Source organism: Pelophylax lessonae (genome assembly GCF_965119305.1).
Source record: "Pelophylax lessonae genome assembly, chromosome: 7".
Lineage (NCBI taxonomy): Eukaryota > Metazoa > Chordata > Amphibia > Anura > Ranidae > Pelophylax > Pelophylax lessonae.
The window spans coordinates 280,510,576-280,582,664 of record NC_138774.1 but is presented as its reverse complement, the minus strand read 5'-3'; the positions used below and the strand labels follow the sequence as shown (position 1 = coordinate 280,582,664).

The 72,089-nt window shown below is 46.2% G+C and overlaps 1 protein-coding gene across 1 annotated transcript; it reads right to left on the bottom strand.

Moving 5' to 3' along the window:
• Positions 1-26,883: 26,883 nt before the first annotated feature.
• On the bottom strand, positions 26,884-67,044 carry PLPP7 (phospholipid phosphatase 7 (inactive)). Its single transcript, XM_082263103.1, has 2 exons — positions 66,370-67,044; positions 26,884-27,430 (listed from the first exon to the last, which is right to left on the bottom strand). The coding sequence occupies exons 1-2, from the start codon at positions 66,809-66,811 to the stop codon at positions 27,066-27,068; spliced, it is 807 nt and encodes a 268-aa protein (XP_082119229.1). The 5' UTR covers positions 66,812-67,044; the 3' UTR covers positions 26,884-27,065.
• Between the last annotated feature and the right edge of the window lie 5,045 nt (positions 67,045-72,089).

The following is a 72,089-nucleotide window of genomic DNA, read 5'->3' as shown; positions in this document are numbered from 1 at the left end:
ATAACCCTTCTCCTGCAGAAGGAAGGCAGGAATGTAGTTGGAATGTATTAACTGACACATGTAGCCACAGACACAGGGCAGATACCAGCCAAGCCCAATCAAGCTAAGTCTAGTTATTTGACCCCTTCCCCATAGAGGTTGAGCTATGAAAGACAGCTCTTGGCCTGTACTAATGATCAATAACTGGCAGGACTGGCTCCCAGTCATGTGACTACTGTGACAGCCAGTCACATGATTTAGCAGGCCTCCCCCCCCCCCCGGGGCTAATAGCTAATTTGGCAGACCTTTCCACCCCCCCAGGGCTAATAGCTAATTTGGCAGACCTTCCCACCACCCAGGGCTAATAGCTAATTTGGCAGACCTTCCCACCACCCAGGGCTAATAGCTAATTTGGTAGACCTTCCCATCCCCCAGGGCTAATAGCTAATTTGGCAGACCTTCCCACCCCCCCAGGGCTAATAGCTAATTTGGCAGACCTTCCCACCCTCCCAGGGCTAATAGCCAATTTGGCAGACCCCCCCCCCCCCGGGGTAATACATAAGTTAAGGGGACACTGGGGTGGGAGGGAATGGGTTCATCTTCCTAGTAAAGTAATTCCACTTCCTGTTATACCTCTAGCTTCTATATTGGACAGGGAATCAATATCACCCCTGTTCGGTAAGCAGGTTTGCTGACCTAGTAAGTAGTAATTCTGAATCAGGAAGCAGCAGAGTGATTGCACTAACTAGCATAGGTGTGTATCACAAATATGGCAGGCCATAAATACTAATATCCACTCTGTTGCTTAAAAAAAGTTTCCTTGATTTATACTATTACTCTTAGTGCCGGTTCACACTGTTTTCCGACTTGTCAGGCGACTTGGTCGCCTGACAAGTCGCGGACCGTGCTGTGCAATTGGAACCGTTCTAATAGGAGCGACTCAAGTCGCTCCGACTTCGAAAAAGGTTCCTGCACTACTTTTGGACAAAGTCGGAGCGACTTGCATTGACTTCCATTATGTGAAGTCGGTGCAAGTCGCGCCGAAGTCGCGGTGCACGGCGACTTCAATAAGTCGCCCCGAAGTCGTGTCGCCATAGTATGAACCGACACTTATACCACCCATTCCCTTGAATAATGACACAAAACATTTATTGGATTTAAATGGCCATAGCTGCCCTTTATTACCAACGATAAGTAACAATATTAACGTAAAGAAAAACTATCCAACCTATCTGTATCTGATTGACTATATGTCTCAAGCTAATGAAGGACTTTTTTTCTATCGCATCGTCTGCATCAACCACAACTTTAATATCCTAGCCGCAGTTACACTCAGGGACAATATTCTTACCAGTTTTCACACCCGATGCAGCCCGATGACCAATAGCCCCTTACTTCCTTAGTAGGGAAGGTACTCATACCGAGATGGGCCCAATCTGTTACACGAAACTTACTGTATTTTAGCATTCCGACCTTCAACAACCTGAGACCCCTGCCACAGACGCCAAAAAGTGAAACCTCACCTCCGGGCGGCCCGCCACAGACACAAAGCCCATTGTAAAACCTCCTGCAAGCCCAAACACCACATGTCTATCCCGACAGCGGTCAAGTGAACTCCATCCCCTCGTAAATAAATCAAATTATCGCCCTCTAATTCCACATGGCGTAGTACCAGTCCCCCATTGCGGACGAAAAATCTAGCCACCTCCTTATTCACTTTAATCCTCGCCTTGTTGAGCCTGGCCACCGATCGTGCCATGCGCCAGGAAGCCCTGCCAATGATGTCCGACCACAACAAGATGGTGTCCGGGAAGGAAGACCGCAGGTGTAGAAAATCCAGCTTGATGTCCGATGAAGATCAATTCATACATGGACCTAAGACCAAGGTCATTGCCCCCCCCCCCCACATGAATCAGAAGGGGCCTATCCAATCTGGCATATCGTTGAACCTTCGGTAACACCCTAGACCATAGAATTCCAGGGACCCGATCCACCTAACCCTAGCCTCACCTAGGGCAAAACCCAGCTGCCTGCCCTCGGGCCTGACTGACACCCTCCTAGCCCCCCAATAGACATAAGAATGTTCCAGTATCAATAGACATAAGAATGTTCCAGTATTCACATTAGGCAAACCGGGTCTGAAAAACAGAAAAATAATAACATTACCATGAACCAACCTCCCTGGGACAACAACCCCAGAACCCCCCAAAGCTGAGCATGCAACCATTATGCTTACACAAACGAATAACACAAACTTGTCACAAAGACACTCTCACGAGGGAATAACACCAGGTAAAAGGACACACACATACTACAGAAGTTGTGGACGAACATATAAATGGAAGCGTTGAGGTTCCCAATGACCAATTTGCATGAGAATCTGGTCGCTAAGACCCAAACGAGCTGCTTCGGTGGCAGTTCCTATCCGAAATGAGTGGGAAGAATATTCTGATGGCGAGAAACCCTTGGCTAGCAAGCACTTCCGAAAAACTGTAACGAATTGAAAACACGACAATGCGTAACCATCAGCATGTAGGCCGTATGTTTTGCCAATCCAGCACCACCGAGACCGGGCACAATGAGGAACCTGAATCTCTGCAGAGCTCTACTCGAGTCCCCTGACCCAACTGATCAGTTTTTGATTTCTGAATGATAAGAGTAACCCTGTCTTCCTGCGCCACCACATCTGAATAAGCCAGTCCTCCTGCTGTATGCCTTGAGGGGCTAACCAATTCCACCAACACCCATAGTGCTCCAAAAAATGCCAACACGAAGGCCTCAAAATAGGTAGTACAGACGTGAGGCAAGCAAGCCGACACGACTCCTAACATAGCAAACGAAACAGGACGGCGAGAATCTACCACCCTGCTGCCCTTCTGGTAGACCCTCAGGGCCATGCGAGCCAAAAAGAATTTTGTGACATCCTTGACGCCAGCTAACTTGTACATGAAAACCAAACCTGCCATTTTGCGGCTAAGCACGGAAACCGATACACCCTCCTCGCAATTTCTTCCAATAAAGTACAGAGGGAACGTGGAACCGGTCCTCCTCCCCAAGACAACCACCCACCACACTTACCAGTTCCTGACACTCACGCCAAACCCGTTCATACGCTGTCCATGTAGACTCTGCAACTGATCGCTGGATCAAATCTGCTATGGTTGCAAAACCATGTCCCACAATCAACTGGGGCATGGGGATTCCAAGCTGCTTTGCTTCTGGTGCCAACTGTAAGAATCTGTACCACTGCAATCGAGAAAGCGCTTCAGCCACATTGTTCTCCACCCCAGGCACATGAACAGCATACACAAAAACATTCAGACACTGCAAAACCAAATGCCTAAACAGACGCACCACCAGGGGGGAAGACGCAGTCACGGAATTAATGGCGCGTGCCACATCAAGATTGTCACAGGGCCACCATACGCCTCGGTTCTGGAATTCTGGGCCCCACAATTCCACTGCCAGCACTATCGTAAATAATTCCAACAGTATCAAAGTCCGAATGAATTCTGAGCTGCTCCAGGATTCTGACCATCTTCCTGCACTCCAACGGCCACTGAAATAGGCCGCAAACCCCACTGAGCCCGCTGCCTCCGTGTACAAGTCCAAATCATCATTAGACACAGCTGATCCATCCATAAGGACCACCTGTTGAATTTTTTAAGGAAAACTTCTCCCATACCTGCAAATCATCCGATGTTCCCTACGTAGTCTCACAAAGTGGTGCAACGCGTTAACCCTTGCTGTAGCAGAAGCTAACCGCCTGAAGAACACCTGCCCGATTGGCATGATGCGGCATGCAAAGTTAAGCTTACCCAATAGGGACTGCAAAACCAGCAGCCGTACTTTAGAGCAACGAAGAGTAGCGGCGGCCGTCCCCCACAGATCCTGCAGCTTGTCCAGCGGCAAGCGGCATTCCATGTTATTGGTATCGATGACTATACCCAAGAACTTCAGTTCCGTGGTAGGGCCCTCTGTCTTATCTGCCGGCAATAGTACCCCAAAGACCTGAAAAACATGTTGGACCGTAGCCAACAAAGTCAAGCAAGTACGGCTCCCAGGAGGGACAATTACCAGAAAATCATCCAAATAATGTATTATCGACTGAAGCCCAGACAAATCTTGAACCACCCATTCCAAAAAATGAACTGAAGAATTTAAAATAGGAACAGGAAATAGCGCAAACCATGGATAGGCACCGATCAATGAAGTAGCTGCTCTCCTACCGACAACCTTAAAGACAAAGACTGTCCGGGTGAATCGGCAACAAACAGAAGGCCGCCTCTATATCTGCCTTGGCCATAAGAGCCCCTTTTTCAAATCTGCGCACCCAATCCACTACCTCATCAAATGACGCCTAAGACACAGTACACAAGGTGGGATCAATTGGATCATTAAAAGATCCGCCCTTAGGATAAGAAAGGTGATGAAAAAAAGGTAAAACCTATTGGGTTCCTTTTTGGGAGCAACCCCCAAAGGAGAAACCCCCAAGTCGTCTAATGGAGGAGAAGAAAATGGGCCCACTATTCTTCCCAAGGACACCTCCGTGCGCAATTTTTCTGAAATGACTTTGGGCTGCATAAGGGGTACTTGATAAAGTACTCGGAATCGGGAAGCCGTCCCCAAAATCTTGCAACAGGAACTGCGCAACGGCCCTATTTGGGTACCTACTTACCGGCATCCTCCCGTTTTCCAGCGCCAATCGACTTCCCTGCTTGAAGCATTTAGACAAGGAATGTGAACCATTGTGGGTCGCCTCCCCATTTTGGACTCCCCTGACGTTTCTGTGATGACAGGCGGCATGGACCTGGGGGTGCCAGTGGCAACAAGGGCGTTCCAGCAACGGATGTCCTCCCGTCTCCCCCACCGTCATCTAAGCTGCGACTGGTGAAACAACCCGTGGAGAAGAAGCCCCTGCATTCCCTTGGGCCAGAAGCTCCCTATACCTTGACACCAGTGCCATAATGACCTTGGACAGCAGCGCATCTTGCCCAGCTAATGCAGCCACCTGACCCTCACCCCCCTGCTGCCCCCATGCACAATTCCAAAGCCACTAAACAGACTCCCTAGCCCCTCTCCAGCAGACAACCCAGGACTAACACAATCAGGAAGGACAAGCACAGACATACAGGTACACTCACCAGACTGTCTTAGAGGTGACATCCACACAGCCGTGTCTCCAGATCCATGTGGAGCCCTGGTCCCTTCTTCCGCTGCCACATCCGCTGACTCCTCTTTCCCCAGCTCAGATGCTGACAGCTCACCTGGGCACTGGGCTGGGCACTCTGCCGATTGGTCCTGGCTGCAGATGCCGACCCAGCCGGCGAGGGAGGGTCCCTGCTGGGCCAGCCGCATGCTCCCGAATCCTAGGTGAAAAGGGGTGAAAAAGTGTAAAAGTAGCAGATCTAAAACCCGGGTCCCGTCTATGATGGGGATTCCTCCCATCCCATACTAGCTCATTATGAATTACTTACCTTAGAACGAAGCCCCGACACGGACCCCCGGACACCGCTGTGGGAGCGGACATGATCCCACGGCGTCTCTGCCGGGTTCCGCGGCTCCGGCCACTCCCACGCATTCCCGGCAAGGAACTCTGAAGGTCCGCCGGACTTTCATAACGCATGCGCCGCACTCGTCAGCGGCTGCATGTAGTGGTAATATTTCCTAAACCGTGCAGGTTTAGGAGATATTAATTGTACCTACAGGTAAGCCTTATTATAGGCTTACCTGTAGTTAAAAGTCAAAAAAAGCGGTATACTACCGCTTTAAAGTGGTTAATGGGCACTTCCAAAGACAATTTAAATTACCAGAGACAGGCTCCTGTTTGCCGGGACTGTCCCGGCAAAAACGGGACAGTTGGCAAGTATGCTACCCTAGTTTATTGACACAGCTCTGTGTAATGGTTTTGCACAGAGCAGCCCTGAGCCTCCTCTTCTCTGTGTGCCACCAAAGAAAGCTGCTTGCTATGTGGGCACACAGTGCATGCTCGCTCCCGTGCTGTGTGCGTCTATGGAGCCAGGCTCCATAGACAAACACACAGCACTGCTTGGTTCCCCCTCCCCCCCAACACCCCCTCTTTCACCACTTGGTACCAGATGCTGAACCCCTCCCCCCAGGACAAAAAATGATCTACGGCTCTGGCGTTACCGTAGTTTATTGACACTTCAGTAACTGCCCCTATGGCAGGTATGGACAGACAACTGTGTGTCTGCAGGAGCCTGCTAATCACAGGGACAATGCCCTTCAGACTCCTAAGAAATAATAAATGCATGCACATTTTTTGCAGGTAAAAAGTAAAAAAAATTGGACTTTTTAAGCGAACTAAGCTTTTATTTTAGATTCCCCTGTCATTAGCAGAATGTCCACTAGGGGGACCCTTGTTTGCATTGTCTATCCTGTTGAATGAAGCAAGAATAAAACTGGAAATATTACATAAGGCTTCTTTACCAGCAGTGAGGAATCAGAAGCTGACAGGGAGGTGATGGCAATGTCCTCCAAAGTACATAGAAAATTAATGAATATAACTATTCATACACACGCAAGAGACATGGGGATTATTTAGCTCATAGGCATCATATTTATAAGTGTAAGGCGACCTCAAGAAAACGGAGCCGGGAGCCGTGCATCTGCCCTTCAAAATAGAATTATTAATAGCGTTTCTTTTATAGTAAAGCCTTCCATAGCAAGATCAGCTGCTGGGAAATGGATGGAAGGGTGTCCTGTTGCAATCGTGTGTCGTGTTTCATTGTTAAAAGTATCTGTAAACCGAAAATATAAATTACTTTACGCAAAAGAGTTGAAACGTGTCGGCGAACACTCCAGGATTAAAAAGCAAACTTGTGTGCTGGGTGAAAGTTTTACAGTGCCTTGAAAAAGTTTTCACACCCCTTGAAATTTTCCACATTTTGTCATGTTACAACCAAAAATGGGATTTTATGCGATAGACCGACACAAAGTGGCACATAATTGGGAAGTGGAAGGAAAATGATAAATGGTTTTCAAAATGTTTTGCAAATAAACAGATGTGGCTGGTGCTCCATGGGCCGGGGGGGTGGGGGTGGGGTATAGTGCAGTCCGTCTGCCGGCTTACTCACCCTGGACTGGCAGACAGCGGGGATGGATTCCCCCTCAGTCTCCTCCGTGGGTCGGGCTTCCCCTGCGTCTCTTCCCTCCTCCTCCTTGGCCAATAGCATGGCTTCTCCTGTCGGCCAATCGGGAAACGGGTCTCAGGACCTGCTTCCTGATTGGCCAGGAGGAGAATCTGTGTGACAATAGTGAATATTCATTCGCTATTGTCACACAACTGGGTGGGCTCAGGGTGCAGGTCTCTGCGCCCCCAGCCCACCCTTTTTTGAAGCCTATTGGAGCTTCTGGCTCTAATCGCATGCTTCAAAAAAAAAAAACCCCATTGGAATCCATGCGTCCGGCACCCAGCATGTAGATTATGGGGCCAGATGCATGGATAGGGGAGCGGCGCCCCTGCGCCTCCAATGTATGGGCTGCCACTGCAAATAAATCTGTGAAAGTGTGGCTGCATTTGTATTCACCCCCCTGAGTCAATACTTTGTAGAACCGCCTTTCCCTGCAATTACAGCTGCAAGTCTTTTTGGGGATGTCTCTACCAGCTTTGTACATCTAGAGAGGGACATTTTTGCCCATTCTTCTTTGTAAAATATCTCAAGCTCTGTCAGATTGGATGAAGAGCGTCTGTGAACAGCAATTTTCAGGTCTTGCCACAGATTCTCAATGTGATTTAGGTCTGGACTGTGACTGGGCCATTCTAACACATGAATATGCTTTGATGTAAACCATTCCATTGTAGCTCTGGCTGTATGTTTAGAGTCGTTGTCCTGATGGAAGGTGAACCTCCGCCCCAGTCTCAAGTCTTTTGTAGACTCTATCAGGTTTTCTTCTAAGATTGCCCTGTATTTGGCTCCATCCATCTTCCCATCAACTCTGACCAACTTCCCTGTACCTGCTGAAGAAAAGCATCCCCACACCATTATGCTGCCACAACCATGTTTCACGGTGGCGATGGTGTGTTCAGGGTGATGTGCAGTGTTAGTTTTCCCCCACACATAGCGTTTTTCTTTTAGGCTTTCTTTCACCAATGGCTTTCTTCTTGCCACTCTTCAATAAAGGGCAGATTTGTGGAGTGCACGCTCTTTTTTTGTTTATAGCGCAAAAAATAAAAATCGCACAGGTGATCAAATACCACCAAAAGAAAGCTCTATTTGTCGGAAAAAAAGGATATCAATTTTGTTTGGGCACAGCGTCGCACAACCGTGCGATTGTCAGTTAAAGTAATGCAGTGCTGTATTGCAAAAAAATGGCCTGGTCATTAAGGGGGAAAAACTTTAGATCGAGAAATGGTTAAAAGGGTCAGTCCATCCAAAATTGACATTTCAGATAGTGGAGATAGAAACCACCTGACAGTGTTGGTGCGATCTTGGAGGTCCTGTGTCTGTAGACCAGCTTTGGCTATTATTATTATTATTTAATGGAGCTCCCTCTGTGCATGTTGGATTTTCTTATATTATGTAGAATGTAACGGGGAGCTGGAACACACCAGGATGGGCAGAGACGCCCACAACTTCTAGGGGAACCAAAACAGAGTCTGGAATTATTGCAGGAAAAAGCAGTCTTGGAGTTTCCAAGCCCTATAAAAAGTCAGTAGGCTATAAAAAATAATCTAGGGGGTGACTCAGCCAAACAGTCTCAACCTGTTACTAAAATATTACATTTGGGTGGACTGACCCATTTATGTATTTTCTTTTATGGATCTACAGTTGATTTTAACCACTTCAATCCCGGGCACTTTTACCCCTGTCACGGGGCTTACCTTTGTTGGAGTTTGTATTGCAGGGATGTACGCTCACCCTTGCAGATATCCACAGTCCAAGGTGACCAGGTAAAAAAGCCACCTGGGCTGTGAATCTGTGCACGGGGGCTTGGCAGGGAAGGTGCTCCAATAAGCAGGACTGGCAGGAATACAATGGGAAGGGGAGTCCAGGAATAACTGTAGTCACTGGATGACACGAGTCCGGATAAGGATCGCAGGAACAACAAGGAGCGAAGGTAAGGATGGAAGCTGGAGTCAGTCTGGAACACACGCTTAGGAAACAAGAACACAGGAACAAAGTCTGTCAAACAGGAACAAAGATCAGCAACAAACCGACACTGCTCTAAGGGAGAGGCAGTGTTTTATAGCTTGCTTAAATGAGCAATTAGCTTCAGGTGGATAATGAGAGACAGGAGCATACTCAGGTGAAGTCCAGTCCCCTAGTGCTGCAGGCAATACCAGATTAACAAGACTGGATCCATATGAGCTGAAGTGTGGCTCAGAGGCAGGATAACAGGACAGAACATCAAAGCACCCAGGTTCAAATCCCATGTCAGGTACTTAGCGGCGGCCACACCTGGCTGTCTGTGCGGCACGGTGAGAACCGTGACAACTCCTTTCCTTCCCAGGCCAATTTTCACACTTTGAATGACAATTGTGCGGTCATGCAACACTATACCCATATGACATTTTTATCATTTTTTTTCCCACACAAATAGAGCTTTCTTTTGGTGGTATTTAACCACTTTAAGACCGCAAGGATTTGCCCCCTTCCTGACCAGGCCCTATTTTGCAATTCAGCACTGCGTTACTTAAACGGACAATTGCGCGGTCGTGCAAAGCTGCACCCAAAAAAAATCGATATCCCTTTTTCCCCACAAACAGAGCTTTCTTTTGGTGGTATTTGATCACCTGTGCGATTTTTATTTTTTGCGCCATAAACAAAAAAAGAGCGACAATTTTGAAAAAAACAAAAAAAAAAACAATATTTTTCACATTCTGCTATATAACATTCTAAAAAAAAATGTAAAAATCTAATTTTTTTAACATTTTAGGCCAATTTGTTTTCTGCTACATATTTTTGGTAAAAAAAAAATTGCAATATTGGTTGGTTTGTGGAAAAGTTATCGCGTTTACTAACTACAGGAAAGATTTATGTCATTTTTTTTTTTTAAAATGATGTCCTTTTTTCCCCACAAACAGAGCTTTCTTTTGGTGGTATTGGATCACCTGTGCGATTTTTATTTTTTGCGCTAAAAACAAAAAAAAGCGACAATTTTGAAAAAAAATATATATATTTTTCACATTCTGCTATTTAACATTCTAAAAAAAAATAAAAAATTTAAATCAAAATTTTTTAACATTTTAGGCCATCATTTTACAATAGGCTGGACCTGAATGTGTTAATATGCAGTATCTCACAAAAGTGAGTACACCCCTCACATTTTTGTAAATATTTTATTCTATCTTTTCATGTGACAACACTGAAGAAATGACACTTTGCTACAATGTAAAGTAGTGAGAGTACAGCTTGTATAACAGTGTAAATTTGCTGTCCCCTCAAAATAACTCAACACACAGCCATTAATGTCTAAACTGCTGGCAACAAAAGTGAGTACACCCCTAAAAGAAAATTAGGGCCCAAAGTGTCAGTTTTGTGTGGCCATCATTGTTTTCCAGCACTGCCTTAACCCTCTTGGGCATGGAGTTCCTCAGAGCTTCACAGGTTGCCACTGGAGTCCTCTTCCATTCCTCCATGATGACATCACAGAGCTGGTGGATGTTAGAGACCTTGTGCTCCTCCCCCTTCCATTTGAGATTGCCCCACAGATGCTCAATAGGGTTTAGGTCTGGAGACATGCTTGGCCAGTCCATCACCTTTACCCTCAGCTTCTTTAGCAAGGCAGTGGTCATCTTGGAGGTGTGTTTGGGTCTTTATCATGTTGGAATACTGCCCTGCGGCCCACTCTCTGAACGGAGGGGCTCATGCTCTGCCACATTTACTGTATGTCACAGTACATGTTGGCATAGAATGTTACATATGCTTCAGTGCACTTGGGGGGGGGGGGGCGCAGTTAGACATCTTCGCCCTGGGTGCCAAATGACCTTGTCCCAGCACTCTCAGTATGTCACAGTACATGTTGGCATTCATGGTTCCCTCAATGAACTGTAGCTCCCTAGTGCCGGCAGTACTTATGCAGCCCCAGACCATGACACTCCCACCACCATGCTTGACTGTAGGCAAGACACACTTGTCTTTGTACTCCTCACCTGGTTGCCGCCACACACGTTTGACACCATCTGAACCAAATACGTTTGGTCTCATCAGACCACAGGACATGGTTCCAGTAATCCATGTCCTTAGTCTGCTTGTCTTCAGCAAACTGTTTGTGGGCTTTCTTGTGCATCCTCTTTAGAAGAGGCTTCCTTCTGGGACAGCCATGCAGACCAATTTGATGCAGTGTGCGGCGTATGGTCTGAGCACTGACAGGCTGACCCCCCACCCCATCAACCTCTGCAGCAATGCTGGCAGCACTCATACGTCAATTTCCCAAAGACAACCTCTGGATATGATGCTGAACGCGTGCACAAAACATCTTTGGTCGGCCATGGTGAGGCCTGTTCTGAGTGGAACCTGTCCTGGTAAAGCGCTGTATGGTCTTGGCCACTGTGCTGCAGCTCAGTTTCAGGGTCTTGACAATCTTCTGGGGCAATCTTCAGGGCCTAGGCCATCTTTATGTGAAGCAACAATTCTTTTTTTCAGATTCTCAGAGATTTCTTTGCCATGAGGTGCCATGTTGAACTTCCAGTGACCAGTATGAGAGAGTGAGAGCGATAACACCAAATTTAACACACCTGCTCCCCATTCACACCTGAGACCATGTAACACTAACGAGTCATATGACTCCGGGGAGGGAAAATGGCTAATTGGGCCCAATTTGGAAATTTTCCCTTAGGGGTGTACTCACTTTTGTTGCCAGTGGTTTAGACATTAATGGCTGTGTGTTGAGTTATTTTGAGGGGACAGCAAATTTACACTGTTATACAAGCTGTACACTCACTACTTTACATTGTAGCAAAGTGTCATTTCTTCAGTGTTGTCACATGAAAAGATAGAATAAAATATCTACAAAAATGTGAGGGGTGTACTTACTTTTGTCAGATACTGTATATACATGATCCTTCTCAGCCCAGCCGCCCTGTAGCAGTACATTTTCTATGGGGCGTTCGGCAACTGATTAAGATGATCAGCATTCTGATAACTCACAGGCAGGGGGCGCTCTATCATGGCTCTGTAACAGTGTGTCACATGACATGGCTACTGGGTGCTGAGATTTGTTAACCACTTAAGGACCAGGACTATATCTGACACTGGTTTACAAGTTAAAATCAGTATTTTTTTTGCTAGAAAATGACTTGGAACCCCCAAAAATGATAAATATTTTTAGCAAATACTCGAATAAAATGGCGGTTGTTGCAATATTTTTTGTCACGCGGTATTTGCGCAGCGGTCTTTTGAACCCAATTTTTTGGGAAAAAATACATTTCACTGTATTTAAAAAACAAACTAAACAGTAAAGTTAGCCCAATATTTTCTATAATGTGAAAGATAATGAACACCGTTTACATATGTGGGCGTGACTTGCGTTTCCGTTCGCTTCTGTGCGCGAGCTAACGGAGAATAGGAAAAAGCTATTTGACTATTTTGTGAGCTAAAATTGACTCACATGTTCTCCTATGTCTCCCCCGGGGTGTTCTCCTATGTCTCCCCCGGCGTGTTCTCCTATGTCTCCCCAGCATGTCCTCCTATGTCTCCCCAGCATGTTCTCCTATGTCTCCCCCGGCGTGTTCTCCTATGTCTCCCCCAGCATGTTCTCCTATGTCTCCCCGGCATTTTCTCCTATGTCTCCCCAGCATGTTCTCCTATGTCTCCCCAGCATGTTCTCCTATGTCTCCCCGGCATGTTCTCCCATGTCTCCCCCAGCATGTTCTCCCATGTCTCCCCCAGCATGTTCTCCTATGTCTCCCCGGCATGTTCTCCTATGTCTCCCCCAGCATGTTCTCCTATGTCTCCACGGCATGTTCTCCTATGTCTCCCCGGCATGTTCTCCTATGTCTCAACGGCATGTTCTCCTATGTCTCCCCAGCATGTTCTCCTATGTCTCCCCAGCATGTTCTCCTATGTCTCCCCAGCATGTTCTCCTATGTCTCCCCAGCATGTTCTCCTATGTCTCCCCAGCATGTTCTCCTATGTTTCCCCCAGCATGTTCTCCTATGTCCCCCCGGCATGTTCTCCTATGTCTCCCCAGCATGTTCTCCTATGTCTCCCCAGCAGGGCCGGACTGGCCTACCGGGATACCGGGAAATTTCCCGGTGGGCCGCCGGCCCTGGGGCCGCTTTAAAATTGTGGCCGCTTTAAGACGCAGCCGCTTTTGTGGCCGCTTTAAGACGCGGCCGCTATTGTGGCCGCTTTAAGATGCGGCCGCTATTGTGGCGGCTTTATGACGCGGCCGCTATTGTGGCCGCTTTAAGACGCGGCCGCTATTGGGACCGCCCCGCGGCCGCGCTGTGATGGCTGCTGCATCCCTGGTGAAGTCCGTACTATGTCAGCCGCTATGAGCGGCATGACGTCAGAGCGGCGGCGCCGGCCGGCGGTGGATCATGTGACTGAGTCTGTCAGCAAGACGGACGGTCACGGTGACGGTGACGGCGCCGAGGGACCCACTACACGGACGCCAGCCCAGCAGCCCAGCACCCGGGGAATCGAGTCCGACTGTCACAGTCTGACCAAGTTAGTACTAAAAAAATCAGCAGACTGCAGTGCAATTATTGATCCCATCCTTCGACCTCCACCAGACCACCACAGATCTTCTCCCTAATAGGATGGGGGGGAAGCAGTGGTGGTGGGGTGGATGGCACCCCCCATCACCACTGCCACCAATCTCCCCTCACCACCACCACTGCCAACGATTCCCACCCCCCTCACCACCACCACCACTGCCGATTCCCACCCCCCTCACCACTGCCACCGATTCCCACCCCCCTCACCACCACTGCCACCGATCCCACCCCCCTCATCACCACCCCCTCATCACCACCACCGCTGCCACTGATCCCACCCCCCTCATCACTACCCCTGCTGCCACTGATCCCAACCCCCTCACCACCACCCCTGATGCCACTGATCCCACCCCCCTCACCACCACCGCTCCCACCACCCCTGCTGCCACTTATCCCACCCCCCTCACCATCACCACCACTTCCACTGATTCCACCCCCCTCACCACCACCCCTGCTGCCACTCATCCCACCCCCCTCATCATGTCTGCAACCTCTGACATCTCCTGTACCATGTCTGCACAGCCCCTGACATCTCCTGTACCATGTCCGCACAGCCCCTGACATCTCCTGTATCATGTCCGCACAGCCCCTGACATCTCCTGTACCATGTCCACACAGCCCCTGACATCTCCTGTACCATGTCTCCACAGCCCCTGACATCTCCTGTACCATGTCCGCACAGCCTATGACATCTCCTGCACCATGTCTCCACATCCCCTGACATCTCCTGCACCATGTCTCCACAGCCCCTGACATCTCCTGTACCATGTCTCCACAGCCCCTGACATCTCCTGTATCATGTCCGCACAGCCCCTGACATCTCCTGTACCATGTCCACACAGCCCCTGACATCTCCTGTACCATGTCTCCACAGCCCCTGACATCTCCTGTACCATGTCTCCACAGCCCCTGACATCTCCTGTACCATGTCTCAACAGCCCCTGACATGTCCTATACCATGTCCACACAGCCCCTGACATGTCCTGTACCATGTCCACACAGCCCCTGACATGTCCTGTACCATGTCCACACAGCCCCTGACATGACCTGTACCATGTCCGCACAGCCTATGACATCTCCTTTACCATGTCCGCACTTTTACCACTTTTAACTAGAATTTGCTCTTTTATATATAAAGCCCTATATGCTTTCATATCTATCTTATCTATGTATAATACACTCTTCAAATTTGCTTTAAAATGCATGGTTTTCCCTTTTATGAACAAGGAAATAATGGCGCTATGCTGTTGGGCCGGTATAATAATGCTATGGGGCTGGTATGACATTTTTTCCAGGGCTGAATTTTATTCCCAGTCCGGCCCTGCTCCCCAGCATGTTCTCCTATGTCTCCCCAGCATGTTCTCCTATGTTTCCCCCAGCATGTTCTCCTATGTCCCCCCGGCATGTTCTCCTATGTCTCCCCAGCATGTTCTCCTATGTCTCCCCAGCATGTTCTCCTATGTCTCCCCGGCATGTTCTCCCATGTCTCCCCCAGCATGTCCTCCTATGTCTCCCCCAGCATGTTCTCCTATGTCTCCCCAGCATGTCCTCCTATGTCTCCCCAGCATGTTCTCCTATGTCTCCCCGGCATGTTCTCCTATGTCTCCCCGGCATGTTCTCCCATGTCTCCCCCAGCATGTTCTCCTATGTCTCCCCGACATGTTCTCCTATGTCTCCCCGGCATGTTCTCCCATGTCTCCCCCAGCATGTTCTCCTATGTCTCCCCGGCATGTTCTCCTATGTCTCCCCGGCATGTTCTCCTATGTCTCCCCAGCATGTTCTCCTATGTCTCCCCAGCATGTTCTCCTAGGTCTCCCCCAGCATGTTCTCCTAGGTCTCCCCCAGCATGTTCTCCTTGGTCTCCCCCAGCATGTTCTCCTTGGTCTCCCCCAGCATGTTCTCCTATGTCCCCCCGGCATGTTCTCCTATGTCTCCCCAGCATGTTCTCCTATGTCTCCCCCAGCATGTTCTCCTAGGTCTCCCCCAGCAAGTTCTCCTATGTCTCCCCAGCATGTTCTCCTATGTCTCCCCGGCATGTTCTCCTATGTCTCCCCGGCATGTTCTCCTATGTCTCCCCGGCATGTTCTCCTAGGTCTCCCCGGCATGTTCTCCTATGTCTACCCATCATGTTCTCCTATGTCTCCCCGGCATGTTCTCCTATGTCTCCCCCAGCATGTTCTCCTATGTCTCCCCCAGCATGTTCTCCTATGTCTCCCCAGCATGTTCTCCTATGTCTCCCCCAGCATGTTCTCCTATGTCTCCCCCAGCATGTTCTCCTAGGTCTCCCCGGCATGTTCTCCTAGGTCTCCCCCAGCATGTTCTCCTATGTCTCCCCGACATGTTCTCCTATGTCTCCCCAGCATGTTCTCCTATGTCTCCCCAGCATGTTCTCCTATGTCTCCCCAGCATGTTCTCCTATGTCTCCCCGGCATGTTCTCCTATGTCTCCCCGGCATGTCCTCCTATGTCTCCCCCGGCATGTTCTCCTATGTCTCCCCCGGCATGTTCTCCTATGTCTCCTCCGGCATGTCCTCCTATGTCTCAACCGGCATGTTCTCCTATGTCTCCCCCGGCATGTTCTCCTATGTCTCCCCCGGCATGTTCTCCTATGTCTCCCCCCGGCATGTTCTCCTATGTCTCCCCCGGCATGTTCTCCTATGTCTCCCCCGGCATGTTCTCCTATGTCTCCCCGGCATGTTCTCCTATGTCTCCCCCGGCATGTTCTCCTATGTCTCCCCCGGCATGTTCTCCTACGTCTCCCCCGGCATGTTCTCCTACGTCTCCCCCGGCATCTTCTCCTATGTCTCCCCCCGGCATGTTCTCCTATGTCTCCCCCGGCATGTTCTCCTATGTCTGCCCCGGCATGTTCTCCTATGTCTCCCCCGGCATGTTCTTCTATGTCTCCCCCCGGCATGTTCTCCTATGTCTCCCCGGCATGTTCTCCTATGTCTCCCCCGGCATGTTCTCCTATGTCTCTCCCGGCATGTTCTCCTATGTCTCCCCCGGCATGTTCTCCTATGTCTCCCCCGGCATGTTCTCCTATGTCTCCCCCCGGCATGTTCTCCTATGTCTCCCCCGGCATGTTCTCCTATGTCTGCCCCGGCATGTTCTCCTATGTCTCCCCCGGCATGTTCTTCTATGTCTCCCCCCGGCATGTTCTCCTATGTCTCCCCGGCATGTTCTCCTATGTCTCCCCCCGGCATGTTCTCCTATGTCTCCCCCGGCATGTTCTCCTATGTCTCCCTGGCATGTTCTCCTATGTCTCCCCAGGCATGTTCTCCTATGTCTCCCTGGCATGTTCTCCTATGTCTCCCCAGTTTGTTCTCCTAGGTCTCCCCCCGGCATGTTCTCCTATGTCCCCCCGGCATGTTCTCCTATGTCCCCCCGGCATGTTCTCCTATGTCTCCCTGGCATGTTCTCCTATGTCTCCCCCGGCATGTTCTCCTATGTCTCCCTGGCATGTTCTCCTATGTCTCCCCAGTATGTTCTCCTATGTCTCCATGCACACACTGGCTGTTATCAGCAGTTCTTGGCAGGGGCGTTTTTTGACTGGAAAAAAACCCGAAAACTAGTGGGTTTTGAGTGGCGTTTTTCAGCTGTAAAAATGATCTAACGTCAAAAAACGCTCACAAACGCCAAAAAAAAGCTAACTGGCATTTTTGGACGTTTTTTTATTAACCCCTTCTGGGCCGGAAGATTTTCCCCCTTAATGACCAGGCCATATTTTGCGATTCGGCACTGCGTTACTTTAACGGACAATTGCGCGGTCGTGCAATGCTGTACCCAAAAAAAATTGGGGTCCTTTTTCCCACAAATAGAGCTTTATTTTGGTGGTATTTGATTTCCTGTGCGATTTTTATTTTTGCGCTATAAACAAAAAAAAGGGTGACAAACCTGAAAATATATATATATATATATATATATATATATATATATATATATATTTTTTTTTTTTTTTTCTTATTCTGCTATATAACATTCTCAAAAAAAAAAAAAAATTAAAATCTAAATTTTTTAACATTTTAGGCCAATTTGCTTTCTGCTACATATTTTTGGTAAAAGAAAATTGCAATAAGCGTATTTTGATTGGTTTGCGCAAAAGTTATCGTGTCTACTAACTACAGGAAAGATTTATGTTATCTGTATTGTTTTGTTTTTGTTACTAGTAATGGCGGCAATCTGCGATTTTTTGCAGGGCTGCGACATTGCAGCGGACAGATCGGACCACTGACTGACATTTTTGGCACTTTTGGGGGGACCAGTGACATTACTACAGTAATCAGTGCTAAAAATATGCACTGTTACTGTAATAATGACACTGGCAGGGAAGGGGGTTAACACTGTGGGTGATCAAAGGGGTTAAAAGTGTTTCTGCCAGTGTCATTATTACAGTAACAGTGCATATTTTTAGCACTGATTACTATAGTAACGTCGCTGGTCCCCCCAAAAGTGTCAAAAATGTCAGTTAGGGTTCCGATCTGTCCGTCGCAATGTCGCAGTCCCGCAAAAACTCGCAGATCTCACATCTACACAAAAAAAAAAAATCATTTTTTCCATCATGAAAAAAGAATGGACCCTATAAGGCCGTTGGGAGGAAGCGACGTATGACGTCACTCCGGTCCTTCAAGGCCATAGAGTGGAGTGGGGGCCAGCTTACCTTCACTCAACTTCCTGCCTAGGACGGGAAAGGACCGGATCGTATTCCTCGCTACCGACGGCTCTGGGAAGCGGCGGGGGACACCTCTCCCGCCGCCCATAAATGTGACGCCATGGCAAATCTGCCACTAGAACCACTTTTATGAGAAAGAGGACCGCCCACCCAGTAAAAAAAATACCAGGGTTATGGAAGCTGCCATAACCCCTGTATTTAACACCAAAATAGCGACGTATAACTGCTCCGGGCAGTCCGGAAGTGGTTAACCTATGACAAGCCAGAGCCACGATAGAGCGCCCCCTGCCTGTGAGTTATGATACCATCCAAGATGCCAGGGAAACAGACTGTAAGGAACGCACTGTGACATCCTGGGGGTGTACGAGAATACGCATGCGCGACTTCACTCGTTCCCGTTTAATGGCGAACTTGTGTTCGCGTACGTAAAAGCGCCACCTTTTGGCGCCATGCGTGGCCTATATAAAGGTGCAGGTTTTACCAGCAGCACCCACCAGCAGTTCCAACCAGCAGTACCCCACCGGCAGTACCAGACAGCTGTACCCACCAGCAGTACCAGCCAGCAGTACCAGACAGCAGTACCTGCCAACAGTACCCACCAGCAGTACCTGCCAACAGTACCCACCAGCAGTATCAGACAGCAGTACCTGCCAACAGTACCCACCAGCAGTACCTGCCAACAGTACCCACCAGCAGTAACCACCAGCAGTACCAGCCTGCAGTAAAGCATAATTGTAAATATCCCAGCATGTGCAGTGTTTCTGACGCCTACCACCATGACCACTTCAAATCAGTGAAGTGGTCATGGTGGTTAGAGTGTTCCTTTAATAACTCTGAGAAGAAGTAAACCTCTGTGTACTGATTCCATTTCATTTGATCATCTTCTAGTTTGTTAAATTGGTTAGGGGAGGGGGGGGGGCACAGAGTGCCACCTCCCTGAAATGAGTTTTTGCAGGTTGGGATGTCTGGTTTCTTTTAGCAGCTCCAAAACTGATATTTAGGAAATAGTTGTCGAAAAACAGTTTTGGAGCCAGGGTGATCATTCGTTGAACAAAATTGTAGTTGATAGAAAAAAAAATTGTAGTTGATAGAGCTGCTTCGGGATTGATTAGGGCTTCAGAACAAGCAAAGTTCTCCTGCTGAAGCCACTCTGGAGATGAGTCTAAAGTCTCGGTCTCTGCCAGCCCTGGTTAGATCCTCATGTTGCCCCCTATGGGCATCCACCTGGTAGTCACATTGCCCCATGGTAGGCTCAGTACTTATTGCAATCTAGATTTTTGTTGTTGCCTACTGCGCTGCTTCCTGTAACGATGTGTGCTGTGGTCAGCAGATAAGCATTCTGGAACACACAGCATGCGGTTATACCACAGGAAGCAGTGCACAGATGCTACAACTTTCTGAAACTTGCGGCCGTCAGATGTGCAAATGTTGTTCCTCTTAACTTATTCACAGAAAGCACCCTGCTTACCAGTTTTACACTTAAAGAAAAACTAAACATGAACCTAAGCCTAAAGTAGAATCTACTGATGGTTTCATAGACAGATGCATGGTTAAAGCTGAACCTCAGACATTTATATATATATACAGTGGGTACGGAAAGTATTCAGACCCCCTTTATTTTTCACTCTTTGTTATAGTGCAGCCATTTGCTAAAATCATTTAAGTTCATTCTTCTTCCTCATGAATGTACACATAGCACCCCATACTGACAGAAAAACACAGAATTGTTGACATTGTTGCAGATTTATTAAAAAAGAAAAACTGAAATATCACATGGTCCTAAGTATTCAGACCCTTTGCTCAGTATTTAGTAGAAGCCCCCTTTTGATCTAATACAGCCAGGAGTCTTTTTGGGAAAGATGCAACAAGTCTTTCACACCTGGATTTGGGGATCCTCTGCCATTCCTCCTTGCAGATCCTCTCCAGTTCTGTCAGGTTGGATGGTAAACGTTGGTGGACAGCCATTTTTAGGTCTCTCCAGAGATGCTCAATTGGGTTTAAGTCAGGGCTCTGGCTGGGCCATTCAAGAACAGTCACGGAGTTGTTGTGTAGCCACTCCTTCGTTATTTTAGCTGTGTGCTTAGGGTCATTGTCTTGTTGGAAGGTAAACCTTCGGCCCAGTCTGAGGTCCAGAGCACTCTGGAGAAGGTTTTTGTCCAGGATATCCCTGTACTTGGCCGCATTCATCTTTCCCTCGATTGCAACCAGTCGTCCTGTTCCTGCAGCTGAAAAACACCCCCACAGCATGATGCTGCCACCACCATGCTTCACTGTTGGGACTGTATTGGACAGGTGATGAGCAGTGCCTGATTTTCTCCACACATACCGCTTAGAATTAAGGCCAAAAAGTTCTATTTTGGTCTCATCAGACCAGAGAATCTTATTTCTCACCATCTTGGAGTCCTTCAGGTGTTTTTTAGCAAACTCCATGCGGGCTTTCATGTGTCTTACACTGAGGAGAGGCTTCCGTCGGGCCACTCTGCCATAAAGCCCCGACTGGTGGAGGGCTGCAGTGATGGTTGACTTTTTACAACTTTCTCCCATCTCCTGACTGCATCTCTGGAGCTCAGCCACAGTGATCTTTGGGTTCTTCTTTACCTCTCTCACCAAGGCTCTTCTCCCCCGATAGCTCAGTTTGGCCGGACAGCCAGCTCTAGGAAGGGTTCTGGTCGTCCCAAACGTCTTCCATTTGAGGATTATGGAGGCCACTGTGTTCTTAGGAACCTTAAGTTCAGCAGAAATCTTTTTGTAACCTTGGCCAGATCTGTGCCTTGCCGCAATTCTGTCTCTGAGCTCTTCAGGCAGTTCCTTTGACCTCATGATTCTCATTTGCTCTGACATGCATTGTGATCTGGAAGGTCTTATATAGACAGGTGTGTGGCTTTCCTAATCAAGTCCAATCAGTATAATCAAACACAGCTGGACTCAAATGAAGGTGTAGAACCATCTCAAGGATGATCAGAAGAAATGGAAAGCACCTGAGTTAAATATATGAGTGTCACAGCAAAGGGTCTGAATACTTAGGACCATGTGATATTTCAGTTTTTCTTTTTTAATAAATCTGCAACAATGTCAACAATTCTGTGTTTTTCTGTCAGTATGGGGTGCTATGTGTACATTCATGAGGAAGAAGAATGAACTTAAATGATTTTAGCAATTGGCTGCAATATAACAAAGAGTGAAAAATTTAAGGGGGTCTGAATACTTTCCGTACCCACTGTATAAAAAAAAAAAAAACTCTTAAGGCTAATGTGTATTTTTACATACAACTAGCACAAGTGCCTGGATTTGCTTTGACGTTATCCTCCTGTAATCTCCTGCACAGTAGTGACTGGTCTGAGAGAAGGAGGGAAAGTACTGAGAGTCAATCAGTTCCTACTGCATTCGTTTGTAAATGGATAGAAAATCCATTTATATCCATAGAAGATAAATGCTAAAAGACCTAAATCAGAGAGTAGCGGTAATGATTCTTAGTCTGAATGGTCTAAGGTTATCAGTGGTGTGCCCCAAGGTTCAGTATTGGGACCCTTACTTTTTAATATATTTATAAATGATATAGGGTCTGGGATTAAAAGTACCATTTCAGTCTTTGAAGATGGCACCAAGCCTTGCAGTGAAATAACTTCCTTACAGGATGTCTCCAACTTACAAGCCGACCTCAATGCACTGTTTAATAACGCGACAATGTGGCAGATGAGGTTTAATGTTGATATGCACTTGGGGGCTAAGAATATGCATGCATCATACATACTAGGGGGAGTAGAACTGGGGGAAGCAATGGTGGAGAAGGATCTGGGGGAATCAATGGTGGAGAAGAACTGGGGGAATCCATAGTGGAGAAGGATCTTGGAGAATCAATGGTGGAGAAGGATCTGGAGGGAATCAATGATGGAGAAGAACTGGGGGAATTCATAGCGGAGAAGGATCTTGGGGAATCAATGGTGGAGAAGGATCTGGGAGAATCAATGGTGGAGAAGAACTGGGGGAATCCATAGTGGAGAAGGATCTTGGGGAATCAATGGTGGAGAAGGATCTGGGGGAATCATTGGTCAAGAAGGATCTGGGGGAATCCATAGCGGAGAGGGATCTGGGGGAATCAATGGTGGAGAAGGATCTGGGTGTTCTGGTAGATCCTAAGCTTAATAATAGCATGCAATGCCAAGCTGCAGTTTTCAAAGCAAACAAAGTCCTTTCTTGTATTAACAGAGGCATGGACTCCAGAGAGAGAGATATCATTTTGCCCCTGTACAAATCATTAGTAAGACCTCATCTGGAATATGCAGTTCAGTTTTGGGCACCAGTTCTCAACAAGGATATCGGGGAACTGGAGAAAGTGCAGAGAAGGGCAACCAAACTGATCAGAAGCATGGAGGAGCTCAGCTACGAGGAAAGATTAGAGGAACTGAATTTATTTTCTCTTGACGAAATATGTTTTCCTCTAGACGTAAAGAGTGCCCCCTTGTCCTCAGTGTTGACCATAAAGTGAACAACTCAACACTAAGTTCACTATATGGACCCCTTATGTATTTATACATGTTGATCATATCCCCCCCTTAATCTCCTCTTCTCAAGAGAGAATACATTCAGTTCCTCTAATCTTTCTTCATAGCTGAGCTCCTCCATTCCTGTTATCAGTTTGGTTGCCCTTCTCTGCACTTTCTCCAGTTCCCCGATATCCTTTTTAAGAACTGCTGCCCAAAACTGAATTGCATATTCCAGATGAGGTCTTACTAATGATTTTTACAGGGGCAAAATGATATCTCTCTCTCTGGACATGCCTCTGTTAATACAAGAAAGGACTTTGCTTGCTTTGGAAACTGCAGCTTGGCATTGCATGCTATTATTAAGCTTATGATCTACCAGAACACCCAGATCCTTCTCCACCATTGATTCCCCCAGATCCTTCTTCACCATTGATTTCCCCAGATCATTTTCTGCTATGGATTCCCCCAGTTCTACTCCACCTGGTATGTATGATGCATGCACATTCCTAGCCCCCAAGTGCATAACTTTACATTTATCAACATTAAACCTCATTTGCCACATAGTTGCCCAATGAAACAGTGCATTGAGGTTGGCTTGTAAGTTGGAGACATCTTGTAAGGAAGTTTTTCCACTGCATAGCTTGGAGTCACCTGCAAAGACTGAAATGCTACTTTTAATCCCAGACCCGATATCATTTATAAAGATTTTAAAAAGTAAGGATCCCAACACTGAACCTTGGGGTACACCACTGATAACCTTAGACCATTCAGAGTAAGAATCATTAACCACTACTCTACGAATTCTATCTTTTAGCCAATTTTCTATCCAATTACAAACCGATCTTTCCAAGCCAGTAGACTTTACCTTACACATTAGCCGTGTGTGGGGAACTGTGTCAAACGCTTTTGCAAAATCCAAGTATACTACATCCATGGCCGCCCCTCTGTCCAAGGTTTTACTTACCTCCTCATAAAAAGAAATCAGGTTTGTTTGACAACTTCTGTCTTTCATGAATCCATGCTGTCTGTTGCTTAAAATATTTTTTCCAGCAAGAACTCATCTATGAAAACTCTCCAATATCTTCCCGACTATAGAAGTTAAACTAACAGGTCTATAGTTACTTGGCAAAGACTTTGATCCCTTTTTAAATATAGGCACCACATTGGCCCTACGCCAATCCAGTGATACTATTCCAGTCCTTAACGTCTTCCTAAGTACTGGGCTTTTGAAATTTACGAATGCAGCAATTTAGAAATTGGATGAAAGGTTTAGCATTTTATATACAACTATATAGATCAGACCAAAATGAGGGACAAATGAGGAGGAAAGGGGGACAGAGGGACTTTGTTCCAAATCAGGGACAGTCCCTCATAATGCGGGACAGTTGGGAGCAGTGGCGGCTGGTACATTGGGGGCACAGGGGCGCTGCCCCCCGATCCATGCGTCCGCCCCCTGATCTACCTGCAGGGGCGCCAGACGCATGTATTCCAATATGGTTTTCTTTTTTTGTCTAAAGAACGTGATTAGAGCCAGAGGCAATAAATAGGCTTCAGAAAAGGGTGGGCTTGGGACACAGAGCACTGCGCCCGAGCCCACCCAGTTGTATGACAATAGCGAATTAATATTGGCTATTGTCACACGAGTCCTCCTCCTGGCCAATCAGGAAGCGGATCCTGAGACCCGTTTCCCGATTGGCCAAAAGGCGAAGCCATGCCATTGGCCAACGAGGAGGAGGGAGGACTCGAGGAGACGCAGGGGACTGAAGAGAAGCCGACGCCGCCGATGCTGGCTGCCTGCCCTTCACGGTGAGTGAGCCGGCGACTAGGGGGGGGGTCTATTGGGCCTTTTCTAGAAATTGGGCAATAACAAGAACCTAAGGCAGTCAAATATGCACCTCATGGCACAAGGAGACCTAATCTTCCTGGGAATGGTGGTGGGTAAAAAAACACTCTGATTACTTGCCCAACAGAGGGAAGATATCTCCTTGCTTCTCACATATCTGCCCATTTCATTGTGCAGTATCTTCTCACATTTTCAAAATTGTCCAGTGGTCTGAGAAAACTCCAGCCTCATACCTCCAGCAGATCTGGAGTTAAAGGTCTCTTTCCTCACCCCATTGGGGCTTTTCTTCAAATTGGGCGATAACAAGAACCTAAGGCAGTCAAAAGTGCTCTTCATGGCACAAGGAGTAGGGCATGTGGGCTGGTGTGGCCCATCTGCTGCCCCCCCCCCCCAGCCCATGGTACACCAGCCGCCACTGGTTGGGAGGTATAAACTATGTATGCATGTAAAGCTTGATAGGGACCATGCAGACAGGAGGAGAGAACAGAGGGAGCAGAGTTGAGAAGATAGTTGGTGTCACCCTCCTAGCTGTGCAGAGATGTAGGAATGACAAAGATGGCTAAAAAGAATTACAAATTGTTTGGCAGATACACAAATGTGTCATTTAACTGTGAATTTAGCTGTCTGACTGGAGTTCAGCTTTACGGACATAAAAATACATGAATTGATGCAGCTTTGTATTCATTAATTCATTCATTAATTGAATATGAGTATCAGTCTCCTACAGTCTTTGTACAGCAGAACTTAGAATGGGAAAGGGAGAAGCAGCACAAAGAGCAAATCGGTTGTGCATAGGTGTGCGCAGCTGACTGCATTAGGGGTGTGCACCCCAAATCTCAAACACACACGCCTTTCTCTGCTTTAAAATCTTTTTAACGGTTATCAGTTTAGAGTTACAGAGTAGCTCTTTTTTAAAAAATGATTGCGCTTGCTCTGAGGATCACGATGATACCTCAAATGTGTGGTTAGAACAGTGATTTCATTTGCGGGCACGACTTCCGTATGCGTTTTCTTTCATGCGCGAGCTCACGGCGACAGGGGCGCTTTTACATTTTTTTTTTTTATTCCTATTTATTTTATTTAATTTTTTAATTTTAGCACAGTTTAAAAAAAAATAAAAATCTGATCACTTTTATTGCTGTCACAAGCAATGTAAACATCCCTTGTGACAGTAATAGGCAGTGACAGGTACTCTTTATGGAGGAATCGGGGGTCTAAAAGACCCCAAACCCCTCCACTGCACTTCAATGTATTCAAAAATGCTGAAATTTGCATTTTTGAATACTGACAGATTTTTAGATTCGGCGCCTTTAGCCGCCAAGTAACCCGGACATGATGTCATCACGCTGCTTCCTGGTTACTAATTTGGAGACCCAATCAAAGCGGAATTCGGCTTCGTTCGGGACTCCAACCAGCCGGCGGAGGTTTAAAAGACCTCCGCCTGCTGGTTGGAGAAATCTGCATTTTTGAATACTGACAGTTTTTTTAAATGTGGCGCCTTTAGCCGCTGAGTAACCCGGACGTGACGTCATCACGCCACTTCCGGGTTACTACATCGGAGACCCGATCAAAGCCGAATTCGACTTTGATCGGGACTCCAACCAGGCCGTGGATGTGCCGGCTGGTTGCTCGGGTCTCCTGGTGGAAAGGGAGACCTGGGCACAGCCGCGGAAGGCAGCGGGAGGGGGGGCATCCCCTCCCACTCGCTGGGGTAACGGCCGAGCGGCTCCCGAGCCACATCGGTCATTATCACCTGAAAGGAGACTGCCAAGATGCCTCTAGCTGCAGGCATCACTCCGGTACAACCACTTCTCCAAGCCGACGTAGAGCTACGTCGATTCGCGGGAAGTGGTTAATAAAGTTATATAGTCATTTTTACGGGAGCATCACTTTGCCAAATTTTTTGGTCAACCACATAGCTTTTCTCCTGTGTCTGTATGGAGTACTATTTGTTTCTATGCCTCAAGCTAGGATGACAAACACCACATAGGTGAAGGCAAAGTTGGATTCAAACATGAGCCTGTTTTTGTTGGCTTTTTATACATAGAGTGTACCGTTTACTGGATGTGAGGCTTAAAATTACGATTCTTACATTATTTGGTCCAGAGTTCCATTTTAGGGCAGCTGTTAATAGAACACACCAAATGTGAGAGGTGTTTGGAGAACGATGGTATTGTAGGGTTTTTTTTTTTCTTCTCTAAAACTAATTAAGATCATACCGATACGGATTAACGTTATTTTTAATAGTTTCTAAGACAGGACATTACGTAAAACCATTTTTCAATTACACTGACCACAGAACAAAGGAAATATGCATTAAAGTCCATTTATTTCCGAGGGAATAGCTTCTCTCCTCTTAGCCTTGCTTCATTAGAAGTCTCATTCATCTTCAGAATGGAAATCTTCACCAGAGAGCGATAAGCATCTGACACGTACTAGAAGGCATCCAAATGAGTTCCACAAAGTTAAACTGCATGTAGCCAATCACAAATCCTCCTATGACATCGGTGATATGGTGCCGGCCAATCATAATGCGGGAGAGTCCAACAGCGAAGGCCCACAGGACCAATAGGATACGTAGAGGAATAGCAAGGACCAAGTGGTTTAGGAAGAATTTGGAGACCATGGTGGCTCTACTGGCGTGGCTTGCTGGGAAGGAGTAGACGTCAAGGACGAGGTAGTCCAAGATACCTGGAGACATATCGAAGGGGCCACGACGTCTGACCAACTTTTGGAGTCCAGCCACTGTCAGGATATCCAACAGCAAAGCTTTTAGAGAAGTAAAAAAAAAAAAAACATAAGACAAATGGAAAACAGGACTTAGTAATGCAAATCAAAATGTGCAAATTCACTTACAATTCATGTTACAGGCTTATCTCATGATGAGCAATTGTAAAACCCTTGGCAACAAAACTAACCATATTCTTCTACTGCTTTGGCTGATGTATACTGATAAATGGTAAATTCTGATTAAATGCTATAAGATTCTGCTCTTTGCACCAAGAGGCACCATTATACCTACACTTAAAGGAAACCTATACAGAAACAAATACAGAGGATGCGACCAATGACATCTTACTGGTGTAGCTCCCTCCTAGATAGGTGCTAGGATAAAAGCATCCTTATGCTCCATCTGCTTATCAGGGGAGCCTGATATGTTAGTTATGCCTGTTGCATGTGTCTAGGTGTGAGTCACTTGGTCTGAGGGAGTGTCCCCACTGTATCCAATAGGGGAGCCTGTTGGACAGTGGAGGAAACATAGCCAGTGTCAAACAGGCTTTTGTGGCAGTCCCAGTGGGAGGGCACCACGGCAGTGCATCCTGGGATTGACCATAAAAGCCGAGGGCGACAGGGTGTCTTTGGTGGGAAGCAGAGTCCCAGAAGGAGGGTGACGGCTGTCTCCCCTCCTGATATCTGAGGCAAGTGGTCACAGGCAGTCGGCCTGGGGAGCCAGGAGTGGAGCTGAGCCTTGAGGGTCCTGGAAAGCTGGCGGTGGAGCTGCAGGCAGAAGTCAACTGAGAAAAACAGTGTCCGTGAGTACTAGGGGGCTTGCCAAGGGGTCTGCCCAGGAAGGGGGACCACTCTAGTGAAGTCAGAGGGCAGAAGGTCGGCTCACACAGTTAGCAAGAGTAAAGGGAGAACCCTGAAGAGTAAGAGTAAAGGGGGTGCCAAATAGAACCCTGAAGAGGAAGAGTAAAGGGGGTGCCAAGTGGGGCCCTGAAAAGTAAGAGTAAAGGGGGTGCCAAGTAGAACCCTGAAGAGTAAGAGTAAAGGGGGTGCCAAGTGGGGCCCTGAAGATTAAGAGTAAAGGGGGTGCCAAGTAGAACCCTGAAGAGGAAGAGGAAGAGTAAAGGGGGTGCCAAATAGAACCCTGAAGAGGAAGAGTAAAGGGGGTGCCAAGTGGGGCCCTGAAGAGTAAGAGTAAAGGGGGTGCCAAGTAGAACCCTGAAGAGTAAGAGTAAGGGGGGTGCCAAGTGGGGCCCTGAATAGTAAGAGTAAAGGGGGTGCCAAGTAGAACCCTGAAGAGTAAGAGTAAAGGGGGTGCCAAGTGGGGCCCTGAAGAGTAAGAGTAAAGGGGGTGGCAAGTAGAACCCTGAAGAGTAAGGGGGATGCCAAGTGGGGCCCTGAATAGTAAGAGTAAAGGGGGTGCCAAGTAGAACCCTGAAGAGTAAGAGTAAAGGGGGTGCCAAGTGGGGCCCTGAAGAGTAAGAGTAAGGGGGGTGCCAAGTAGAACTCTGAAGAGTAAGAGTAAAGGGGGTGCCAAGAGGGGCCCTGAAGAGTAAGAGTAAGGGGGGTGCCAAGTAGAACTCTGAAGATTAAGAGTAAAGGGGGTGCCAAGTGGGGCCCTGAAGAGTAAGAGTAAAGGGGGTGCCAAGTGGGGCCCTGAAGAGTAAGAGTAAAGGGGTGCCAAGTGGGGCCCTGAACAGTAATTCACTACATAGTTAGCCTATCAACTACTTCAAGTCAGTGGCAAGGTGAAGCAGAGGCCTGGCCGCACTCAATTCAGCTAGATGTCCTCCAGTTGTGCATAGTTCATCAAGTTGGAGTATCTCACCCATCCCAAGTTCTAATAAAATACAAAAAAAAAAAAAACAAATCCCCTGGACTGTTTCCTGACTGAGCCAAACACTTAAAGTACTAAGAATTCATAAGTCGTTGCTATGGGTAACCCAGGGGAATCAGCTTCAAGCAGCTCCCAAGGGAGTAGTGCTACACTGGAAATGTTGGTTACCTCTTTGTCTCTAGCTTTATTCCATTGAGTCATTGATTAGGTTAAGTATGCATTAATCAATTGCCTACAGGGCACTTTTACCCCCTTCCTGCCCAGGCCAATTCTCATGTTTCAGTGCTGTCACACTTTAGATAACAATTGCGCGGTCATGCAACACTGTACCCATATGAAATATTTTTATCATTTTTTGCACACAAATAGAGCTTTCTTTTGGTGGTATTTAATCACCTCTGAGTTTTTTCTTTTTTGCTAAATAAACGAAAAAGACTGAAAATTTTGAAAAAAAAAAAACGTTTTTCATAGTTTGTTATACAAGTTTGCAAACAGGTAATTTTTCTCCTTCACTGATGGGCACTTATAGGCTTCACTTATAGACTGCACTGATGAGGCTGCACTGATGGGCACTGTTGAGGAGGCCCTATGTGGCAGCACTGATGGGCATTGATTGGCATTTGGCAGCACTAATGAGCACTATGTGACAGTACTGTTGAGCACTGGTGGGCACTGTTGCGACTGCACTGATAATCAGGACACTAATGCCCTAATTATCAGTGTTGATGTCCCTTTTAGACAAGCTGGTTATCGGTTCTCCTCTCCTCACGCTGACGCTCACATTGAAAGCCGGTCACACTCACATGTCATGTGGATAAGATGCGGTAGGGCTGGCCCAAGACATTGTGTTGCCTGGGTCCAAGAATAAAATGCTGCCCCCCCCCCCCCCCCCCAACCAAAAAAAATAAAAAAATCTTACCCAACAAAAGGCCCCCACATCCATTATTTTATATAAATATAAAATGTAGAAAATATTATATATACTGTTATCTTCTTCCATAATTCACCACCAGACCGGTCCACCAAACACCCACTGTCTGTCCTCAGTCCTCCTGTCACTCCTGTGTCTGCCGCGGCCACCGCCCTAGAAGATCCAGCCTGTCCTGCGTGAGATGGAGTGCGCTGATTTCTGACGTCATTGTGCAATTTGCGCTCACCACAATCACATGAGGGACGTTCCCCCGAAGGAGAAGCTCCGCCTCCTCATACTCATCAGTTTGCACTTGTGATCGACCGATATCGTTTTTTTTTATTGCGGATACCGATATTTTGGTCATCGCATGTCGGCCGATATTTTCGGACATTTAAAATGTTTTTTTTTTTTTTTTTTAAATTAATTAATTAATTTTTTTACAGGTACTCTTGTGGAGGGATCTGGGGGTCAAAATGACCCCAAACCCCTCCTCTGCACTTAAAAGCATTCAAATCGCCAAGTTTGGCTGTTTTGAATGGTGTCATTTTTTTAAATTTGGCGCCGACTACCCGGACGTGACGTCATGACCTCACTTCCGGGTTTTTAAATGGAGACCCGATCAGAGCTAAATGCGGCTTTGATCGGGGCTTCGGCGGCCGTGCAGGCTGGTTGCCCCGGTCTCCCGGTGGGACGGGAGACCGGAGCGAGCCGCGGAAGGCGGCGGGGACGTCCCCTCCCGCTCCTTGTAATGACAGCCGAGCAGCTTCTCAGCTGCATCGGTTGTCATTACAAGACAGCTGACCGTCGGCTATGGACGCCGGTACCGGGGGTGATGCCTCTAGCTGCAGGGATCACTCCGGTACAAGCACTTTCCGAAATATCGGTAACCTCCGGGCCGATTCCGATATATCGGGGAAAGTGCATATCGGCCCTCAATATATTGGCTTTGCGTATAATCAGTGGATCCCTAGTCCATACCTTTTGAGACTTTGAAATAGTCTTTTTTTATGGCTTTTGTATTCAATAAATTCTATATATGCCGATACCGATATGGTGTTGCCGATAATCAGTCGATAATCGGTCGATCCCTAGTTTGCACTACAGGCGGCAGTATGAGTTGGGAAAATGCCGCCCGTAACGCGCCACAAACCGATGACACACAAAACTGGTGGAAAAAAATTTAGGGAGTCAATTTGCTGCCCCTCTCCAAGTGCTGCCTGGGTCCAATGGACCCAGCAGGACCCATGGTAGGGCCGGCCCTGAGATGCGGTTACAAATGCATCCAATTTGCGCATATGTGAAACCAGCCTTAGATATTTTTTTGAAAAACCACAAAAAATGTTATTTATCTTTTTTGTTAACCTTATCTGTAAGCAGGAAAAATAAAGCATGGGCTCAGAGGACAGGTCTATATTAAACATTTTTATGCTATTAATAGGGATATAGTATATTTATTTTTACAATAAATAGGTATCACATTTTTTTTTTATATCTGGATTTAAATAACATTTGAATCACTTTTTAAGACGCCTGCCCTTGAATGCACAATCTGTTCTGAGTTTTGTAAGCCTGAACTCTGCTCTTGTGATTCAGCACCGGGTCCTTTTCAGGGTGTCAGCAATTTAGCCGTTCAAACCCCCAGAAATAGCTGCAAGTGGCGCAGTCACTCAGGGATCACCTAATCCATCTCTTGATGTTCTGTGACCCAAATAACCATGAACAGGGAAGGTTGTCAGGAGAGAAAGAGCTCCTGAGCTTGCCTGGCTGGATTCACCGTAGGTCAGAGGACCAGAAGATTGTCCCCCGTAATGACCAGGCCATATTTTGCAATTTGGCCCTGCGTTACTTTAACGGACAATTGAGCGGTCGTGCGACGCTGTACACAATTTTGAAAAAAAAAATATATTTTTTTTGATGGAAAAAAAAAATACTTTTTTTTTTTTTTTTTTTTAGTGTAGATGTGAGATCCGAGGTCTTTTTGACCCCAGATCTCACATTAACCACTTCTGGACCGGAAGGATTTTCCCCCTTAATGACCAGGCCATATTTTGTGATTCGGCACTGCGTTACTTTAACGGACAATTTTGCACTCGTGCGACGCTGTACCCAATTAAAATTGATGTCCTTTTTTTCCCACAAATTTAGCTTTCTTTTGGTGGTATTTGATCACCTGTGCGATTTTTATTTTTTACACTATAAAAAAAAGAGCAAAAATTTTGAAAAACAAAAAACAAAAAAAAAAAAAATATTTTTTTGATGGAAAAAAAATTACTTTTTTTTTTTTTTTTAGTGTAGATGTGAGATCTGAGTTTTTTTTTACCCCAGACCTCAAATTAACCAATTCTGACCAGAAGATTGTCCCCCGTATTGACCAGGCCGTATTTTGTGATTCGGCACTGCGTTACTTTAACGGACAATTACACAAACGTGCGACGCTGTACCCAAATAAAATTGACGTCCTTTTTTCCCCACAAACAGAGCTTTTTTGGTGGTATTTGATCACCTCTGCGATTTTTATTTTTTGCGCTATAAACAAAAAAAGAGCAACAATTCTGAAAAAAAAAAAAAAAACAATATTTTTTTTAAAGGAAAAAAAATTTTTTTTTTTTTTTTTTTTTTTTAGTGTAGATGTGAGATCTGAGGTCTTTTTGACCCCCAGATCTCACATTAACCAATTTTGGACGGAAGGATTTTCCCCCTTAATGACCAGGCCATATTTTGCGATTCGGCACTGCGTTATTTTAACAGACAATTGCGCGGTTGTGCGACGCTGCACCCAAATAAAATTAATGTCCTTTTTTTCCCACAAATAGAGCTTTCTTTTGGTGGTATTTGATCACCTGTGCGATTCTTATTTTTTGCGCTAGAAACAAAAAAAGAGCGACAATTCTGAAAAAAACAATATTTTTCACATTCTGCTATATAACATTCCCAAAAAAAAAAAAAATTTAAAAATCTAAATTTTTTAACATTTTAGGCCAATTTGTTTTCTGCTACATGTTTTTGGATATAAAAAAAAAAAATCACAATAAGCGTATTTTGATTGGTTTGCACAAAAGTTATTCCCTATGTCTGTATATTAAGAACAGTATACAGGTAAATATGAGGGATGATATTAATAATGGAGCTAAGGACGAGGCAGAATCCCTATGGGTAGAGCTTCAAAGGGAAGGCATGGTGGGGAAGGTAATATTGGGCGTATGCTATAGGCCCCCCAACCAGAGGGAGGAGGGTGAGGCGGACCTCATGTTACAGATAGGATTGGCAGCAAGGATGGGAAATGTCATTATAATGGGGGACTTTAATTATCCAGATATAGACTGGGCAGAAGGAACCGCGCACTCAGCCAAGGCTGGGCAGTTCCTAAATATTTTGCAGGACAATTTCATGGGTCAGATGGTGAATGCACCGACAAGAAACAATGCGGTACTTGACCTACTGATTACCAACAATACAGACCTGCTCACGGATATAGAAATACGGGAAAACTTAGGGAGCAGTGACCATAGGTCAATTGGTTTCAGTATTAATTACAGTAATAGGAAACACAAGGGTAATATTAAGACGCTGAATTTCAAAAGAGCCAATTTCCCTAAACTGCGCTCACTGCTAGAAAATATAAAATGGGATAGAACCCTGGGAACAAAGAACACGGAGGAAAAATGGGAGTGCTTCAAGAGCATACTTAACAAGGGGGTGGGCCAGTGCATTCCACAGGGAAATAAATTTAAAAGAGCAAAACTAAACCCTGGGTGGCTAAACTCCAACATAAAAATGTATATTAGAGCTAAAGAAAAGGCCTTCAAAAAATACAAGACTGAGGGGTCAGTGGCAGCATTTAAGCATTATAAAGAGTGTAATAAGAAATGTAAAGATGAAATCAGGGCGGCTAAAATAGAACACGAGAGACATATAGCGGAGGAGAGTAAAAAGAACCCCAAGAAGTTCTTTAAGTATATAAACAGTAAGAAAGCGAGGCCAGAACACATTGGCCCCATAAAAGATGATAAAGGAAATATGGCCACTGAGGACAGAGAAAAGGCGGAAGTGTTAAATAATTTATTTTCTTCAGTCTTCACAAAGGAATCGGGGGGCTACACGAACCTTGCTTGTAAGGCCGAACTAAATAATACACCTCAGGAAGTGCCGCCATGGCTAACAGAGGATAGACTTAGAGCTAAACTAGAGAAACTTAACATAAATAAATCCCCGGGACCGGATGGCTTGCACCCGAGGGTTCTTAAAGAGCTCAGCCTGGTGATTGCCAGACCATTATTCTTGATCTTTAAGGATAGTCTACTGATGGGTATGGTGCCAGCTGATTGGAAAAAAGCCAACGTGGTACCAATATTTAAAAAGGGGCCGAGATATATCCCGGGTAACTATAGGCCGATCAGCCTAACATCAGTAGTCTGCAAAATATTGGAGGGGATGATAAGGGACCACATACAAGACTTTAGTAATGAAAACGGTATTATAAGTAGTAATCAGCATGGATTCATGAAAAATCGTTCATGCCAAACCAATCTATTAACCTTCTACGATGAAGCGAGCTGCCACTTAGATAAAGGTAAGCCTGTGGATGTGGTGTATCTGGACTTTGCAAAGGCCTTTGACACCGTTCCCCACAAACGCTTACTGTACAAACTAAGGAAGATAGGTATGGACCATAAGGTGAGTACCTGGATAGAGAACTGGCTCCAGGGGAGAGTACAGAGGGTGGTGATTAATGGGGAGTACTCGGATTGGGCGGGTGTGGAAAGTGGGGTCCCCCAGGGTTCTGTCCTGGGACCAATCCTGTTTAATTTATTCATAAATGATCTAGAGGAGGGGATATCTAGTACAATCTCAGTATTTGCAGATGATACTAAATTAGGCATGCCAATATCTTCTATGCAGGATGTGGAAATCTTGCAAGCGGACCTGAACAAAATAACGGAGTGGGCAACTACATGGCAGGTGAGATTTAATGTTGAAAAATGTAAAGTAATGCACTTGGGGGCCAGAAACCAGAAAGCAAGCTACTCACTAGGGGGGGAACCTCTGGGTGAGTCTAGGATGGAAAAGGACCGGGGGGTACTGGTAGACAACAGGCTTGGCAGTGGCATGCAATGCCAGGCAGCCGCAAGCAAAGCCAACAGAATACTGGGTTGTATAAAAAAGAGGATTCACTCCAGAAATAAAGAGATTATTCTTCCACTCTACAAGACTCTGGTCCGGCCACATCTGGAGTATGCTGTCCAGTTCTGGGCACCGGTCCTCAGGAAGGATGTGCTGGAACTGGAGAAAGTCCAGAGAAGGGCAACAAAAATAATTAGGGGAATGGAGGACATCAGCTATGAGGAAAGACTACAAGCACTGAACTTATTCTCTCTGGAGAAAAGACGATTGAGGGGGGATATGATATCAATGTACAAATACTGTACTGGCGACCCTAGCATAAGGAACAAACTATTCAGAGAAAGGAGATACAATAAGACACTGGGCCACTCACTAAAACTAGAGGAAAGGCGGTTTAACCTTAAAGTGCGTAAGGGGTTCTTCACTGTAAGAGCGGTAAGGATGTGGAATTCTCTTCCACAAGCAGTCGTATCAGCAGGGAGCATTGATAGTTTCAAAAAACTGTTAGATGTACACCTTAAAGACCACAACATACAGGGGTATACAATGTACAACATACAGGGGTATACAATGTACGGTTAAAAGCAAACACACACACACATCATAGGTTGAACTGGATGGACTGTTGTCTTTTTTCAACCTCACTAACTATGTAACTATGTAACTATCCAAGTTCTCAATAAACCATAAAAAGCCAAAGAAACTGGACTGGTCCTTGTCTGACGTGAAACCCTTGAAAGCATGCCTAAATGTTCTACTGTTGCTAATGGTAACCCAGGGGAACCCACACTCAGCAGCTCCCATGGGAGTAGTGCTACATTCACATTCTGCTATATAACATTCCCAAAAAAAAAAAAAAATCTAAATTTTTAACATTTTAGGCCAATTTGTTTTCTGCTACATATTTTTGGTAAAAAAAAAAAATCACAATAAGCGTATTTTGATTGGTTTGCACAAAAGTTATCGCGTCTACAAACTAAGGGAAAGATTTATGTCATTTTTTTATTTTTTATTTTTTGCTAGTAATGGCGGCGATCTGCGATTTTTAGCGGGACTGCGACATTGCGGCGGACAGATCGGATCCCTAACTGACATTTTTGACACTTTTGGGGGGACCAGTGACATTACTACAGTAATCAGTGCTAAAAATATGCATTGTCACTGTAATAATGACACTGGATGATAAGGGGCTAACACTGTGGGTGATCAAGGGGTTAAATGTGAGCCTAGGGGGTGTTTTCTAACTGTATGGGGCGTGGCTTGTAAAATTACCATAGAGACCTGTGATCCTATATAGAAGGATCACAGGCGCTCTGTGATTATTCCAGGGAGAAGAACGGTCAGATGTGTTTGCAACAGCCGACCGTTCTTCTCTCTCAGCGGGGAGCAATCGCGGGGGGGCAGACGGCAAACAGAGCTGCCTGCCCCGTGCATCGGAGTGGGGGGCGCCCGCTCGCCCCCTAGCTGCAGGCACGCTACCGATGTAGGTTTACGTTGGTTTGCGCAAGAGAGCCGTCCTGCCGCAGTAAATCAGTGGCGGGCGGTCGGGAACAATTTAAAGTTTTACTAAAGATCCTGAATTCTCTATATCTGGTCTCCCACAGTACACAGAACAGGAAAATGAAATTATTTTTAGTAAATATGAATGGATAAATACCTCATCAGCAGTATATAGCAGCCTTGTGACTTCTATCAGTTCCTAGTAAAGCTGGTAGGAGGAGTTTTCATTCTCCCCTGATCCTCTGTCTGGACATGTCTGGACAGTGCTGATTGGCCCTGTGCTGATCACATGTACTCTTCCAAGAAAAAAAAAACTCTCTAGCAAATACACACCAAACTGAGCATGTGCAGCCCGTCCCCTGGCTCTGTAAATATCAGGTTATTTTTTGGAGACAGTAAAAGAAGGGGAGGATCAGAGAGGACAGGATCAAACAGCCTTTATACACAATTCAAAGGATTAACCCCTTAGGTTCCACAGTGAGTATAACAAGCATGCTTTACTGCATATACAGCCTGATTTTACTGTTGTGGGTTTAGTAATACTTTAAGTCTTTCATATGTCGTGGGTGATGGGCCTGTTTGTTACTGTCTCTTAAAGTTTTGCTTGCATCATGGCATCCTGTCTGAGTGAAGTTGGTGGCAGGGATGTGGCCAGAGGTAAATGGTTGTGGCAGTCAACAGTAGCTCAGCAGTGATGTTTGATGAAGCTTGCGGAAGAATTGTGGTCAGCTAAGGTGATTGCTGTGCATGTATGGGAAGCAAAGGGGTATTGGTTGTCATACCCTGAACATGCTATATGATATACAAGGATTGCTTGTGGGTGTATCTCTACCGTTTAATGATCAACTTAATTAAACTAGGGGGTAGTCATACAACCAGGGGCAGACTGGCAACTTTCAGCCCAGGGGGCAAGTACAAACCAGAGGCCCATGGTGCAGCGACTCGGCCCCGCTCCCTCTCTCCCTTTTCCTGTCCTCCTCCTGACCCTCATTCCAGACTGAAGCTCCGCTCCAAGTACTCTCTACTCACCGGCTGAATCCCGGTTTCCGACCTGGACAGCAAGGGGCAGTTGGGTAGAGCTGGGACAGCTTGGTTGGGGCTGGCCGGGGGGGGGGGGGGGGGGAGGAGAGTCTCCAGTGTGCCTTTAAACCATCCTCTGCTCAGACACAGTTTACACCATCCATGCTGGGAGAGGCATGCGCTCTGTCCTTGTCTTCAACCCGCACTCAGTAGGTCAGTGGTGGGGACTTTTTACTTCTCTTCACCAGGAATCCTTTAGGAATGTCTGTAGCAGAAGGGGTGCAGCCTTTTTACGGGGTATCAGAGCGGCCAAGGGGGCAATTGCTCCCCTGCCCCCTGGACCAGTCCTCCCCTGCATACAACGTACATCCTCCCTAGAATAGGTTGGAGGAAGATTTTTCCCCTGCCTTCTCCAAGCCCCCCTAACTTGAAAATTTCAATGAAAATTTATCAGTAAAAAATGTGTACCGTATATACTCGAGTATAAGCTGACTTTTTCAGCATTTTTTGTATGCTGAAAAAGCCCCCATCGACTTATACACGAGTCACAGTCTCACTTACCTTTTCCCCGGTCTGTGTGCATGCGCCACTGCCGCTCAGGAAAGCCCGTACATGTTCGGCTATTCCAGGGCAGACGGCGCATGCGCGGTGACGTGTTGGCGCTGGGTGGAGCCATTTTTAAATGTAAGGCGGAAAGGTAAGTGAGACTCCTCTGCTCCGCAGCCCCCTCATCTCCTCAGGAGATGCAGTGCTGCGGGCATGGTACAGGAGATTCTCCTGTACCATGCCCGCAGCAATGCATCTCCTGAGCCACGCCTGTACCATCTGTGCCATGCCTGAACCATCTCCTGTGCCATGCCTGTACCATCTGCTGTGCCATGTCTGAACCATCTCCTGTACCATGCCTGTACCATCTCCTGTACCATGCCCACAGCCCTGCATCTCCTGAGCCATGCCTGTACCACCTGTGCCATGCCTGAACCATCTCCTGTGCCATGCCTGTACCATGCCTGAACCATCTTCTGTGCCATGCCTGTACCATGCCTGTACCATCTGTGCCATGCCTGAACCATCTGCTGTGCCATGCCTGTATCATCTGCTGTGCCATGTCTGAACCATCTCCTGTACCATGCCTGTACCATCTCCTGTACCATGCCCACAGCCCTGCATCTCCTGAGCCATGCCTGTACCATCTGTGCCATGCCTGAACCATCTCCTGCGTCATGCCTGTACCATCTCCTGTACCATACCTGTACTATCTCCTGTACCATGGCCACAGCCCTGCATCTCCTGAGCCATGCCTGTACCATCTCCTGTACCATGCCTGAACCATCTCCTATGCCATGCCTGTACCAGTACCATCTGCTGTGCCATGTCTGAATCATCTCCTGTGCCATGCCTGTACCATCTGCTGTGCCATGTCTGAACCATCTCCTGTACCATCTCCTGTACCATGCCCACAGCCCTGCATCTCCTGCACCATGCCCTCAGCCCTTGTTTTTGGTCTCGTGGTGGTCCAGTTGGGTCCAGTAGCTGCTGTATTCCCACCCTAGGCTTCTACTTGAGTCAATAAGATTTCCCAGTTTTTTGTGGTAAAATTAGGTGCCTCGGCTTATATTCGGACAGCTTATACTCGAATATAAACAGTCATTTGTTCAGCCAATTTTCTAATCCAGACATCTCTGGCAAGATCTGACCTCACTTTTCTCCACTGCAGTTAGGGGCAACAGTTTGGTCAAAGACTGGTCTTAAATGGGAAGAGAACAGCAAAATACTGAAGAAGTGATCCTTGAGCTCTCCTCCATCAGCTAGCTCCTTCTACACCGTAGTAAAGTTAGATTGGATTTAAAGCTAAATTCCAAGAAATTTTCCACATTTTGTCATGTTACAACCAAAAAAGTAAATATATTTTATTGGGATTTTATGTGGTAGGCACTGGCGGCTGGTGCTCCATGGGTCGGGTGGGGGGTGCGGCAGACGGACCACACTCTACCACCCGCCGTCACCCTGGACTGACGTGGAGGGCAGGTGGCGGCGGCTTCCCCCAGCAGCGGTGGCAGCTTCCCCTGCGTCTCCTCCCTCCTCCTCCTCCTCCTTGGCCAATAGCATGGCTTCTCCTTTCAGCCGATTGGGAAACGGGTCTCAGGACCTGCTTCCTGATTGGCCAGGAGGAGAATCAGTGTGATAATAGTGAATATTCATTTGCTATTGTCACACAACTGGGTGGTCTCTGGGCACAGTGCTCTGCGCCCCTAGCCCACCCTTTTTTGAAGCCTATTAGAGCCTCTGGCTCTAATCACATGCTTAAAAAAAAAAAATAAAAAAACCCCATTGGAATCCATGCGTCTGGCGACCTGCATGTAGATTAGGGGGCCGGACGCATGGATTGGGGGGGGGGGGCGGCGCCCCTGCGCCCCCAATGGACGGGCCGCCACTGGTGGTAGACCAACACAAAGTGGCACATAATTGTGAAGTGGAAGGAAAATGATAAATGGTTTTCAAAATGTTTTACACATAAATCTGTGAAAAGTGTGGAGTGCATTTGTATTCATCCCCCCCCCCCCCCCGAGTCAATACTTTGTAGAACCACCTTTCCCTGCAATTACAGCTACAAGTCTTTTTGGGGATGTCTCTACCAGCTTTGCACATCTAGAAAGGGACATTTTTGCCCATTCTTCTTTGCAAAATAGCTCAAGCTCTGTCAGATTGGATGGAGAGAGCAATTTTCAAGTCTTGCCACAGATTCTCAATTGGATTTGGGTCTGGACTGTGACTGGGCCATTCAGACACATGAATATGCTTTGATCTAAACCAACCTTTCTCAACCTTTTCAACACAGAGGAACCCTTGAAAAAAATTTCTTTGCTCGGGGAACCCCTGCTAAAAATTAGAAATCTACAACTCACGACACATTAGTGTGACACTAAAAAACAACAACAAGAGAGGGGTGCACCGACCTTGTGCATTACCACTAAAAACGGTTATTAAAATCCAAAATAATATACATTATACTCACAAACAATCGTAGATAGCACACATGTACACACGACCGGACAAAAGATCTCCAAGGTAGCCAAGACACTCCACGGTGCTGGATAGCGTGCACGAATCTGCTATGGCTCACGCGTTTTGAGGGCCAACCCCCTTCCTCAGAGCTAAAGAGTGCTACTGACATGTTTGGATATCCTTGGTCCTGAGGGGGCGGCAAGACCTTAAGTGATGCCATGCCAACAAAGACCATTGAATACTAACCTTTCCCTCATTACATACCACTTGCGTGCAGGAGAATTTTTAAACATTAGTGTGACAGTCAGTGGGAAATGCTCCTTACTTTTATTATCATTGGGAAGAATTACCCCATTACAGATAGCTAAAAGGAACAATGGTGTCATTGGAAACTTATCTGAGAGGCAGAAATTGCCCATTTCTCAAGGAACCCCTAGTAAACTCAGAAGGAACCCTAGGGTTGAGAAACCCTGCTCTAAACCTTTCCATTGTAGCTCTGGCTGTATGTTTAGGGTTGTTGTCCTGCTGGAAGGTGAACTTACACCCAAGTCTCAAGTCTTTTGCAGACTCTAAAAGGTTTTCTTCTCTTCATCTTCTAAGATGACCCTGTATTTGGCTCCATCCATCTTCCCATCAACTTTGACCAGCTTCCCTGTCCTTGCTGGAGAAAAGCATCCCCACAACATCATGCTGCCACCACCATGTTTCACGGTGGTCTTTCCATTTTTGGATGATTAAACAGTGCTCCATGAGATGTTCAAAGTTTGGGAAACTTTTTTTAAAACCTAACCCTGCTTTAAACTTCTCCACAACTTTATCCCTGACCTGTCTGGTGTGTTTGATTAGAGGTAAAATTTGTGATGTCACCTCCCCTCTTCTCCGCCTGCTCCAATCAGAGAACACTTTGCATTCATTGAGCAAATGATAAGTGTTCCCTGGAGGGTGACTCTCAAAGAGGGAGCAACTTCATGTGTTTACTAAGAAGCAGGGCAGCCACTTGGCATGGGACCTGAAAGCCAGTGGCAATCACTGTGGAAACCAGTGGCTTCCACAAGGTTCAGCAAAGTATTGCACATCCATAATTACATTGTAACCATGGATCAGTTAACTATGCAAAAATAACCATACCTGGAATTAAAATGTTTGTTAGCCCAACATTTCATATTCCGGATATGTGCCAGCTTGTAAGAAAAATTATACTGTTCGCTTTGTATTGCTTCCTTTGTGCCAGCTTTCCAGGGCGCCCTCCCCACTTCCTCTTTTCGCTCCCACCAGCTTTGCCAGGTGCCTTTCCCACTTCCTCCTTTCCCTTCAGCCAGCTTTGCCGGGTGCCTTTCCCACTTCCTCCTTTCCCTCCCGCCAGCTTTGCCGGGTGCCTTTCCCACTTCCTCCTTTCCCTTCCTCCAGCTTTGCTGGGTGCCTTTCCCACTTCCTCCTTTCCCTTCCTCCAGCTTTGCCGGGTGCCTTTCCCACTTCCTCCTTTCCCTCCCGCCAGCTTTGCCGGGTGCCTTTCCCACTTTCTCCTTTTCCTCCCGCCAGCTTTGCCGGGTGCCTTTCCCACCTCATCCTTTCTCTCTCGCCAGCTTTGCCAGGTGCCTTCCCCACTTCTCACCAGCTTTGCCAGGTTCCTTTCCCACTGCCTCCTTTCCCTTCAGCCAGCTTTGCCGGGTGCCTTTCCCACTTCCTCCTTTCCCTTCCTCCAGCTTTGCCGGTTGCCTTCCCCACTTCCTCCTTTCCCTTCCGCCAGCTTTACTGGGTGCCTTCCCCACTTCCTCCTTTCCCTTCCGCCAGCTTTACTGGGTGCCCTCCCCACTTCCTCCTTTCCCTCCCGCCAGCTTTGCCGGGTGCCTTTCCCACCTCCTCCTTTCCCTCCCACCAGCTTTGCTGGGTGCCTTCCCCACTTCCTCCTTTCCCTCTCGCCAGCTTTGCTGGGTGCCTTCCCCACTTCTCACCAGCTTTGCCGGGAGCCATTTCCAACTCCTCCTTTCCCTCCCGCCAGCTTTGCACGGGTGCCTTCCCCACCTCCTCCTCACTCTCCTGCCAACAGTTTTCTCCTAGCCGCTAGTGGGTCTGCTATCCGCTAGTTTTCTCCTTTGCCCAGTGTTTCCCATGTTTGTATGATACACAAAAGCTTGGCATAATATATATAGCAGTATTTTGGGATTTTGTGCAGAGACTGTATTTTATATCACTTCAAGATGTCTGTACTTAAAGGATTTTGAAATTCAAGGACTGGTTGTTAGATATGATTTTTGCATTTATTAATTCAATAAATAACAATCAATTTATTTATACTTTTGTTTTTTATTTTTTTTCATTTTTACTTCAGTATTATTATTATTATTACCACCACTCTACCCAGTCTTCCTAGGCAATAGGTATCATAACCGGTATCGACGAGTACTTTAAAAAAAAGTATCGGTACTGTTAAGAAAAATGATATCGGTGCATCCCTAATATAAATACTGACTGAACTACTATTTCAAAATGCTAATAAGGACTTTTTTTTATTGCATATATACAGTAACTAGGTTAAAAGGGGATTAAAAGAAAGTCTGCCTACACTTTTGCTATAATTCTACTGTGATTTGTCTCTAAGTCAAAGCTGTTCTCCAAGACCACCAATCCAAAATAAGGAAAATGTCCACTTAGTGGGATTTGGAAATCCCCTAATTTGTTATCTATGTTCCTAGAGATATGAAAAGTAGAAGATATGAGATAGAAATATGGCACAGATGTATTTTTTCTAATGTTTTTCTTTTCTTTTTTTTTTTTTATGGTGGGGAAATGGTACAACTTATTTTACGTTTCTGCTGCTGTTTGTGTCTCCATTAGGGAAATGTCTTAATGCTTTCTAAATAGTCTCATGATGAACACATGACTAAGGCACTCCAGATGTAATCCTCAACCTCATCATAACCTCTAACCAACCCAACCCCCTTTTACCCCAACTATCTGTAGAAAAAATGCCAAAACACAACTGTTGGAGTAAAATTTTGTCCGTAACTGCCATTTATTAAAACCAAAAAAAATATAACAAACATTCCTTAAAACAGGCATGAAAATAATAATACAATAAGGTTGCTGATCTTTGGAGGCACAAAGTATCAATCATCCACATTGTATCTGCGTAACTACTTACACAGTCCCCAGCCACACCACACCGGCTCAGGGACGACCTCAACATTCTGCAGATACCTCACACTTTTAACCTACCGGTTAACACACCATTAACTGTCATTCCACAGGTGACTCCATACCTTGGATGGGTCCCTAACTTGATAAGAACGGCGGGATTTTTTAAAGCCTCCAAAGACCCCAACCGCCAAATCATGAAGACCACGTATAGATGCATGAAACCAATATAGGGGTGGGCGGTTGGGAACGTTCCTACCCTTCTGCTTCACAGAATGCTGGGAAGATATGATGACTTCGCCAAGACCTCCTTGCAGCCCTCCCTACCAGCTAAAGAAAAACCCCAAATTGAGTGGGAGACCAAGTGAACTTTCATAAACCCTAACTCTCCCTGATTACAATGGCTACCTAGTAGGGATCGACCGATTATCGGCAAAGCCGATATATCGAGGGCCGATCTGCACTTTCCCCGATATATCGGAATCGGCCCCTGAGGTTACCAATATTTCGGGAAAGTGCTGTACGGGAGTGATGCCGGCAGCTAGAGGCATCACCTCGGTACCGGCGTCCATAGCCGACGGTCGGCTGTCTTATAATGACAACCGATGCGGCTGAAAAGCTGCTCGGCTGTCATTACAAGGAGCAGGAGGGGACGTCCCCCCCCCTCCCGCCGCCTTCCACAGCTCGCCCGGGTCTCCCGTCCCCATTAGGGAAATGTCTCAATGCTTTCTAAATAGTCTCATGATGAACACATGACTAAGGCACCCCAGATGTAATCCTCAACCTCATCATAACCTCTAACCAACCCAACCCCCTTTTACCCCAACTATCTGTAGAAAAAAATGCCAAAACATAATTATTGGAGTAAAATTTTGTCCGTAACTACCATTTATTAAAACCAAACAAAATATAACAAACATTCCTTAAAACAGGAACGAAAATATTAATACAATAACAAGAAACATGAGGTTGCCGATCTTTGGAGGCACCAAGTATCAATCGTCCACATTGTATCTGCGTAACTACTTACACAGTCCCCAGCCGCACCACACCGGCTCAGGGACGACCTCAACATTCTGCAGATACCTCACACTTTTAACCTACCAGTTAACCCACCATTAACGGTCATTCCACAGGTGACTCCATACCTTAGATGGGTCCCTAACTTGATAAGCACAGCAGGTTTTTTTTAAAAGCCTCCAATGACCCCAACCGCCAAATCATGAAGACCACGTATAGATGCATGAAACCAATATAGGGGTGGGCGGGTGGTAAGATTCTTCCCCATGTGCTTCACAGAATGCTGGGAAGATATGCTGACTAGTGTTGAGCGAACACGGACTGTATTATTCGTGTTCGTACCGAATAATTGGATTTTTTGTACCCGAACACGGACACGGACACTTTACTGTATGTTCGGGTAAAAATCCGTGTTCGGTCGTTTTATTTCCGGGTTTTGCATGCTTTGGCGCTCTTTTCATGGCGGGCTTTCAACAGCCAATCAACAATCGTTTAACTGGTGTGCCTTAAGCCATCCCAGCCATGCCTGCAAATGTCTCAGTAGCTGTGATTGGCCGTCTGAAGCATGTGACCAAGTCTTTATAAGTTCGAGGCAGCCGCAGCGGCGTCATTATGCTGCTTAGATTCAGGGACAGAGCACACATCAACGTGCTGGCTGCTGATTAGGGAAAGATAGGCAGGAAAAAACCATTTGTGTCCGGATAGAATTGAGGGACAGGTCGGAGTGTTTAGGCAGGGCGAGTTGTAGGCATTTTAGGGATAGAGTCTGCTGAATTATATAGGGTCAGTGTCTTCTACAAACTACAATCGATATTGCTGTGTGGGGGGTGGGGTGAATCTGCACTCAATCCTGATCTACGATCTCTTCTCAATCCTGTTAGGGACAGAGTCTGCTGAATTTTAGGGAAACTGTGTTCTACAAACTACAATCGATATTGCTGTGTGGGGGGTGGGGTGAATCTGCACTCAATCCTGATCTACGATCTCTTCTCAATCCTGTTAGGGACAGAGTCTGCTGAATTTTAGGGAAACTGTGTTCTACAAACTACAATCGATATTGCTGTGTGGTGTGGGATTGGAGATAGGCAGGTGTCAGTGATCCACATCCATTTTTCTGTGTGTGAGCTGCAGTGAACACAATCTTTTTGGGCTGCAGTGAACACAATCTTTTTGGGCTGCAGTGAACACAATCTTTTTGGGCTGCAGTGAACACAATCTTTTTGGGCTGCAGTGAACACAATCTTTTTGGGCTGCAGTGAACACAATCTTTTTGGGGTGCAGTGAACAAAATCTTTTTGGGGTGCAGTGAACACAATCCTTTTTGGTGTGCAGTGAACACAATCTTTGTGGGGTGCAGTGAACAAAATCCTTTGTGGGGTGCAGTGAACACAATCTTTTTGGGGTGCAGTGAACAAAATCCTTTTTGGGGTGCAGTGAACAACATCCTTTTTGGGGTGCAGTGAACACAATCTTTTTGGGGTGCAGTGAACAAAATCCTTTGTGGGGTGCAGTGAACACAATCTTTTTGGGGTGCAGTGAACACAATCTTTTTGGGGTGGAGTGAACAACATCCTTTTTGGGGTGCAGTGAACAAAATCCTTTTTGGGGTGCAGTGAACAAAATCATTTTTGGGGTGCAGTGAACAAAATCATTTTTGGGGTGCAGTGAACACAATCTTTTTGGGGTGCAGTGAACACAATCTTTGTGGGGTGCAGTGAACACAATCTTTTTGGGGTGGAGTGAACAACATCCTTTTTGGGGTGCAGTGAACAAAATCCTTTTTGGGGTGCAGTGAACAACATCCTTTTTGGGGTGCAGTGAACACAATCTTTTTGGGGTGCAGTGAACACAATCTTTGTGGGGTACAGTGAACAGAATCTTTGTGGGGTGCAGTGAACACAATCTTTGGGGGGTACAGTGAACACAATCTTTGTGAGGTGCAGTGAACACAATCTTTGTGGGGTGCAGTGAACACAATCATTGTGGGGTGCAGTGAACTCAATCTTTGTGGGGTACAGTGAACACAATCTCATACTGAAGGTTTGAGGGTGCTGCCTGTTCCATACTCCCCCTACTCCTCATCTAGCCTTTTAGGGGTACAAACAATAGTAATTGGGGCCTAGTGTGGTTGTGTACGTGTGATATACATACACTTTTTTGGGATCATATTTTCTATTCCGCTATTTAATCAAAAACCTCTGGGGATCAGTTAAATTGGGGGATAGTCTGTGTTGGTACGTGTGAGAGAGATCCACCTTTCCAAGTTGTTGGGGTTCATCTCATACTTCTGAAGGTTTGAGGGTGCTGCCTGTTCCATACTCCCCCCTACTCCTAGCCTTTTAGGGGTACAAACAATAGTAATTGGGGCCTAGTGTGGTTGTGTACGTGTGATATACATACACTTTTTTGGGATCATATTTTCTATTCCGCTATTTAATCAAAAACCTCTGGGGATCAGTTAAATTGGGGGATAGTCTGTGTTGGTACGTGTGAGAGAGATCCACCTTTCCAAGTTGTTGGGGTTCATCTCATACTTCTGAAGGTTTGAGGGTGCTGCCTGTTCCATACTCCCCCCTACTCCTAGCCTTTTAGGGGTACAAACAATAGTAATTGGGGCCTAGTGTGGTTGTGTACGTGTGATATACATACACTTTTTTGGGATCATATTTTCTATTCCGCTATTTAATCAAAAACCTCTGGGGATCAGTTAAATTGGGGGATAGTCTGTGTTGGTACGTGTGAGAGAGATCCACCTTTCCAAGTTGTTGGGGTTCATCTCATACTTCTGAAGGTTTGAGGGTGCTGCCTGTTCCATACTCCCCCTACTCCTAGCCTTTTAGGGGTACAAACAATAGTAATTGGGGCCTAGTGTGGTTGTGTACGTGTGATATACATACACTTTTTTGGGATCATATTTTCTATTCCGCTATTTAATCAAAAACCTCTGGGGATCAGTTAAATTGGGGGATAGTCTGTGTTGGTACGTGTGAGAGAGATCCACCTTTCCAAGTTGTTGGGGTTCATCTCATACTTCTGAAGGTTTGAGGGTGCTGCCTGTTCCATACTCCCCCCTACTCCTAGCCTTTTAGGGGTACAAACAATAGTAATTGGGGCCTAGTGTGGTTGTGTACGTGTGATATACATACACTTTTTTGGGATCATATTTTCTATTCCGCTATTTAATCAAAAACCTCTGGGGATCAGTTAAATTGGGGGATAGTCTGTGTTGGTACGTGTGAGAGAGATCCACCTTTCCAAGTTGTTGGGGTTCATCTCATACTTCTGAAGGTTTGAGGGTGCTGCCTGTTCCATACTCCCCCCTACTCCTAGCCTTTTAGGGGTACAAACAATAGTAATTGGGGCCTAGTGTGGTTGTGTACGTGTGATATACATACACTTTTTTGGGATCATATTTTCTATTCCGCTATTTAATCAAAAACCTCTGGGGATCAGTTAAATTGGGGGATAGTCTGTGTTGGTACGTGTGAGAGAGATCCACCTTTCCAAGTTGTTGGGGTTCATCTCATACTTCTGAAGGTTTGAGGGTGCTGCCTGTTCCATACTCCCCCTACTCCTAGCCTTTTAGGGGTACAAACAATAGTAATTGGGGCCTAGTGTGGTTGTGTACGTGTGATATACATACACTTTTTTGGGATCATATTTTCTATTCCGCTATTTAATCAAAAACCTTTGGGGATCAGTTAAATTGGGGGATAGTCTGTGTTGGTACGTGTGAGAGAGATCCACCTTTCCAAGTTGTTGGGGTTCATCTCATACTTCTGAAGGTTTGAGGGTGCTGCCTGTTCCATACTCCCCCTACTCCTAGCCTTTTAGGGGTACAAACAATAGTAATTGGGGCCTAGTGTGGTTGTGTACGTGTGATATACATACACTTTTTTGGGATCATATTTTCTATTCCGCTATTTAATCAAAAACCTCTGGGGATCAGTTAAATTGGGGGATAGTCTGTGTTGGTACGTGTGAGAGAGATCCACCTTTCCAAGTTGTTGGGGTTCATCTCATACTTCTGAAGGTTTGAGGGTGCTGCCTGTTCCATACTCCCCCTACTCCTAGCCTTTTAGGGGTACAAACAATAGTAATTGGGGCCTAGTGTGGTTGTGTACGTGTGATATACATACACTTTTTTGGGATCATATTTTCTATTCCGCTATTTAATCAAAAACCTCTGGGGATCAGTTAAATTGGGGGATAGTCTGTGTTGGTACGTGTGAGAGAGATCCACCTTTCCAAGTTGTTGGGGTTCATCTCATACTTCTGAAGGTTTGAGGGTGCTGCCTGTTCCATACTCCCCCTACTCCTAGCCTTTTAGGGGTACAAACAATAGTAATTGGGGCCTAGTGTGGTTGTGTACGTGTGATATACATACACTTTTTTGGGATCATATTTTCTATTCCGCTATTTAATCAAAAACCTCTGGGGATCAGTTAAATTGGGGGATAGTCTGTGTTGGTACGTGTGAGAGAGATCCACCTTTCCAAGTTGTTGGGGTTCATCTCATACTTCTGAAGGTTTGAGGGTGCTGCCTGTTCCATACTCCCCCTACTCCTAGCCTTTTAGGGGTAAAAACAATAGTAATTGGGGCCTAGTGTGGTTGTGTACGTGTGATATACATACACTTTTTTGGGATCATATTTTCTATTCCGCTATTTAATCAAAAACCTCTGGGGATCAGTTAAATTGGGGGATAGTCTGTGTTGGTACGTGTGAGAGAGATCCACCTTTCCAAGTTGTTGGGGTTCATCTCATACTTCTGAAGGTTTGAGGGTGCTGCCTGTTCCATACTCCCCCTACTCCTAGCCTTTTAGGGGTACAAACAATAGTAATTGGGGCCTAGTGTGGTTGTGTACGTGTGATATACATACACTTTTTTGGGATCATATTTTCTATTCCGCTATTTAATCAAAAACCTCTGGGGATCAGTTAAATTGGGGGATAGTCTGTGTTGGTACGTGTGAGAGAGATCCACCTTTCCAAGTTGTTGGGGTTCATCTCATACTTCTGAAGGTTTGAGGGTGCTGCCTGTTCCATACCCCCCCTAATCCTCATCTAGCCTTTTAGGGGTACAAACAATAGTAATTGGGGCCTAGTGTGGTTGTGTACGTGCGAGATACATACACTTTTTTTGATCATATTTCCTATTCCGCTTTTCAATAAAAACCTTTGAGGATCAATTGAATTGCGGGATAGTCTGTGTCGGTACGTGTGAGAGAGATCCACCTTTCCAAGTTGTTGGGGTTCATCTCATACTTCTGAAGGTTTGAGGGTGCTGCCTGTTCCATACTCCCCCTACTCCTCATCTAGCCTTTTAGGGGTACAAACAATAGTAATTGGGGCCTAGTGTGGTTGTGTACGTGTGATATACATACACTTTTTTTGGATCATATTTTCTATTCCGCTATTCAATAAAAACCTTTCTAGGGCAAGATCTTAAATTACAGAAATATGAGGAGACCGTCAAATAAGGGCCGTGGCCTGGGTCGTGGTGCTGCTGGTAGAGCTCCTGTTGCAAGGAGAGGACATGGTCGATCTGTGCCAGCTACACGCACAAGTGAAACACCTTCCTCAAGTGTGAGTAGGCGACAGAACCTGCATCAGTATTTGGTAGGGCATCAAACGCCCCTAGAAGTGATGAGGCCAGAACAAGTTGAGGCGATAGTAGATTGGTTTGCTGCTGACAGTGCCTCCAGTTCCTTCACATTGTCTCCCACCCAGTCTACTGCAGAAAGGTCAGAGTTGGCACCTGCAGCCAATGTCCAACCGTCTTTCACCTCACCCCCTTGCAAATCAGGCCAGCAGTCTGAGCCCCAAGCCATACAGCAGTCTCTTATTCTTTTTGAGGACTCTGTCAGCAGGGTTTCCCAGGGCCATCCACCTAGCCCTGCCCCAGAAGTGGAAGAGATTGAGTGCAGCGATGCCCAACCACTTATTCCTCAAGATGAGTACATGCAAGGATCATCGCAGCACGTCTCCGATGATGACGAAACGCAGGTGCCAACTGCTGCGGCGTTCAGCATTGTGGAGACCGACAAGGAGGGCAGGGGTGAAGACTGGGTGGAAGATGATGTGGAGGACGATGAGGTCCTCGACCCCACATGGAATGAACGTCATGCAGGTGAACTGAGTAGTTTGGAGGAAGAGGCGGTGGTCGCACAGAGCCACCAGCACAGCAGAAGAGGGAGCAGGGTGCAGAAGCGGAGCGGCCGTGCCCTAGACACTACGCCCGCTACTGCCCAACGCAGCAAGGGAACGAGCGCACCAAAGTCAGCTCAAAGGAGTTCTCTAGCGTGGAAGTTCTTTAGAAAATGTGCTGATGACAGGACACGAGTGGTTTGCACCCTGTGCAATCAGAGCTTGAAGCGAGGCATGAACCTTCTCAACCTGAGCACAACCTGCATGATCAGGCATCTAAGTGCAAAGCACGAGCTGCAGTGGAGTACACACCTTCAAAACCAAGAAACGTCTCTGGCTCATCCTGCTTCCTCTTCTGCTGCAGTCTCGGCCGCTCCAGCCACATCTGTAGTGATACCGGCACCTGCCACCCCGCAAACAGACGATCTGTCAGCAACACCACCACCTGGGTCACCAACAACCATCTCCACAATGTCCCGTGGAAGCGTTCAGCTTTCCATCTCCCAAACACTTGAGAGGAAGAGGAAGTACCCCCCTACCCACCCGCGATCCCTGGCCCTGAATGCCAGCATTTCAAAATTATTGGCCTTTGAAATGCTGTCATTCCGTCTGGTGGAGACGCACAGTTTTAAAAACCTTATGTCGGTGGCTGTCCCACAGTACGTCGTGCCCAGCCGCCACTACTTTTCCAGGCAAGCCATCCCTTCCCTGCACAACCAAGTGGGGGAAAAAATCAGGTGTGCACTGCGCAACGCCATCTGTGCCAAGGTCCACCTAACTACGGATACGTGGACCAGTAAGCACGGTCAGGGGCGTTATATCTCCCTAACGGCACACTGGGTAAATGCAGTGGCGGATGGGCCTGAGGCGGATAGCAATTTGGCGCATGTCCTTCCACCACCGAGGATTGCAGGGCGCTTCAGTTTGCCTCCTGTTCCTAACTCCTCCTACTCCGCTTCCTCATCCTCTACCGCCTCCTCATCCGGACAGCGTAACACCTTCACCACCAACTTCAGCACGGCCAGGGGTAAACGACAGCAGGCAGTTTTACAACTTGCCTGTTTGGGGGACAAACCACACACCGCGCAGGAGTTGTGGAGGAGCATGGAACAGCAGACAAATGAGTGGTTGCTGCCAGCGAGCCTCAAGCCCGGCCTGGTGGTGTGCGATAACGGGCGAAATCTCATAGCAGCTCTGGGCCTAGCCGGTTTGACGCACATCCCTTGCCTGGCGCATGTGCTGAATTTGGTGGTGCAGAGGTTCCTTAAAAACTACCCCGATATGTCAGAGCTGCTGCAGAAAGTGCGGGCCGTTTGTGCGCACTTTCGGCGTTCTCACCCTGCTGCTGCTCGCCTGGCAGCGCTGCAGCGTAACTTCGGCCTTCCCGCTCACCGCCTCATATGTGACGTGCCCACAAGGTGGAACTCCACCTTGCACATGCTGGAAAGACTGTGCGAGCAGCAGCAGGCCATAGTGGAGTTTCAGCTGCAGCACGCACGCGTGAGTCGCTCTGCGGAACAGCACCACTTCACCACCAATAACTGGGCCTCCATGCGAGACCTGTGTGCCTTGTTGCGCTGTTTTGAGTACTCCACCAACATGGCCAGTGGCAATGACGCCGTTCTCAGCTTAACTATCCCACTTCTATGCCTCCTTGAAAAAACAATTCGGGCGATGATGGAAGAGGATGTGGCACAGGATGAGGAGGAGGAGGAGGATGAAGAGGTAACATTTCCAAGGCTTTCAGGGCAGTCATTCGCAAGGGGCTCCGAGGGTGGGTTCCTGCACACGCAAACGCCAGGGACGCAATTGTCCAGCAGGGGCACAGTTCTGGAGGATGAGGAGGATGAGGAGGAGGAGGAGCTGGAGGAGGAGATGGAACCATGTTCACAGCAGGGTGGCACCCAGGCCAGCTCATGGCCATCACTGGTGCGTGGCTGGGGGGATACAGAGGACACGGACCATACACCTCCCACAGAGGACAGCCTTTCGTCGCCTCTGGGCAGCCTGGCACACATGAGCGATTACATGCTGCAGTGTCTCCACAACGACCGCCGAGTTGCCCACATTCTAACTTGTGCTGATTACTGGGTGGCCACGCTGCTGGATCCCCGTTACAAGGACAACGTACCGTCCTTAATTCACTCACTGGAGCGCGATCGCAAGATGCGCGAGTACAAGCGCACGCTGGTAGACGCCATGCTGCTGGCATTCCCATCTGACAGCGGGGCCACAGTGGAAGCACAAGGCAGAGGAGGAGGAGGAGGAGGTCGCCAACGCAACCAGGGCACCGCCAGCACCTCAGAAGGCAGGGTTAGCATGGCCGAAATGTGGAAAAGCTTTGTCAGCACGCCACAACAAACAGCAGCACCAGCAGCTCAGATGGAACGTCTTAGCAGGAGGCAGCATTTTACCAACATGGTGGAGCAGTATGTGTGCACACGCCTACATGTAGTGAATGACGGGTCTGCCCCCTTCAACTTCTGGGTCTCCAAATTGGGCACATGGCCTGAGCTTGCCCTTTACGCCTTGGAGGTGCTGGCGTGCCCTGCAGCCAGTGTATTATCTGAACGGGTATTTAGCACGGCTGGGGGCGTTATAACAGACAAGCGCAGCCGCCTGTCCAGAGACAATGTGGACAAGCTCACGTTCATTAAAATGAACCAGGCATGGATCCCACGGGACTTTTCCGTACCTTATGCAGAATAGCAATGGATACCGACCTTACCCACCCATTGTTCCATTTTTGCTCTTTCTCACTCTTTTGGGGTGTACCCTCATTTAAAATTTGTGAAAAGAAGCAGTGTTGGCTACCTCGTCCTCCTCCTCAGGGCCAGATTAATGTAGGGTCTATTGGAGCTGCAGCTCCAGGCCCCTACCTTTTATATAGGCCCCGGGTTGGCCATATTCACTGTTACCGCTCTTCTGTCACTTGTAAACACAGAAGTCTGGCTTCTATGCTCGCTTCCCCAGGCAGCACCCTCAGAACCTCCCCACACAGCGTGAAGGCCGGACAAGGAGGGACAGTTGGCGATGCATGGATGTGTTTATGGGCTTCAGAGACAGCATCCCATGTTGAATTAGGCATGCATGGCTGCACCCTTCCTCCTCTGGGTGCATGGCAAGGCACGGCCCTAAGGCCCTTCAAAATCCTCAGCACCAAGCCCATGATGCTGTTAATCCGGCCCTGGTCCTCCTCCACCGCCGCTTCCACCTACACCGCCCATAGGTGTGCGCAGCCTATTGCATTAAGGTGTGCACCCCAAAGTTGAAATACACATGCATGTGTTTGCCAGCAGGGAGAGTAATGTATCGGGGCCATGTACCTGTAGGCAAGGAGAAATAGAGCAGAGCAGGTCCCAGGGAGATCTTTCCCATCTCCTCACTGGCAATGCTATGTGCCCTAGGTGATTAGGGTGTGCCCAGGCACACCCAGCACACCCTGTGCGCACGCCTATGTCACCGCCACATCCACCACCACCTCAACCTCCCTCCTACTCCATATGGGCCTCGTCCTTCAGAGATGAAGAAGAACATTGTTTTATTTTTCTGTTTTTTTTTGTTGTTTTAAGTTATTTCCCTATCCACATTTGTTTGCAGAGCACTTGCCATGCTCTTAATTACGTTTTGCTGCCATTTGCAGCACTCTAGCCCTTTCCTTTGGTGTTTTAGAGCCATTTTAGTGCCTTAAAGTTCGGGTCCCCATTGACTTCAATGGGGTTCGGTGTCCGGGAAAAGTTCGGTAAAAGTCCGGGACACGGACCCGGACTTTTTTTTAAAGTTCGGCCGAACCCGTCGAACACGGACATCTAGGTGTCCGCTCAACCCTAATGCTGACTTCTCCAAGACCTCCTTGCAGCCCCTCCTACCAGCTAAAGAAAAACCCCTAATTGAGTGGGAGACCAAGTGAACTTTCATAAACCCTAACTCTCCCTGATTACAATGGCTACCTAGTAGGGATCGACCGATTATCGGCAAAGCCGATATATCGAGGGCCGATCTGCACTTTCCTTGATTTATCGGAATCGGCCCCTGAGGTTACCGATATTGCCGATATTTCGGGAAAGTGCTATACTGGAGTGATGCCGGCAGCTAAGTTGAATCTGCTTACTTTCTGCCCCGGTGAAGGGTATGGTAGACAATCTCCCCAACGGGGAACACAAAACAGCCATAAAAACGTACAGTATGTCTACCTAAACCAACGAAGAAAAGATTTGGCTTAAATTCCAAACAATATGGAGGTCTGCCTTCTGGGTGTTATGGCTATTTGGTGGACTTGGACTGTACAGCTTTGTACCAAACGAGTTCCAAGTTGTTACCTTGCAATGATATGTCACTGAATGCTCCAAGGGTATATGGAGCTCTACGGGTTTGACTATGATGTATACACAGTGTTGATCACATGATCCTTTGGGTAGAAATGGGTCTAATAATTGAAACTCAGGTCATTTATGCTGAACTCAAAGAAGCCTCTTGGTGAAAGGCCAGAATCTCATCCATACACCAGGCAACTAATCTTTTGTCAGTGTATTTATAGCACTGTACTCACAGGAATTAGAGTGTCTTTGTTTTTCTCAGTATTAGAGTACTGTTAAGCTGGTGGACAGTACTTGCTGTTACTTGTAGTTCCAACACTCAAAATATGTTGTGGGCAGAGAGCATGCCTGACAGCCAATCAAATCGAATTCAAAGCGGAACTTCACTCTTTAAAAACAACATTGACGATTTTTATTCCTCATGCTGCTAGCATTCGTAAATAGAAAGGAAAGTATATCATATTTACAGGTGCATCCCATAAAATTAGAATATCATCAAAAAGTTAATTTATTTCAGTAATTCAATTCAAAAAGTGAAACTTTTATCCAAAATCTTACAAAAGTGAGTACACCCCTCACATTTTTGTAAATATTTTATTCTATCTTTTCATGTGACAACACTGAAGAAATGACACTTTGCTACAATGTAAAGTAGTGAGTGTACAGCTTGTATAACAGTGTAAATTTTCTGTCCCCTCAAAATAACTCAAAACACAGCCATTAATGTCTAAACCGCTGGCCACAAAAGTGAGTACACCCCTAAGTGGAAATGTCCAAATTGGGCCCAATTAGCCATTTTCCCTCCCCGGTGTCATGTGACTCGTTAGTGTTACAAGGTCTCAGGTGTGAATGGGGAGCAGGTGTGTTACATTTGGTGTTATCGCTCTCACTCTCTCATACTGGTCACTGGAATTTCAACATGGCACCTCATGGCAAAGAACTCCCTGAGGATCTTAAAAAAAGAATTGTTGCGCTACATAAAGATGGCCTAGGCTATAAGAAGATTGCCAAGACCCTGAAACTGGGCTGCAGCACGGTGGCCAAGACCATAAAGCAGTTAAACAGGACAGGTTCCACTCAGAACAGGCCTCGCCATGGTCTACCAAAGACGTTAAATGCATGTGCTTGGCGTCATATCCAAAGGTTGTCTTTAGGAAATAGACATAGGAGTGCTACCAGCATTGCTGCAGAGTATGAGGGGGTGGGGGATCAGCCTGTCAGTGCTCAGACCATACGCCGCACACTGCATCAAATTGGTCTGCATGGCTGTCGTCCCAGAAAGAAGCCTCTTCTAAAGATGATGCAAAAGAAAGCCCACAAACAGTTTGCTGAAGACAAGCAGATGAGACCAAGATAAACTTATTTGGTTCAGATGGTGTCACGCATGTGTGGCGGCAACCAGGTGAGGAGTACAGACCAGTGTGTCTTGCCTACAGTCAAGCATGGTGGTAGTAGTGTCATGGTCCAGCACTGGGGAGCTACAGTTTATTGAGGGAACCATGAATTCCAACATGTACTGTGACATACTGAAGCAGAGCATGGTCCCTTCGGAGACTGGGCCGCAGGGCAATATTCCAACATGATAACGACCACAAACACAACTCCAGGAAAACCACTGCTTTGCTAAAGAAGCAGAGGGTAAAGGTGATGGACTGGCCAAGCATGTCTCCAGACCTAAACCCTACTGAACATCTATAGGGCATCCTCAAACAGAAGGTGGATTAGCGCAAGGTCTCTAACATCCACCAGGTCTGTGATGTCATCATGGAGGAGGGGAAGAGGACTCCAGTGGCAACCTGTGAAGCTCTGGTGAACTCCATGCCCAGGAGGGTTAAGGCAGTGCTGGAAAATAATGGTGGCCACACAAAATATTGACACTTTGGGCCCAATTTGGACTTTTTCATTTAGGGGTGTACTCACTTTTGTTGCCAGCAGTTTAGACATTAATGGCTGTGTGTTGAGTTATTTTGAGGGGACAGAAAATTTACACTGTTATACAAGCTGTACACTCACTACTTTACATTGTAGCAAAGTGTCATTTCTTCAGTGTTGTCACATGAAAAGATAGAATAAAATATTTACAAAAACTGTGAGGGGTGTACTCACTTTTGTGAGATACTGTATTTTATACAGATGCGTTACACACAGAGTGATATATTTCATGCATTTGTTTTTTTAATTTTGATGATTAAGGCTCGGGTCACACTATTGCGATGCGGGAAGGCTGCGAATTCGCAGCCTTTTCCCGCATCGCACACGCACCCCCGGCAGTTCACACTGCCATATGCGATCCGCTGGGGGTGTCAATGTAATCTTAACGACACCCCCAGTTTGATCGCATATCGCAGTGCGATCGTGCAGTTCGCACAGGATCGGATCGCACAAGTGTGAACCGCTGTGCGATCCGATCCTGATGCGGCAGCAAAAATGCCTCCTGTGCGTCTTTGCTGCGGGTGCGGTGCGAATTTAGCCATACAAACTGTATGGCTAAACTCGCACCGCACAGCTGATCGCATGTCATGTCGGAGCAGTGCGCTCCGACATGACATGCGAACCCGGCACACGCAGAAGTGTGAACCGGCTCTTAGGCTTACAGCTAGTGAAAACCCAAAATTCAGTATCTCAGAAAATTAGAATATTTCATAAGATCAATAAAAAAAAGGATTTTTAATACAGAAATGTTGGCTTAGTGAAAAGTCTGTCCATGTACAGTATAGGATGCACTCAATACTTGGTCGAGGCTCCTTTTGCATGAATTACTGCATCAATGCGGCGTGGCATGGAGGTGATCAGCCTGTGGCACTGCTGAGGTGTTATGAAAGCCCAGTTTGCTTTGATAGCGGCCTTCAGCTCATCTGCATTGTTGGGTCTGGTGTCTCTCATCCTCCTCCCGACAATACCCCACAGATTCTCTATGGGGTTTAGGTCAGACGAGTTTGCTGGCCAATCAAACACAGTGATACCATGATCATGTGACCAGGTATTGGTACTTTTGGCAGTGTGGGCGGTGCCAAGTTTTGCTGGAAAATGAAATCAGCATCTCCATAAAGCTGGTCAGCAGAGGGAACCATGAAGAGCCCTAGAATTTCCTGGTAGAGGGCTGCGCTGACTTTGGACTTGATAAAACACAGTGGATTAACACCAGCAGATGACATGGCTCCCCAAATCATCACTGGCTGTGGAAGACGTTGCATTTCATTTGGAAATGAAGGTCCCAGAGTCTGGAGGAGGAGTGGAGAGGCACAGAATCCAAGTTACATGAGGTCCAGTGTGAAGTTTCCACAGTCAGTGAGGATTTGGGGAGCCATGTCATCTGCTGGTGTTGGTCCACTGTGTTTTATCAATCCAAAGTCAGCGCAGCCCTCTAGCAGGAAATTCTAGAGCACTCCATGCTTCCCTCTGCTGACCAGCTTTATGGAGATGCTGATTTCATTTTCCAGCAGGACTTGGCACCGCCCACACTGCTAAAACTACCAATACCTGGTCACATGATCATGGTATCAGCCACAGGCTGGTCGCCTCCATGCCACGCCGCATTGATGCAGTAATTCATGCAAAAGGAGCTCCCGGCCAAGTATTGAGTGCAATGCATCCTATACTGTACATTGACAGACTTTTCAGTCAGTCAACATTTCTGTATTAAAAATCTTTTTTTTATTGGTCTTATGTAATATTCTAATTTTCTGAGATACTGAATTTTGGGGTGTCACTAGCTGTAAGCCTTATTAAAAGAAAGAAATGATAGAATTATATCACTCTGTGTTTAACACATCTATATAACATATATGAGTTTCACTTTTTGAATTAAATTTCTGAAATAAATTAACTTCTAATTTTCTGAGATAATTAATTTTTGGGGTGTCAATCGCTGTAAGCCATATTCAACAAAATTAAAAGAAAGAAATGCTTGAAATATATCACTTTGTGTGTAACACATCTATATAAAATGTATGAGTTCCACTTTTTGAATTAAGTTACTGAAATAAATTATCTTTTTGTAGTTACCGTATATACTTGAGTATAAGCCGACCCGAGTCTAAGCCGAGGCCCATACTTTTACCACAAAAAGATAGGAAAAATGATTGACTCGAGTAGAAGCCTAGGGTAAGAATGCAGGGTGGCGGGCATGGTACAGGAGAATGCAGGGTGGCTGGTATGGTACAGGAGAATGCAGGGTGGCTGGCATGGTACAGGAGAATGCAGTGTAGCTGGCATGGTACAGGAGAATTCAGGGTGGCTGGTATGGTACAGGAGAATGCAGGGTGGCTGGCATGGTACAGGAGAATGCAGGGTGGCTGGCATGGTACAGGAGAATGCAGTGTAGCTGGCATGGTACAGGAGAATTCAGGGTGGCTGGTATGGTACAGGAGAATGCAGGGTGGCTGGCATGGTACAGGAGAATGCAGGGTGGCTGGCATGGTACAGGAGAATGCAGGGCGGCAGGCATGGTACAGTAGAATGCAGGGTGGCAGGCATGGTACAGGAGAATGCAGGGTGGCTGGCATGGTACAGGAGAATGCAGGGTGGCAGGCATGGTACAGGAGAATGCAGGGTGGCTGGCATGGTACAGGAGAATGCAGGGTGGCTGGCATGGTACAGGAGAATGCAGGGTGGCAGGCATGGTACAGGAGAATGCAGGGTGGCTGGCATGGTACAGGAGAATGCCGGGTGGCTGGCATGGTACAGGAGAATGCAGGGTGGCAGGCATGGCACAGGAGAATTCAGGGTGGCAGGCATGGTACAGGAGAATGCAGTGTGGTTGGCATGGTACAGGAGAATGCAGTGTAGCTGGCATGGTACAGAAGAATGCAGTGTGGCTGGCATGGTACAGGAGAATTCAGGGTGGCAAGTATGGTACAGGAGAATGCAGTGTGGCTGGCATGGTACAGGAGAATTCAGGGTGGCAAGCATGGTACAGGAGAATGCAGTGTGGCTGGCATGGTACAGGAGAATGCAGTGTGGCTGGCATGTACAGGAGAATTCAGGGTGGCTGGCATGGTACAGGAGAATTCAGGGTGGCTGGCATGGTACAGGAGAATTCAGGGTGGCTGGCATGGTACAGGAGAATTCAGGGTGGCAAGCATGGTACAGGAGAATGCAGTGTGGCTGGCATGGTACAGGAGAATGCAGTGTGGCTGGCATGTACAGGAGAATTCAGGGTGGCAAGCATTGTACAAGAGGATGCAGGGTTGCGGGCATACTAGTGCGGCTGTGTTTCACTTACCTGTTCCAGAGGCGCCTTCATTTTAAAAATGGCGCCGCCCGGCGCCGACACGTCATTGGGCACGCGCCGCCGCCGCTCGGGAAAGCTGGTATACATTCGGCTATTCCCGGCCTGTCCCGAGCGGCGGCGCGGTGACATGTATACGCCGGGCCGCGCCATTTTTAAATCTTAAACACGTCGGAGCGGCCGGGAACTTTTTTTTTTTTTTTTTTGTCGACTCGAGTATAAGCCAAAGGGGGACGTTTTCAGCACAAAAAAACTTTTGATGATATTCTAATTTTCTGAGATAATTAATTTTGGGGTGTCACTAGCTGTAAGCCATAATTATCAAAATTAAAAGGAAGAAATGCTTAAAATATATCACTCTGTGTGTAACGCATCTATATAAAATAAAGGAGTTTCACTTTTTGAATTCAATTACTGAAATAAATTAACTTTTTGATGAGATTCTGATTTTATGACATGCACCTGTATTTGATTTACACTTTTTACATTTCTTCGGTTACTTCCTGGTTTCCAAGCTTTGAAAAATGATGTCATACATCCCAGGAGTCTTCAGGAGGAGGGGTTTTCTTAGCTAAGCACGCCTGCATGCCAGAGCTAAGGGCAGATGAATCCCAGGACGTAAATGCAACATAAATCATCTGCCCTTACTCAAGATGGCCACAGCAATGCCAGGGGGTGTATTACAAAGTGATTTCTCAGCAAAAATAAAGCATGGATGGATGGGTGGGTTGGCATTGAACAATAAAAATGATTATTTTTAAATTAAAATTAAATCACATTTTTGGTGCTTAGCTGTTGCATAGTTCTGCTTTAATGAAGGTTGGCAATGACAATCACCTCTGAATAATGGTTTCCTTTAGAGCAGGGGTCTTCAAACTACGGCCCTCCAGTTGTTCAGGAACTACAATTCCCATCATGCCTAGTCATATCTGTGAATGTCAGAGTTTTACAATGCCTCATGGGATGTGTAGTTCCGCAACAGCTGGAGGGCCGAAGTTTGAGGATCCCTGCTTTAGAGTGTATCTCTAGCCAAACACTTTTTTTTAGATAGTAGGAAAAGGTTTGAACCCCCCGTCAACAATTTATTGCTGCCCAAGTTCCTACTGGGATTGTTCACTACCTATTTGTCCTGGTGACCATTGTTAGTGGACTTGGTGATGGAACATCTAAATTTAAAGCGGAGTTCCGGGCACAAAATCGACCTAATCGATTTTGTGCCCATCCCCTGGATCTTCTTCACCTGAAAAGGAATTGGATAGTTAGGTATATATTTTTTTTTTTTTTTACTCACCTTGTAATTCTAGATAGAAAATACTCACCTATTCTGCACTTCCTCCCTCTGTGCCGTCACTTCCTGTCTTGCGATGATTCCTGGGAGCTGAACGTCATCGCTCCCAGGAATCAATGCGCCAGCACCGGCCCCTCCCGTCACTTCCGGGGCGGCGCCGCATTCCTCCACAGCTTCTGGGCATGCCCAGAAGCTGTTTAGCAGGGAATGCGGCGCCGCCCCGGAAGTGACGGGAGGGGCCGGTGCTGGCGCATTGATTCCTGGGAGCGATGACGTTCAGCTCTAGCCAAACACTTTCTTTTAGATAGTAGGAAAAGGTTTGAACCAGGCGCATTCTGGGAGAAGAAGACACGGAAGAGGACGCAGAAGAGGATCGCGCTGGCTTCAGCTGCCCACAACAGAGATGGCAACGCTGGAGAAGAAATTTTATAAGTGAGTATTTCTTCTTGCAGGTAAGTGCGAACCGGGACAGATCAGAGGCTAGCCATTGTGGAATGTACTAGCCCTGACTGTCCCGGGGGTATGTTTAGTGAAAAAACGTTTTCGTGCCCGGAACTCCGCTTTAACAGATGTCCCCACCATAGGAGGTGATGGGAAATCTTCCAGGAGGGACACCTGTGCTGGTGATCATTGTGTTAGACTGGGTTTCCTCTCACCTTTGACAGATTTCTCCCTCCCCAATGGGATACAAGAAGAAATGGCATTGGTTTTATCCCTTCTCTACTATTGATTGGGAGATGCTTAGGGGCATTGGTAAGGGGCATGCTATTTATGTCCTTCCCCCCCATCCCAAATAGAGTTTTCTTTTGATGGTATTTGATCACCTCTGCAGTTTTTCTATTTTTTGCGCTACAAGCGAAAAAAAGAGCGACAGTTTTGAAAACAAAAAAACAATATTTTTTACTTTCTGCTATAAAATAAATCCAATAAAAAAAAAAAAAAAATGTAAAAAATAGAATTTCTTCATCAATTTAGGCCAATATGTAGTCTGCTACATATTTTTGGTAAAAAAACAAAATCCTGATAAGCGTATAGTGCGAAATTTTACCCAAATAAAATTGGTGTCCTTTTTTTCCTCACAAATAGAGCCTTCTTTTGGTGGTATTTGATCACCTCTGCGGTTTTTATGTTGTGTGCGCTATAAACAAAAAAAAAAAAGGGCGACAAAAAAAACCCAATATTTTTTAATTTCTGCTATAAAACAAATCCAATAAAAAAAAAAAAAAAATAGAAAATACATTTCTTCATCAATTTAAGACAGTGTGTATTCTGCTACATATTTTTTGGTAAAAAAAAAAATCCCGATAAGCGTATAGTGCGACGCTGTACCCAAATAAAATTGATGTCTTTTTTCGCACAAATAGAGCTTTCTTTTGGTGGTATTTGATCACCTCTGCAGTTTTTATATTTTTTGCGCTATAAACAAAAAAGAGCGACAATTTTGAAAAAAAAAAACCCAATATTTTTTACTTTCTGTTATAAAAAAAAATCCAGAGAAATGTATCTTGATTGTACGTATATTGATTGGTTTGTGCAAAAGTTATTACAAACTTTATGATATTTTTATGGCATTTTTTATTTATGTATTTATTTTGTTTACTAGTAATGGCAGCGATCAGCGATTTTTAGCAGGACAGCGACATTGCGGCGGACAGATCGTATTGTTGGGTTCTAGGGTTTAAGTTAATACAGACAAAATGGGATTTATGAACTCAAATAGTCAGCAAGGGCTATTGGAACCATTACTTCTGGAGTGTGGTATAGGTTGGTCTGTGGGTCAAGTGCACCAATGTGGGATCTCCCGTTATAGTTTCTTCATATGTAATCTTCCATGTTACTTTTCTCCATAATTTTAGGCACTGCTATATGCTTGTCGGTCCATCACTCCATCAATAATATTGTTTTTTCATTAAACTGGAGTAGGAGTACAATACTTGCCTAGTGTGTTGAAATGAGTACACCATCAACTAATTTCTCTTTATTCCTTCTCTGTGGACAGACCTAAAAGTCTTGACTTCTCTTCATTTTTTGGTCACCAGCAGGGATACAGACAGTCATGTAAAAAACTAAAATAGAAAGTCACCAGCACCTGAAAAGATTTATTTCAACAGTTTATTGTGGAAAATGTAAGCCAATATATGCCTACATTTTGGAGCCTTCAAAGATCGCCCTCAGAAACAGAACCCTGGTTGGCATATTGACCTACGTGACTTAATAAACTGCTGCAACGCAAGTTTTGGAATGCTGATGGCTTCATACTTTACGATTCTGATCTTGCATGGTGCCATCCACTGCAATCACTTCCATATTTTCCTGGTTATACTGGTCCAGCACAGCAAGGATTATGCATGTCAGGCCTGCCAAGATTTGCAGCAATAAATACTTGACACGGAGTTCACTTTTCCACTAAATCCAAAGCTAAAAAAAGTTTTGGCTTTAGGTATACTTTTTTCTCAGACCACGAAACAGCTTTCCTGCATGGGTCTTATGCCTCGTTTCCACTGAGCGGTTCGGTACAGTTCAGTACGGTTCGGAACGGTACACCCTGATCAGGCTTGCGTTTCCACCGCCAACAGTACCTCAGCTCAACAGTGTAGCTCCACCCTGTTGATACGGTACTAATGTGCTTTGTACCCCAACGAAAGGGTCCCAAAAAAGTGTTACGGCACTGTTCGGAATTATGCCTCGTTTCCACTGAGCGGTACAGTTCGGTACAGTTCAGTACTGTTTGGAACGGTACACCTTGATTAGGCTTGCGTTTTCACCACCAACAGTACCTCAGCTCAACAGTGTAGCTCTACCCTGTTGGTACGGTGCTAATGTGCTTTGTACCCCAACTAAAGGGTCCCAAAAAAGTGGTATGGTACGGTTTGGAATTATGCCTTGTTTCCACTGAGCGGTACAGTTCGGTTCGGTACAGTTCAGTACGGTTCGGAACGGTAAACCTTGATCAGGCTTGCGTTTCCACCGCCAACAGTACCTCAGCCCAACAGTACCTCAACAGTGTAGCTCCACCCTGTTGGTACGGTACTAATGTGCTTGGTACCCCAATCAAAGGGTCCCAAAAAAGTGGTACGGTTCAGTTCGGAATTATGCCTCGTTTTCCACTGAGCGGTACAGTTCGGTTCGGTACAGTTCAGTACGGTTCGGAACGGTACACCTTGATCAGGCTTGCGTTTCCACCGCCAACAGTACCTCAGCTCAACAGTACCTCAACAGTGTAGCTCTACCCTGTTGGCATGGTACTAATGTGCTTGGTACCCCAATGAAAGGGTCCCAAAAAAGTGGTATGGTTCAGTTTGGAATTATGCCTCGTTTTCCACTGAGCAGTACGGTTCAGTTCAGTACTGTTCGGAACGGTACACCTTGATCAGTCTTGCGTTTCCACCACCAACAGTACCTCAGCTCAACAGTACCTCAACAGTGTAGCTCTACTCTGTTGGTACGGTGCTAATGTGCTTGGTACCCCAATGGAAGGGTCCCAAAAAAGTGGTATGGTACGGTTCAGAATTATGCCTCGTTTCCACTGAGCGGTACGGTTTGGTACAGTTCAGTACGGTTCGGAACGTTACACCTTGATCAGGCTTGTGTTTCTACCACCAACAGTACCTCAACAGTGTAGCTCCACCCTGTTAGTACGACACTAATGTGCTTGGTACCCCAACAAAAGGGTCCCAAAAAGTGGTACGGTACGGTTCGTAATTATGCCTCATTTCCAATGAGCGTTACTGTTCGGTTCGGTACAGTTCAGTACGGTTCGGAACGGTACACCTTGATCAGGCTTGCATTTCCACCACCAACAGTACCTCAACGGTGTAGCTCTACCCTGCTAGTATAGTACGAATGTGCTTGGTACCCCAACGAAAGGGTCCCAAAAAAGTGGTACGGTACGGTTCGGAATAGGGTACCATTCACAACTTTTGACAATGGAAACTGCAAAAATTGCGTACCGTACAAAACCGTACCGCTCAGTGGAAACGAGGCATTAGTGATGTTTTTGTTACGGCATGAAATCGTGTCTCTAATGTAAGTCCTTATCTCCAGTTGGAATACAGAATGATGAGCTCTGTGTCCATGACATTGTGAGACAAGAGGCCACCTTCTATAAACCAGCAGTAAACCTAGGTGCAAGTAACATGCATACCTCTACTTTAATTCAATCCCCTGTATGACAAACGAGTATTTGCTTGGAATGAAAGCAACAGTTGCGCCATATATACGGTTCCTCACATTAGTTCTACTGTAGAGTTCAAATTTCCAATTGGTGGGGGGGGGGGGGGGGGGAGTTCTCCAGGAACACAAGCTGGTCATAGGTGTATCATCTATGACCCTTGTTTATATACTGATTAGGGGGACTACTGCCTAGAAAATATGTGCCCTTATGGGAAGTCAACTTCGGTCAAGAGCTCACAATGGTATAAATAGAGTATTAAAGCATAACCTACCTAGAAGTAGATTTACAAGAACTTCTTGTCCAGCCAGTGTGTTGCTATTCCATAGACAAACCAGAGTGCCAACTATCCACGGTAGGCCATGGCTCGTTATTCCGATCAGATTGACCATGGATCGTGCACTTGCCCATGAAGATGTAGTGTTGGCACAGACTCCAAGGCTTTTGGAGGTAGCTATATCAATAGCCATGAGTGAATTCCATGCAATTCCTTTAAATGAGGGATTTAGCTGCATGCAGTCCTCTTCTGGTAGCGGCTGGCTTTGCCGTCTTTCCCGGGAACCTTCGCTGGAGTTTCCATATTGCCCACTCTGTTTCCTATTGTAGTTTCGGGGCTCCGGAGGTGTAGTTGGTTGCTGGTTGAGAGACATAAACTCCGGCCTGGCTAGGACATTATTCTTGTCTCTAGCTCTACTCCTTCGCTGAGGGGCTGGCATTGTTGCTGTAGCCCAAAATCTCCAAACCAAGCTTTCTTACAAAAGGCCAGGGCAAAAGGGCTGGGCAGTGCCCCTTGAAGCTTTTGAAAGTAAGCTAATGAACTTTTGCATGGGTGAGAGCCGGCTGCTCAGAGCACACATCTCCCGAGTTATATTTAGTCAAGGAAGAATGCCTTCGATGTTTACTCCATACCCTGGCTGGGCTTGACAGCCCCAGTCAGCTGCCTATCAGGAGCTCCCTGGCAGCTGCGACATCCAATAGGGAACAGAACGTTTTGGAAGGTAACTTGAGGACTCACATGGATGATGGTCTATTTAAACCTTGCAGTAATTCCCATGGAGCACAAAGGATTCTGGGATCTGTAGTACTGTATGTGTCACCAGCTGTGCAATCAATAGAACAAAGTCAGCTGTTCACTTTACACCAACAAGATTTACCATTGCAACACAACTCTCTCTTGTTTTAACCACTTAAGCCCCAGAAGATTTTACCCCCTTCCTGACCAGGCCCTATTTTGCGATTCGGCACTGCGTGACTTTAATGGACAATTGCGCGGTCGTGCGACACTGTACCCAAACGAAATTGACGTCCTTTTTTTCCCACAAACAGAGCTTTCTTTTGGTGGTATTTAATCACCTGTGCGATTTTTTGATCATGCGCTATAAACAAAAAAGGAGCGACAATTTTGCAAAAATAACAATAACATTTTTTTATATGAAATTCCCCAAAAAAATGTAAAAATCAAAATTTTTTAACATTTTAGGCAAATTTGTTTTATGCTACATATGTTTGGTAAAAAAAAAAATCGCAATAAGCGTATTTTAAATGGTTTGCGCAAAAGTTATTGCGTTTACTAACTAAGGGAAAGATTTTTGTCATTTTTATTGTTTTTTTTTTAACGAGTAATGGCGGCGATCTGCGATTTTTTTTGCGGGACTGCGACATTGCGGCGGACAGATCGGACCCTGACTGACATTTTTGACACTTTTGGGGGTACCAGTGACATTACTACAGTAATCAGTGCTATACATATTCACTGTTACTGTAAAAATGACACTGGCAGGGAAGGGGTTAACTTTATTGGAGAAGGAGGGGTTAAGTGTGTCCCTAGGGGCGTGCTTCTAACTGTAAAGGGATGTGGCTGTTTGTGTAACTACAGAGATATACGATCCTACATAGCAGGACCGTATGATCTCTGCACTTACACAGGGGAGAATGACAGGCGGCTTTGTTTACATCAGCCGCCTGCCTTTCTCCCTCTGTACCGGACGATCGCGAGTGACCGGTCACACGCGCGGACATGTTAGGGAGCGAGCGGGGGCGGGAGCGCTCCTCCGGCGGCTCGCAGGCGAGTGACGTACCCATATGTCACTTTGCCTGCACGGGGCTGACCGCCGCAGTATATGTACTTGCGGCGGTCGGCAAGCGGTTAAAGGTGTTTTCGTCTTTCAAATGTTATATACAGTATCTCACAAAAGTGAGTACACCCCTAACATCTTTTCATGTGACAACACTGAAGAAATGACACTTTGCTACAATGTAAAGTAGTGAGTGTACAGCTTGTATAACAGTGTAAATTTGCTGTCCCCTCAAAATAACTCAACACACATTAATGTCTAAACAGCTGGCAACAAAAGTGAGTACACCCCTAAGTGGAAATGTCTAAATTGTGACAATATTTTGTGTGGCCACCATTATTTTCCAGCACTGCCTTAACCCTCTTGGGCATGGAGTTCACCAGAGCTTCACAGGTTGCCAATGGAGTCCTCTTCCACTCCTCCATGACGACATCACGGAGCTGGTGGATGTTAGAGACCTTACGCTCCTCCACCTTGGTTGCGAGTTAGTGCTCTGTAGATCTAGACAAAGACCTGTGGCCCATGAGATATAGCTGCCCAAGCCCCTTGGCTTGTGACACAGAGGGGTTCTTCTCTTGTACCACCAGGAGGGTGACTTCTCCTAACTGCCACCAGCTCCTGGGCCAATCAGGTTTGCACTTTACACATCATAATATTTATTCCCTCATGTCTGGACTCTACTTGCCTTTCTCCTTGTCTGTCCATGACAAACAATGCACAATATGCATGTACAGCCCTGTTTTTTTTTTTGGGGGGGGGGGGTTAGGAGAAATGACCTTCCCCAAACAGAATGTCATGCTAAACCTGTAGGTAAATAAGAGAACCAGAACCTTAGCTAAGTGAAAGAGTGGATTTGATAATAAAGTTGGCAGTGCATCCACCCAGTACAGGGTCTCTGTGGACAGAGGGGATTCCCTTCCTGGGAAAATTACCAGTAATCCAAGCAAAGTAATAAGGAGTAGAGGAACTACTGCATCAAGAATTTAACATTAACCATAATTATATTGGTACACACCAGTATGGAAATATCACAACACTTTATATAAGTACATACATCCAATGTACAAACATCTCACAAAAGTGAGTACACCCTTCACATTTTTGTAAATATTTTATTCTATCTTTTAATGTGACAACACTGAAGAAATAACACTTTGCTACAATGTAGTGAGTGTACAGCTTGTATAACAGTGTAAGTTTGCTGTCCCCTCAAAATAACTCAACACACAGCCATTAATGTCTAAACCTCTGGCAACAAAAGAGAGTACACCCCTTAGTAAAAATATGTCCAAATTGGGCTCAAAGTGTCAATATTTTGTGTGGCCACCATTTTTTTCAGCACTGCCTTAACCCTCTTGGGCATGGAGTTCACCAGAGCTTCACAGGTTGCCACTGGAGTCCTCTTCCACTCCTCCATGACGACATCACGGAGCTGGTTTATGTAAGGGGCCTTGCGCTCCTCCACCTTCCATTTAAAGATGCCCCACAGATGTTCAATAGGGTTTAGGTCTGGAGACATGCTTGGCCAGACCATCACCTTTACCCTCAGCTTCTTTAGCAAGGCAGTGGTTGTCTTGGAGGTGTGTTTGGGGTCGTTATGTTGGAATACTGCCCTGCGGCCCAGTCTCTGAAGGGAGGGGATCATGCTCTGCTTCAGTATGTCACAGTACATGTTGACATTCATGGTTTCCCCCAATGAACTGTAGCTCCCCAGTGCTGGCAGCACTCATGCAGCCCCAGACCATGACACTCCCACCACCATGCTTGATTGTAGGCAAGACACACTTGTCTTTGTACTCCTCACCTGGGTGCCGCCACACACGCTTGACACCATCTGACCCAAATAAGTTTATCTTGGTCTCATCAGACCACAGGACATGGTTCCAGTAATCCATGGCCTTAGTTTTCTTGTCTTCAGAAAACTGTTTGCAGGCTTTCTTGTGCATCATCTTTAGAAGAGGCTTTCTTCTGGGACGACAGCCATGCAGACCAATTTGATGCAGTGTGCGACATATGGTCTGAGCACTGACAGGCTGACTCCCCACCCATTCAACCTCTGCAGCAATGTCTATTACCGAAACATAGCACTCATATGTCTATTACCGAAAGACAACCTCTGGATATGACGCTGAGCATGTGCACTGAACTTCTTTGGTCAACCATGGCGAGGCCTGTTCTGAGTGGAACCTGTCCTGTTAAACCGCTGTATGGTCTTGGTCACAGTGCTGCAGCCCAGTTTTAGGGTCCTGGCATTCTTCTTATAGCCTAGGCCATCTTTAGGTAGAGCAACAATTCTTTTTTTCAGATCGTCAGAGAGTTCTTTGCCATGAGGTACCATGTTGAACTTCCAGTGACCAGTATGAGAGAGTGAGAGCGATAACACCAAATTTAACACACCTGATCCCCGTTCACACCTGAGACCTTGTAACACTAACGAGTCACATGACACCTGGGAGGAAAAATGGCTAATTGGGCCCAATTTTGTCATTTTCACTTAGGGGTGTACTCACTTTTGTTGCCAGCGGTTTAGACATTAACGACACTAACGAGTCACATGACACCAGGGAGGGAAAATGGTTAATTGGGCCAAATTTGGACATTTCTACTTAGGAGTGTACTCACTTTTGTTGCCAGCGGTTTAGACATTTATGGCTGTGTTTTGAGTTATTTTGAGGGGACAGCAAATTTACACTGTTATACAAGCTGTACACTCACTACTTTACATTGTAGCAAAGTGTCATTTCTTCAGTGTTGTCACATGAAAAGATAGAATAAAATATTTACAAAAATGTGAGGGGTGTACTCACTTTTGTGAGATCTTCTAGATTTTAAGCTCTAACGACCAGGGCCCTCCAATTCCTCATGTATTGAATTGTATTGTCTTCCCTCATATTGTAAAGCGCTGCACAAACTGTTGACGCTATATAAATCCAGTATAATAATAATAATACAAATACTGTATAATAATAATAATAATAATAATAAATACTGTATAATAATAATAATAAATACTGTATAATAATAATAAATACTGTATATATTACCAGAGTCATTTTTTGAGCATTTTCTAAAAAATAATACAAAACAGTAACAGTGATAAAACAACCGTGCTGGCACAAGAGGGAGACTAGAAAAGCAATAACAGAAATTTCCAGGCCACAATGAATGCAGACTGACAAAAGAAAGGCAGTGAACCATACAACTTAGGTCAACATTACCATCAGCATAAGTGCATGCTAATAAACATTAGCTACCGATAGTTCCACATAGTGAGTCATCATACCAATGAGTGCCAACATCCCGCAATAATTCTCAGATGATCCATACATACGAGGATATGGGCTATGCATGGTAGGGGAAATGCCATGAACCAGATTAGAAAGCAGGGAAGATATGAGAAGGGAAAAGAGGGACAGAAGATGGAAACAAAAAAAAATTAAATAAAAGGGGGAGGAGTAAGATGGGCAGGAAGAAGGGGGGGGGAGCAAGGTAGTAGGTAAAAGGAGAAACGAATTAAAGTGTAAGGTCCTGAGCCTTGTGGATTTTTTTTGGGCAATTACGGCCTAAATAAGTAAGTTTGTACAGTGGGAGGAAACTATTAAAGTGTGCCGTTGAGGTATCATTGGGGGGAGGGATGGTTTGACACCTTCTATTTTAGCAAAATAGCTTTTCTAGATAGTAAAAAACATACACAATCTAGTATAATGATAAGTAGCAATCGTGTAACAGTATAAGCTGGTCTACAGGTATCACCAGCCTAGCAATCGCCCCAACTTCCAATAACCCGGGTATATATTTATATGTATAGTTTTTAATAAATATACTGTACCTCCAGATGAATGTTGCAACAGAGTCCAGGGCCCCTGAGGTGCGGCTTCCGTCTTTGGGTCAGAGACCTATTTAAAGGACAGGACATGTG

Excerpts from the sequence above, each read along its gene's own strand:
- PLPP7 (XM_082263103.1), bottom strand. The coding sequence starts at position 66,811 with ATGCCAGCCCCTCAGCGAAGGAGTAGAGCTAGAGACAAGAATAATGTC. Across the intron at positions 27,431-66,369 it reads TCTTGTAAATCTACTTCTAG|CTTTGCTGTTGGATATCCTG; the intron begins GTAGGTTATGCT and ends CTTCTCTAAAAG.